Source organism: Porites lutea, chromosome 2 (assembly GCF_958299795.1).
Source record: "Porites lutea chromosome 2, jaPorLute2.1, whole genome shotgun sequence".
In the NCBI taxonomy this organism is placed as follows: Eukaryota; Metazoa; Cnidaria; class Anthozoa; order Scleractinia; family Poritidae; genus Porites; species Porites lutea.
Window position 1 is genome coordinate 4,422,331 of NC_133202.1, and position 60,948 is coordinate 4,483,278.

General features: G+C 39.2%; 4 protein-coding genes across 4 annotated transcripts in view; 2 read left to right on the forward strand and 2 right to left on the reverse strand.

The window, feature by feature from the left end:
• Positions 1-2,797, forward strand: part of LOC140927473 (ATP-dependent RNA helicase DHX33-like) — a 6,099-nt gene extending 3,302 nt beyond the window's left edge. Inside the window, exons 4-5 of the mRNA XM_073377133.1 lie at positions 290-621; positions 1,404-2,797. Of these exons, the coding sequence (XP_073233234.1) occupies positions 290-621; positions 1,404-2,075 (1,004 nt within the window). The 3' untranslated portion in view covers positions 2,076-2,797. The remainder of the gene's footprint in view (positions 1-289; positions 622-1,403) is intronic.
• Positions 2,798-6,890: 4,093 nt separating this feature from the next.
• On the reverse strand, positions 6,891-17,135 carry LOC140927474 (guanine nucleotide-binding protein G(o) subunit alpha-like). Its single transcript, XM_073377134.1, has 8 exons — positions 16,905-17,135; positions 16,530-16,572; positions 16,270-16,411; positions 15,977-16,137; positions 12,177-12,305; positions 11,676-11,805; positions 9,183-9,336; positions 6,891-7,956 (listed from the first exon to the last, which is right to left on the reverse strand). The coding sequence occupies exons 1-8, from the start codon at positions 17,020-17,022 to the stop codon at positions 7,769-7,771; spliced, it is 1,065 nt and encodes a 354-aa protein (XP_073233235.1). The 5' UTR covers positions 17,023-17,135; the 3' UTR covers positions 6,891-7,768.
• A 14,084-nt stretch (positions 17,136-31,219) lies between these two features.
• Positions 31,220-50,884, reverse strand: LOC140927475 (GATOR2 complex protein WDR59-like). The gene is made up of 21 exons (XM_073377135.1): positions 50,804-50,884; positions 50,142-50,222; positions 49,286-49,323; positions 47,905-47,993; positions 47,676-47,792; positions 46,945-47,022; positions 46,542-46,716; positions 45,689-45,768; positions 45,011-45,223; positions 43,556-43,720; positions 43,370-43,465; positions 42,430-42,571; positions 40,542-40,614; positions 39,111-39,273; positions 38,715-38,842; positions 37,814-38,008; positions 34,782-34,965; positions 34,205-34,383; positions 33,530-33,672; positions 32,706-32,813; positions 31,220-32,266 (listed from the first exon to the last, which is right to left on the reverse strand). Exons 2-21 carry the CDS (start codon positions 50,171-50,173, stop codon positions 32,130-32,132), a joined length of 2,535 nt encoding a protein of 844 aa, XP_073233236.1. The 5' UTR covers positions 50,174-50,222; positions 50,804-50,884; the 3' UTR covers positions 31,220-32,129.
• A 4,170-nt stretch (positions 50,885-55,054) lies between these two features.
• On the forward strand, positions 55,055-59,852 carry LOC140927481 (Wilms tumor protein 1-interacting protein homolog). Its single transcript, XM_073377142.1, has 8 exons — positions 55,055-55,443; positions 56,406-56,507; positions 57,020-57,087; positions 58,145-58,201; positions 58,401-58,531; positions 58,615-58,666; positions 58,758-58,826; positions 59,241-59,852. The coding sequence occupies exons 1-8, from the start codon at positions 55,410-55,412 to the stop codon at positions 59,442-59,444; spliced, it is 717 nt and encodes a 238-aa protein (XP_073233243.1). The 5' UTR covers positions 55,055-55,409; the 3' UTR covers positions 59,445-59,852.
• Positions 59,853-60,948: the final 1,096 nt, after the last annotated feature.

Consider the following 60,948-nt stretch of genomic DNA (forward strand, 5'->3'; position numbering starts at 1 on the left):
TTTGGCTATCCAAAAACTCCTTTTTCCCCTTCAGAAATGTGCCATAGACTGGGAGTTATTAAAGGATCAAAGAAAGGCTTTTTACATCATATGACGCCAGTTGATTTGCTCAGCCTTCGCTTAAGATTCTGATGAGTGCTTTGTGTTTTGTGGAATTAAGCAACCACTATGACACGCCTAGATAAGCATAGCTGACCACGGGCGTGTTTACTATTGTACTTCAACAAATAAAATGTATGTATGTACTTAGTTTGGTGATAATCGTATTATTATTGACATCATTTGGCAGCTTTCCATCCTAAAACTGGTCTTGATATGCTGCAAGTACAGCCTGTATCAAAGGCACAGGCTCGCCAGCGCACAGGAAGGGCAGGCCGTGAAACAAGTGGAGTGTGTTATCGGCTTTACACAGAGGAGCAGTTTGATGAACTGAAAGAGATGACAACACCAGAGATCCAGAGGTGCAACTTAGCAAGCGTTATTATACAGCTAATGGCTCTTGGTATTTCGGATGTTCTTCATTTCGACTTTCTTGATCGGCCGCCTCAAGATGCTATAGAGAATGCTTTGGAGCAGTTAGTGGTGCTTGGCGCCGTGAGAAAAGGAAATGATGGCTACCAGGTATATACACTATGATCATTGTGCATTTCTGGGAAACTGCCCTCCTACCCGTCCCCTAAGACAACATTAACGCTTACTTCTCACTTAGGGCAAAATGTTGGCTTAGGGAAGCTGTAGGTAGGCAGTTTTCCAGAAACATATAATGATCTGAAACTATTTGGTAAAGGATATGTTATTGCCTTGTCCCTGTAGAGCATCGTCCCAGGCTTTCTCAGTCAGTGCATTCCGGTGACGTATACGAAAACCTCGCTCAGATCACGTGACCTAAAACGCTTTGGCTGCACGCAATAACGAGCCCTACGGACTAGGCAAGATATGTAGTACAAACTTTAGGTTTGGACAATTTTCAGTTAGTTGAGAATTTTGTGCCAAGTGAAACGCTTTTGAGGCAACCAAAGCATAGGGATAACTTGCGTTTGTGCTGGGGCGACTTAAAAAGCTCCTGTAATTCAATACCCATCCCTAATCCCAACACCTTAAGTTGCAGTTCACCTCTGCACATGAAACTTTCAACCCAGTGCAACCCATTACCGTTTCCAGTTTCCTCTCTCTTCTAATTATACAGCTAGAACGTGTTAATATATATATACCTGAATGAAAACAGACAATACCAAGCAATATTATGTTATAACAAACGGATGCTACATGTACTGGTCGATCCAGACCAAACCAGCGCCTATCTTTTTTACCAGACAGTGGAGGGGAAGGAGGGCTCTTATCAAGGCCGTTTCGCGTTTTTGTGAGGATTTACTGCATTTTTCTTTTAATGGTTTTTTCTATAGTTGATGCCCCTCGGTCAGAAGATGGCACAGTTTCCACTGGAGCCACGTTTAGCCAAAGTGATCTTGTCATCCCAAGAACTAAACTGCAGCGAGGAAATCATCACAATCGTGGCCTTGCTCTCTGTTGACTCACTAACGTACACACCGCAAAGCAAACGGGATCAAGCCATATCGGTACGCAAGAAGTTTGTTTCTTCGGAAGGTGATCAGATGACCCTTCTTAACATATACAGAGCTTACAAAGCTGTCAGCGGCAACAAAGAATGGTGTCATCAGCATTTCATCAACTCACAGACAGTCAAACGGGTCATGGATATTAGAAAGCAGCTGAGAGAGATATGCACGAGACTCGACATTACCTTGACCTCCTGTAATAAGGAAACTGTGAACATCCGACAATGTTTGGCCAGGGGATTGTTCATGAACGCTGCTGAGCTTCAGTTTGATGGTACGTACCAAACTGTGACACATCGCCAACAGGTTGCAATTCATCCAACCTCGTCCCTGTTTGGATCCAAGCCACAGTACGTTGTCTACAATGAACTAGTGCACACATCAAAGTGTTATATGCGCGATGTGTGCATAGTTGATCCTTCCTGGCTGCGGGAAGCTGCACCAACGTACTTTAAAGAGCACAGACTACATTCTCAACCCACTTCAGTTCGCTCTTAACCGTGTGCGTCTTAGTTAGGGTTCGTAAATGTTTTTCTCAAATGGAGAAGTTAATGGTACTTCACATTACTCAAACAAGTAACCTTATTTCGCGCGTCTTACCCTGTGTACAGCATGAGATAAGCGAAGAGAGCTTTAGCCTAAAATTTGGAGAAAGGTTCTCATTTTCAATATAAAGTTGTTTTGACTCAAGAAATTAAAATTCATGTGAGAATAGATCTCTATTATGGTCATATTAAAATATAAGCAATCATTAGGTTACAAATTTAAGGGTGCTGATCACTAAAATCTTCTTTGCAACGACCTAATTTTTTGCAAGAAATTAAGAACCTATTAAGAACCTAGATATCCTAAATTTATGTTAACCACCATTTATGTAAGAACCTGTTTAGGCTAACCCTGGAAAATGTAGGTTCTTACTCGTGGGTTTTTACTGTATAGCATAAAATTTTGGGCGATCGGAGTAAATGTCACGTGGTTATAGTGCCACGCTTCTTGGGGTCTGAGTCGAAATTCTACTGTTGCCGGCATTTTTTCGTTCACTAACAACCCGGATTCTGAATTTCATGGTCATTGAAAAACTGTGACATTATCTTCTATAAGCCCAAACTTGAGTAAACATTCACGGAAGATTTTTAGCGTTTTGGCTGAGATTGTGCTTTGGGAGTTTTCTATTGTTTCTAGTCTGTCATGATATAGCATTATTGAAAACGTTACAGTCGAGAAGACTTTAGCAGGGACTGATCAAACAACGTGAATTAGAGTTTAGTTGCGATATTTCGACTGGCCAACACCAGTCTTCATCAGGTTTATTGAGATATCACGAATTTACAGCAATATATATGAAGTAAACTAATGACCGAAATTACATAATACGAGGTGGTATGGTGTGGCTAATTTCACGTGCTTTCTTGAAAGAATCACGCCCATTTTCAGGAAAGCACGTGAAGGCCAAGACAATTGAGCCTCTGGGCATCAATAAACGTGATCATTTTATGAACTGTAACTATATATAGTATATCTTTTTTTTTTTGTTATCTTGTCTTTTTAAGTAGCCACACCATACCACCTCATATTATGTAATTTCCTGTCATTATTTTACTTCATATATATTTCTGTAAATTCGTGATATCTCAATAAACCTGATGAAGATTAGTATTGGCCAGTCGAAATATTGCAACTAAACTCTATTTCACGTTGTTTGATCAGTCCCTGCTAAAGTCTTCTTGACTGTAACGTTTTCAATTTGATCTATTTTGACTTATCACGATCTTTTTGGATCCGACGTTGAGCAAGATTGATCGTACACGGTTTTTGCAGTGGTTTTTTTTTACCTTGATTAAACACAACATTCTTTTTCAGCACGCGTACAATGACCGTGCTTGGCTGCCTTTGGAATGCTTACCGAGATATGCTGATTTTGATACGGTGAGACAGGCGATCGCGTGATAAATAGAAGTTTAACTCACAGTTTGATTCTGGTGCTTCTTGTGCCTTTGCAAAAAAATCAAGAAATGCTACACACTAAATCTACTTACTATTAAAAAAATATCATTTTTACATAGGTTTAATACTAGCCAATAATTAACCAACTCATTACTTATCTTTTTACCTTTTTATCCGTGACGGGAATCCCTTCTATTTTCTCATACTAAATTATAATATCTCAGTGAGCATTCGGAAGTCAGTCAAGCGCAGTCATTGCACGCGTGCGGAACAAGAATGCTGTATCACGACAGACTAGAAACAATAGAAAACTCCCAAAGCACAAACTCAGCCAAAACGCTAAAAATCTTCAATGTTTACTCAAGTTTAGGCTTATAGAAGATAATGTCACAGTTTTTCAATGACCATGAAATTCAGAATCTGGGTTGTTAGTTAATCAATTGTGGCCCTGAAAAAAATTGAAGGAAATAAACTACGAATTTATAAGAAAATGCTTTTTTCGTGAGGACTCTTAAACCCTGGCAAAAGCCAACAAATAGCTAAAACTATAATTTCTATATGTTTGCAATGCTAATGCGCACGATATGTTGCCGAGAGATGTTCACGAAAAATGCTGGCAACAGCAGAATTTCGACTCAGACCCCAAAGAGGCGTGGCACTATAACCACGTGACATTTACTCCGATCGCCAAAAATTTTATGCTACAATGTAAATCAATCTATATGTTAGACTTACGATCAAAGTAAAGGTGGGGATACCAGAGAGTTTCAAAGCAGGATGGTACCCCCAAAAAATAACTGGGTCGAGTCGCCTTAAAGTCCCTTATTTTCCCGTAAGGTCGTCGAGAACGAACGCTACAGGCGGCCACACTGACCGAGACTAGCTTGAAGATGATTCTCATTTAAAACCAATTACAAACTGGTTGCCAGTGACGGAGGAGCGCTCGATCTCGACGATCTTACGGAAAAATAGGGGACTGTGAACAGTCTAACAGTGGACTGCGTCATACTCTATGCGTACAGATTTAAGTATCGACAATGCATCTCCACGTCAGATAGTCATTTCCCTGGGTCCAAAACCCTAGAGCCGGTTCACACAAGCGACTCAAGCGAAAACGTTAATAAATGAAAACACAAGACTACCTCACCTCAACACAAGCGCCGAAACAAGGTATTTCTTACGTCAGCGCTGGCGTCCGGATTTTAAACAAGTGAACTGGAACAACGTGAACGTAAGCACAGCCACAAAGCCAGGGTGAAAAATATTCGTCCGCCGTTTTGGTATGCAGGCATCCTCGGAGACCCAGGGATAGTCAGTCGCGCCTGGAGAAAAGGCGCGACGAAAGTCAGTTTTTAAGCACGGGATGAATAATTTTGTCCTGCCGTTTCTCCCGGCCCGACTGACTGTCCCTGGGTCTCCGAAGATGGATGCAGGATGCTCAAATGCTACTGTATACCCTTTCATTGCCAGAGTGCTTGATGGAGTGTTGAAAGGTGACTGTAACGTTTGCGTTTGTGGACGAAATCCTACGATGCGACCATTCAAATGAAAGCTCCCTGCCTGTACTTTCACATGGTACTTTTTGTTTTTCAAAATGTTAGAAAATGTAATTTGGAAGTCTGGTCGAAATTTGCCTTTAACTACATTTGGCAGTGAAAAGGTTAAGGAAAGGCGTTCTTGAGCTAAGCATGTATGCCTTGACACTACAAATTTGTATTGCTAAGTTTCAGTACACTTATAGAGACGATCTGCCCGGAACATGGGGCAAAAACACTGCCCAAGAGTGCAAAAGTCTATTTCTGGGCGACGGTCGTCGTTTCAAAAAGTGGGGACTGTCGCGCGTGCTTTGAGTTGCGGGTTTCGCTGGACAAGTGTAACCACAGGCGGTTCCAAGCTCGGTGCATGAATTACCGCGTGTTTCGATACTATTTTGCAAATTACAAACAATTTATAGACTTTCAGGACTTTGTATGAAAAATTTAATATAGATGTTACAACATAGAGATATAGGCATAAATATAGAAATAAATTTCACTTACCTAAACTTGGGTTTGTTCTTACTTTTTCTCCCTAACCTGGGCTCAATTCATGGAGTTTTTATACGGTTTTGCGGCTCGTCGTTTGTTCGGTGTTGTTTTCCTACATAACGCGAAGCAAGGCAGGTTACTGTGTGCATTTTCAACTCACAAATCTCTCCCGCATCAAAGAACCGTGCACCGATTCGCCATGAAAGCGCTAAATCTTTAAGGCCAGGTGAGTCTCTTATTACTTCCCCTCGTCATGGGTATTGCAATGTGTTTTTTGTGGGAAATTTTGTCGAAAGTTTTCGCTTCTGGGCAACCCTACGTGCGCTCAGGAACCTCAACAACTACGCGTTGCGTGGTGAACGCCAACATGGACTCAGGGGATTCGGGTAATCAATATTGTATGACAAAGCATGGATCTTCCTACCCTCAGATAGTCTGCTGATTGCCCGTGAGCGTTGTTTGGAATTATCCAGTTGGATGAGCGTATATAAAATGTTCGGGATCACCACACACCACGTGGTCATCGAGTTTCCTGAGCGCACGTCACATTGCCCAGAACCGAAAACTTTAAAAAAATTCACACAAAAAACACATCGCAATACCCGGGAAGTCATAAGAGACTCACCTGGCCTTAAGGATTTAGCGCTTTCATGGTCAATCGGTGCACGGTTCTTTGATACGGGAGAGATTTGTGAGTTGAGACTGCATACTGTAACCTGCCTTGCTTCGCATAACGTAGGAAAACAAAACCGAACAAGCAACGAGCCGCAAAACCGTATAAAATGGCCATGAATTGAGCCCAGGTTACAAAGAAAAAGTAACAATAAACGTAAGTTTACGAAACTGAAATCTATTTCCATATCTATGCCTATATTTCTACGTTTGAACAACTATATGAAATCTTTCATACGAAGTCTATAAATCGTTCATAATATGCAAAACAGTATCGAAACAGGCGGTAATTAATGGACCGAGCACGGGCCGCCCGTGGTGTAAAGACTGCTCTAGGGAAGAGATCGATCAGAAGATACATGCATGTGGACATCTCCTGTGCTTACGTTTACAAGATTAGATCAATGTAGGTTTCTGGGAAACTGCCCACCTACCCCTCCCCTAAGCTAACCTTAACACTCACTTCTCACTTAGGGCAAAATGATGGCTTAGGGGAGGGGTAGGTGGGCAGTTTCCCAGAAACCTAAATAGATCCCACTAGGATCGATTAGTGTGAACAAGTCCCTGTGTTTGAAGTGGGCTAAACAGATGAATTACGTTGTTTAAGTGACCAATACCTCGACCAACAGTATAATTTAATACGCAATGGATTCATAAAAAAAAGGCTTCATTCCTTGACCCAGTGATTTATTTGTCAGCCAGTCGACAACGGCCAAAACAAACCTAATAGCTGCTTTTATCTTTAAAGTGTCAATATATAGCTTGTTGCACAAATGACGAGTACAATTCATGTGTTCTGCTTGGAAATAGAATCTACTTCGAGGCCACCAAACTCTTGCAATATTAAGAGCACTTTTAGTTCCTATATGAACTGTTTTCAATAAAGGACATTCCACAAGCTACATTAATAATTATAACTATTCAGTCCTACGTATAATATAGTAATTTCTAATAATGATTCATACGTCTGGGAAATTGACTCCATCAAAAAATTCCCAGAATGTAAGGCACGTCTCCAACACGTGGGTATAATATTATCAAGACTAAAAAGCATGGCATTGGACAAATTGTTAGTAAATTTATAGCATACACCGTGACAGGACTATGAATAAAAATTTCAATCAAAAATAAAAAATTTAATGAATATCTCTTGAATCTGTCATTTTTGCGTGTTTTGTTTTTCCTTAAGATGTACTGATCAGAGGAGTGGCCTACTAATGTTTATCATTAATAGTGATTATTATTATTATTACGCATATGAGCTCGCTGGGAAGTTTCAAATCCACGGATTTACATCTCGCCTTGCAGACACTGTTATCTGTTGCTATTTTGTTTCGATAGATTTCCCATCTTCGTCTTGAAAACAGATGAAGAGCATTCTCCTTTTAATAGCATGTTTAACTCTATTCGCTCGTACGAACTGTATTTTTTGCAGCTCTTGACAACACCTTGCCAAAATCCAAGTCATGTGCCACTCCTTTCCAACTGCCAACAGTTTTCCTGCCACATGATTTCAATCCCTATAGCCACACCAGATCACGAGAGCAATCAGTATAATCCACATCCTTTGAGGTTATTTGCAATTATAGTGTCAGTAACCGCGTTAAATACAAAATTTATATTCTGCGTGTCCGTTGCACATGTAAGGTGAACATATATTTCTTTATCGTCATTCAAGTTCTTTCCTTCAAATTGTCTCCTTATATAAAGGCATCCATCCTCATAAGTATTGGGCCCTGGAAAAAAAAAACAGAAACTAAATATAACACCAGAAATAAAGTTTAAAAACACGAATATTTAGCAAGAGATTCTCTCTTGTATATCAGTAAGTAAATAACAAAAAGCTTCAATGGTTTTCATATGCCTTCACAAGGTACACCACATTTAACCTTTTTCAGTTTGGAAGTATGCAAACAAAGTCTTGTTCGAAAGCCTGGGACTTGTATGTTTAGTGGGCGGCTTAGTTTGCCTTATATTAATTTAGATTTGAGCGAAATAACTAATTATGATTAGGCATTACATAATCATGGGTGAGTGTATTTATTATAAAACCTGTCTGAAAGGCAAGCTGGGAAATTTATTTTATCTGCAACCTGAAAGTCTGTCTTTCCTTCCCATTTTCAACCAGGTAATGTTGCAAATTTCACTTTATGTGCATGAATGATAACATGGAAGTTACCTTAGGAAATCACATGACCTGAAATTGGGCAATAAACAACGACTACTTTCTCCCCTATGATAAAAGGGCATGCACAACTTTGCTATGAAGAAACTTCTCCTTTTATAATTTGTCCCTGAACTTGGAAGGTGTATTGATAACATTGATAGGTCATTTTATCAAATTGGACAAATAATGGCCATGGAGAAAACTGAGTTGGTGACAAAGAAAACAAACTAGAGCAAAGGATATGTTTGTTCAGCTGAAAACACTAAATACAAAAAACCTAATTGACATGAAGAGGAGCTCTTTTCTATGTTACTGCATGAAACATTATATTTGCTGTTTATCTCCTTAATTTATGACAGATGACAGCATACAACAAAATATAGGAAGAACAAAAAAGTCACCAGTAACAGGCTATGCCAGAAAATGGTGTATCTATTTACCCACGTTGCATTTTATGTCATTCATTTCAAAATCTGCTGAGTGTCATATTTCTAAAAACCATGATTCCAAAGAGTCAATGGTTATCAAAGTTTGCATAGACAATGAAAAAAAATTGTTGTCTCAAAAACAGTTCATCCTCTCCCATCCAAAAAATTAATGGTCTGTTCCTCAAGATACAGTGTTAAACTGGGGAAGAATAGTCTGTTTGTCCATTCAATAAGAAGATCAGAAAATAACAATCAATGTTAACATTTATTTATGCTGATTTAATTACGGTACATGAAACGTATCTCTGAGAGAGATAGAACCAAGGGAAGCTAAAGTTACTTTTGAGTTTTAAGTCTAGAACTTTACCTGTATACTCTGGAAAACATATATTGAGCGGTGAAAATGTTATTTTTTCTTGAAATAAATCTGTTTTGTTCAGAAAGAGTATAACTGATGTTTCATTGAACCATCTGTTGTTGATTATTGATTCAAATAATTTTAAGCTCTCCTCCATTCGATTCTACAGGAAAAAAGACAAAGTTAGAAAGAGAAACAAAGAAACAATATACATATAACTTCTTTTCGCTACAGGAGGGAAAAGTGTCAATACATGCACATCAAACTAAATAGTAACTTTACTTCAAGCACTATTGATAAATCATTAGACAATTTGATGGTCACTCAAATGCAGAGATTAAACTTGAGAAAGTGTTTTAAAATCTTTCTACCTTCAATTTTCTATATATACACAGTCCTATAGATTATTATGGACCTTAAGATTCGACAACAATGACAGTAACTAGAATGTCAAAAAAGCAATCGGTTTACTAAGGAAAACAACAACTTTGCAAGTGCAGCACACTTCTTATGGACATTTCTTTGATACCACTGCACAACTAGGACATGAAAATGTATAATAAATATTTCACGTTTTATGGAGAATAATAATAGTAATAATAATAATAATAATCATAATAATAGTAATAATAATGACTTTATTAACGTATCAAGAAAAAATCTATCAGAGGGGATTCCCCACTGCTAATAGGGGACGCCTAATTTTCTAAAATACGATCTAAAAATACAAAACGAATTGATATAGAGTCAAAACTAGAATGTACTAAGAGTTAGAATAAGAAACTACTATTAAATGAGAACTCACTTACATACATACTACAAAAACTCCATTTATAATTATCAAAATTCTAAAATCTTGTAAAAAAAATCGCAATAAAGAAAATTTAAAATTACGAATTGCAAAAACAAGTGACAATGAAAATGTTTTTCTCCTCCTGGACTTGGATATGGTTCTTAAGAATTCAATTCAAGGGAAGTCCATGTAGACACCTATTTCAATTAATGTTGCTCCCGTGAACCATGTTTCATAGCCTGCAGTGCACTATGGTAAACCCTTTTGTAGCAGGAAGTTAAGTCTTGTTCACATTCATTGAAATAATGGAGACCATTTGTTAAAAGGCATTCAAGAGAGCTTTCAAGTCAAATGGCTGCTAAAATTCTTAAGCACGAGCGAGCTGAAAAATTTCATTTTTAAAAATCTCAAAGTAAACAATAATTTAGAAGCCTCTTCTTCTAACAACATGAAATGAATAGGGTTTTACCACCTGATTAAGCTGCATTTTTGCATGGGCCAGAATGCTGGTTATTTCAATTAAGCAAATCAACCCTATTCTTTTTTCATTCAGTTTTTAAAAAATGCCTAAAAAATAGAGCATCCAATCACCAAATTGCAGACCAAGGGAATTAAACTGAATTTGCTTTTTAAGCTTTTATATCTGAATTCAAATTTGGCACTAACCTTGGGTTATCAGCTTATTATAACCCTGCTTTGAACAACCCAGCCAGGGTCCCTGTTCAACAAATGCCTTGAATTTGATTTTTTTTAACTCCATCCAAAATTCCCATGTGCATGAGCCAAGCAAACTCGTTGAAAATTTGCAGCACTTGCATATTATCGCCGAGAAAAACCTACCCTCAAATCACTGTTTTAAATTAAAAAGCCTTGGATTCAGTGTTTTGAAATACATTGTCTTAACGTTCTGCTGACATAGCATAGAAGCGTCAGCAGCATTTGCTTTCTAGGTTTCTAGGATCGTTGCCGGCACATAATTTACTAGAGTTGTTACGATATATAATGCATCGCAGGCTACGAAACATGGATCATGCATCATTCTTCTCTGAAGCAACCTTAATTGAAATAGGTGTATCTGACAAAGTAAATGAGTTTGAATAGTCAGGATGAAGATTGAAAAAATGCAAATTCACTTTTTAAATGGCATTTTCTGCAGCTGTCGGTGTTGTTGGATCTTAAGGTTCCTTTTATCATATATATGGGACAGCAAATAACAGTATGCAGGATGTTTGTCACCATGAAGTCCTTGCTCCCACCAGACCTAGCAGGTCAGTGATAGAACACCTGGAAGGTTGTAACTAGTAACCAGTAACCAGGCCCCAGTTGCTCAAATGGTGGATAGCACCATCCAGTGGATAAATCTCTATGCAGTTTTTAACACAATTGGTTTCCCTACTACTTATCCACTGGATAGTGAATACTTTAGATAGCACTATCCAATCTTTGTAACACCCAGGCCGGAAGGTCATTTGTCAAACTCCTGTTGGAATAACTCACAAGTTTGCATTTTCTAAATGCTCTGAACCATAGCCAGGGTTTCAGATAAGACAAAGCCAGTGTTGCTAAGACTAAGTGATTTAAAGCAAGCCAATAAGAAGGGAAAGTATAAACCTAGAAGAGGCGAGCACCTCATCTTACATTAATGCAAGTTAGAGCTTTGAGTCTTGGTTTCAAAGCACGAATTAAATAAACAAAAATGGTTGATATACCGTTGTTTCATCCTCCTGCAGCGTCAAGTCATATGCACTTAATGAAACACAGTATATTATTGCCGTGACATCTTCAAAGCAGTGAATCCACTTTTTACGTTCCGACCTTTGTCCTCCAACATCAAACAATCTACAAGGAACAAAAAGAATGTTAAATGACGTCTGTTGTCTAGGTTTTAATTGAATAAAGAAAAAGGTGACATGATGTTACCATAGTAGCAAAATTTCTGGATCTCAACAATACTTCTTGATAGTGATGGCCACTTCCATCATCGAATGATGGAAGAAAAGACATGGGCTACCATTTTGTTTCTTAGTGCAATCATGCACAGGGAAGTCAAATATGTCGATGTTTTCATTTTTTTCTGCCATATTTGCAGGGCCATGGTTTGTTGAGATCCAGAAATTTTGCTACCATGGCGATGTGACACAACAGCTTCTCGTCTCTATTCCCTGTCATTACAAATAACTCGCTTGAATAAAACAATACAGATAACTCACTTGAAATGAAGTCTCTTGAAATCAAACTGCACCTCAACAATGCCTGTTGTTTTGACTCTTGTTCTCAAGAGATCTTGTTCTGTTGGCTCATAAGTAGAAGCTCCAATTCTTTCAAGTGAATCTAAATAGCTGTAAGGAGAACATTGCATTGTCAGTATCACCATGGTATATGCATGTCTCACTGGTTGCATAATATTCACATAAAACTGCCACAGCAGGAGTCTAAAAATTATGGGATACAACTCAAACATACCAGAGATGGAAAGAGCATGAAACAATTTGCTTGCGAGCCAATTTTGAGGTGATCGACAAATAGTAATATTTTATGTGCCTGCAAAGTTATTAGAAAAAAAAATGCTGGACCACATAGTGTCATGCCACTCTTTGCACTGATACATAAAAATGGTTGAATATGCGTGTCCCGCTTGGAACCCCCATCATCAATATTTGTCAGATAAATTAGAACAAATTAAACAAAATGCTACCCATTGAATTCATGGCCAGGACAGTGTAATAAGATGAAAGACTGTCTAAGCTAGGATGGATGAATTTAAAAACCTTTAGTAACTACCAAAGTCTTGTACAACTTTTCAAGTATATCGATGACCTCTGTAAAGTCAATTTAGGAAATTTATTTTTCTATCCAATGCACAAGATATAAAAGTATTTTAAAGCAATCTTTGAAATACACTGACATCAGAAGTTATTTTTCAAACTGGTAGGCAAAAAGTAACCTCTGCTAACAACATTCCCCTTCTCTGGCTTACATGAGTGAAGTTCACCATGCAATTCACGAGCATTATATGACACATTTTCTTTGTCTGACACACGCTCAGTCTAATATGCATCAACTTCTTGTGAAGTCCAAAGCACATGTGAATGTGTATGTGAATGTAAATGGGGCTGCCAACTGTTTCAGACTCAACTTGCTACAGAATATTATCCTAAAAAGATCAACTTTCTACTTAGAGAACACAACAGGAAACAACCTGGACTTTTTTGGTGTGATACAGGCAAATCACCGAAAAATGTGAGCTTTACTTTTCTTAACACAAAGTACGCACACCAGGTAAAGTAAGACAGTAGATCCAGCTGATGCAACTACTAAAGCAGTTTAGATCTGGTTAAAAACTGAGTTTCTTTTAATATGCCTACATTTCTGAATAGAAGTAGCTTCTACGTGCGGGACACAGGGCACGAAAAAAAGTTCTATCCAGTAGTCAAGTACAAATAAACTTTTTTGCTGGCCAAGTAACTTTTTTTTTTCTGCACACACAAACAGTTACAATACATTACATTTACAATTCATTACAGGTAATGTTATCGTTTACACAATCTGTTTCTCCATTTCCATGGAGTGTATGACTAACTGAGTGTACACTTGTACCATAGGAATAGTATTTTGTAGTTTGCAACTATATATATAGTGTCTAGCAATGAGGAGGAAGTGGTGTAGGAGAAGATTGGATATGTTGTCAATTAAGCCGAGGCAAAGAGCTGGCGAAAAGGGAGTAATGTTCAAGTTGGTCAAGTCAAGCTCTTCGGAGGTCCACTGCAAAACATTATTCCAAAAAAGTCTGAGTTGATCTACAGTGCCAAAAAAGATGCGTAAGTGTCTCTGGGGAATCAGTGCAAAAAGAACAGGAGTCTGTTTCCTTTTTGCCTACCTTAAGAAGGAAGTCGTTTGTAGCTACTCTTCTATGCAGAAATTTGAATTGAAATACCCTTAACTTCGTTTCCGTAGTACATAGGAAAGGTAGCTGATAGGTACTTTCCCAGTTCACTTGTACATTTGAAAAAAGATCTTTAGCAAGCCACTTTCCCTGGCTTTTCACTGGTGAGGAAGTCTTTCTTTTGAGCAAAAACTGATAAAACGTTTTGCAAACTTTCTCGGAAGAGAACAGGTTGTCGGTGGCTTTTTCCAAGGTAGTGACGTTTTGATTGTTGGAACATTTTTTCCAAGTAACTTTTAAAGCCTTCATACCCAAAGGCCGATGGTACAGGGAAGTCATGCTCTAATATAATAATTAACCAAGACAAGAAAGAAGTTGCCTGGCGCAAGCAAAATGTGAGAGCTGCTTACCCAATGGACAAATTGGAATTTAGTTTTTTTTTTAGCTCTGGGATATTAGGCATTGTGATAATGCCAAATCTTTTGTTTTATGCTCACTCACTGACTGGTTATCTTAACACGAACATTTCTATCGGTCAGTTGCTCCACTGGCAAATGTACTGTGCTTTACTTAAGGACTAGTCCAAAGACTAGGTAAAACCCGGTTCAGATGCCGAACTTTTCATGAGCCGAACCTAATACATTAAATTAAGTACATGAAAGGTTTGGCATCTGAATAAATTAGGAACGCCTGTTTCAATTTGGAATGGCTCAGCTGTTCTTTTCGCCTAGCCCGACCGGGAATTTCGCCTTTGGAGCGACTTTGGAATGGCTTTGATTCAGACGCCGAACTTATCATGTACCTAACCTAATGCATAAATTATTATAACATATTTTCTAAGCAGTCTGACTGGAATGGGCATTTTTCTCCCTCTGAATTTAGTTCGGCTGGAATTAAGATCAGCGTCTGAATCAATTCAGCTGGTCCAAATAATTTGGGTCGGTCTTAATTCGAATTAGGTTCGGCTCATGAAAAGTGCGGCATCTGAACCGGGCCTAAGTCACCTAAAAAGCCTTATTCATTTACTGTTCATTACGATAAACATGGATTTAGTCTGAGTTTGACGATCTATGTATCAATGATACGGGTACGGCGTAACTGGAAAATTTTACTAAAAAAAAATAACACACATTTATAACATAGAAGTTACTTAGGATTATCCCCATTGCATGGTACTCACGAATACACAACACTGTTGTCCTAACTGATTGGCTAGTATGGTAAATTTTACTTTCTCTCAAATAATCATAACAACTTTGCATGGAGCACAAAGAATTTTGGAACAATTAAGTAAGCGGATTGTGATGTGATTAAAATACTTAATTTTATACGTATACAAACTTGCATGCTTAAATAGAGCAAATTAATCCATAAAGCTTGTTATTTGATGAGAACTCAACCAAATATCCAAAAAATAAAAAAATTTCAAAACATCAGTTGAGAGCGTTGAAAAAGGATCAGGAAGTCACTGATCATTGTTTATGAGTTTTGCATTCCTAGATTTACTCTATAACCGCAGTAGACACCAAACAAAACTAAACCGAGTGACTCCAGCTGTTCTAAAAGTTCAAACATTTAACTTCTAAGGAACAGGAAGCAACAATTACAGCCATCCATTTCCCTCTAAGAGCAAAACAAAGCGCTAAACACGTGCTTTCCTCACCACAAATAAACAACCTTGCGAAGGCATTTGCAACACACATGGCAAAATTAACGGTCCTAATTATCATGATCGCGATTAAAAATTTCGTAGCCTCTGAGCCTAAGGAAATTATGAGTGCGACCAACCATCTTTGACCATCCATCGTCCGACGGTAGAAAATTACACTCACAAAACAATGACATATTACAACGCCAGCAAAACAACTTTAAATGCTCTCTTTGTTAAACTTCACCCACTCTTACCCCAAGTGTTCTAAACTTTCCCCTTTACTTCGCGGAATTTCTTTCAGTTTTCAAATAACAGGAAACGGTATCCACTAGGGCATGCCCAGTAGTATTACAGCTACCAAGAGCGATGAAAACAACCTTCAAAATATTCACTCGCTTTGTACCCTATATTTCTCCCTGACTTCCGCGATGAGGACATAGAGAATGGAATTACACTAACATAATTTTAACACTTACTATCTTGCAGAGTCATTTAGTTGATATTCTCTAGATCTTCGGAAACATTGTTTTAAACCAGCGTCAGCCCACAAGCGTTTCATTGCCGCTGTTAACTCGGGCGTGAATGGTTCCTGATCGTCAGCTCTGGCTACTACATCAAACACCATTTTCGCATCCATCTACAACGCAAAACCAATATTCAAAACATTTGCACGGTCCACTAATCCCTCTACTACCGATGCAATCGAATGTAAGAAATAACACAACTGATAAACAAAGAAAAATTACAGGGAAAATAACAATGACCTTACCAGTCTCTCGTCTGTTTCGAAGTCAATATGCAGTTTGTCCATAGCTCGAATGATAGTGAGCAGTGAGTAAATTGAATTGCTGAAAACGACTGGTTTGTACTGACTGTAATCCTCTGGAGAAAACCCATGGTCATGAATGATTCTAAACAGTAGAAATTAAAGACCAAACATACCATGAACACATTAGATTTAGACTTGTAAACAGAGCGGGTAACCAAGTTATAAACAAGCCTGTAAAGAGTCTTCAAATTTGCACAAACCTCATTTGCTTCACTATGGTGCTTTTGCCCGACTCCCCTGCGCCTGAGGTAAATGGAAATAATGTCCACGATCAATACTACACAGTAAATACAGTTTATACAAAATTGCAAAGTCATCGGTGCCGGCAAGTCAACCTTCTGAGCTGAAGGTCCACGCCTCCCCTTTGACCGTACACAGCCTACAGCTTGCACTAAAGTGGCTAAGTTAACGCTCAAGTTCGATAGAATTTTTTATGCTCGACCGACTGTTGGCGATGGGGAACTTACAAAAGGAACTTAGAGTATCAAGAAAAATACATCTACAAAAGAAAGCAAAATAAACCGACTTCAAACACCGATAATTTAACAACAAATACCAGACTATTTCAAGCATACCGAGCAGCAACAACTTGACTTCGCGTTCCGCGCGGACACTGTCCAGTTTTAATTTTTGGTCGATTGCTTTGCTCCGTGCAAGGGCTGCTCTTTCTTCTCCGCTCAATGTGCAACCCATTTTGGCGGAAGGCCTAGTCTTCTAGGTCTTTGACGTCCAAATGGTCGTATTCTGGGCATGGACTACGGAGCCATCGAGCATCGATTTAAAGAAAAAGATCCAGGCCCGCGATCGCCGTTGCCGCCGCAGTTTGACATTGAGGGCGGAACAAGCTGTTTTGCGGAGGGTGGGGAGGGTAACATTTTTGCTCACTCGAGCCAGCCCAACTACATTTTTGAAACCATAACATCAACATAGCGGAAAACAAATTATTTTAACGTATTTCAGAGGGTGTCTAACAATGAACTTCCACAGAAATTATATTTCCCTTAGAAATAAGGCGTTTGGCATTTGTGCCCCACCGCAAACAATCTGTTCGCTTCTCCATATCCAATCAGAGAGCAACGCAAACAAGTCGATAATATTACATTCCAGGAAGCCGCTAAAAACCAAACATAAATAGAACGTTCATGTTCACCCAAGTGTTCTCACTTTCATGATCGCCTCTCAGAAAAGAATAATAATAATAAAAAAAAGAAAAGAAGAAGAAGAAGAAGAATATTTGAAGAACGACCTTATCTCCTCTACTAAGTAAATAAAGGAGATATTTCTCCTTTTTTTGGCATGTTTTCTTAAATTTTCCTTGAAATACTCAAGACTTTCAAAAATCAAAGATAACTCTTGTCGCCATACATAAAAGCCGCCTGCATTTACCAAAGGACGTAAAGGAATAAGCCTCAGAGAAAATGAATTAATCACAAACGGAAATTTGAAACCCGTTTTACAAACATGGGTCAAAAAAGGAGGAAAGGTTTTAAGACAGTAACTGCAAGCGCTTATGGCAACTTTTAAGTCTGAAGTTTACTTGGACGTTTATCTGACCCGCTTAATTTTGTACTAAAAATTTCAATTTGCTCTAGAGCAAGAACGTGCCACGAACGAGAAAAAAAAATTGTCTTGCCAAAAAAGATGCTCGTTTTCCGTCTGTCGTACTTTAGCCGGTTTCCAAAATGTAAAATACTCCCGGTCGGAAACGGGTGAGGTTACACAAATTCAGTTCGTAAACCCCATGCCCCACAGGGCGGAGATCACAAAGTCGAACCGCTCCAGTCGCAAAGTGCTCATTCTGTGATAACCCTTTTGGCCTCCATTCGGCTTAAGTTCCAAACAACAGTGTAACTCTAACCGAGCATAGGAAAGCAATATGGCGGTGGTAGGAGTATTTCCGTACGACAATGGACAAACCTCTGTTGGTGGTGTTGTTAATAAGAAAAATCAGGGCCATTTGTTTCCAGTTCCACATCGGTTTTTCGGCTGTTGAACAAAACTTCCGGCATTGTTATTGTGTGAAATGCTTATGAAACGAATGAATTTCTGATTGACTAACTTTCCAATTTAGTTAATAGCAAAGAAAACTTAGTAAACTTAAAAATACGCAGAGCCACCGCAGACCGTGCGGCTGCAAAGTAGGTCGTGCCGTAAACAGTGATAGTTTGACTGCCCAGCGTCTTTTTCAGGTTTATTAAAGAAACTCCATTTACCCTTACAAGTTTCATTTCTAAACAAAGTAGTCAAAGTATGAATTATCTTAATCATATTAGAAAAAAGAAATCCAAAATGACTAAGCCCGAGGATGCATATGCTGCTCCTTCAGGGTTGGCCACAACGGACAACTCAAACCCTGTCTTGGGCTTCCCTTTGCTCGTGTACTGGCTCGAGTCATTCGACCAGGGCAAAAACCGGGATCGTCTCGCTCAGAATGCCTTAACTGTAGCCTACACCAAGCGGCAGCAAGCTGGACTCGAATGTTCGCCAAATCAGAAATTGAAAGCCTCATGAACGTAGTTTTGGTTACGAACTAAACAAATACAAAAAAAGGAAATAAGGTCAGTCAAGGAATTCGACAACTGGAAATTCAGCATTTTCAGGAGATGCGGTTCCCGAGAATTGATATTCAGTCCGATGAAATATTTAGTTAAAATCTGGAACCATCACACGGTGTTTGCTCTAATCCTTAAACTCTAAAAAACACTACACCAAGATTTGATAAAAATTTCAGACTTTATTTTGAATTTTTTAACTCATTAATAATTTATAAAGAGACACAAAGGAAAATCACCACTGTGACGGAAGTTTGGATATCGAAACTTATTTACCATAGCTCTTGCGAACCCTGACTTTGAATTTCTTTAAGAATTATTGTTCATTTGAGGAGTATATCAAACACTCCACTTAATTTTTCCACTTAATGTTTCATAAAAACTCCGGTGGTTGCGCCTCGTTTTTCCACCCACTTCTAGGCGTCTGAATATCGGTAAAAACACTGTGTATATAATCAATTCCATAAAGGTTACTTTGGCTCGTGGGCATAGGCATTTAGGCATACGAAACTCACCGCAATGCTTTGCCTGAGAGACCACCAAACAATAGCTTCCTCGTGCACTTAAGTCTACTTGTGTTGCTTTATATAACACGATGCATGGACCGCGCAGAGGGAGGGGCTGGGGGGGCTTTAGCCCCCCCACTTTTTTGCAAGAATAAAAATAAATTAAACAAAAAATAATTTAACAAAAGTAACGAAGTGAAAAATAGCAAAAAGTCGTTAATTCGAAAGTGACCAGAGTTACTGGCAAAGACAAAAGCACAGATAAATAGACAGAATGAAGCATTAGTCGTTACAATTGTGAAATATTTTTTCGCTTCTAACCTAGCAGAGGTAAACATGTAAGCTGATTGTCGTAAATCCAGCAACCAGTGCAGCCGGTGAAAGATCCTTTTCGACTGCCCGGAGGCTAAAAACATGGCAGGGGCACCCAACGAGAATATATTTCAAAACCACATAAACATAGCATTGTTGAACGTACTTTAGTATTTAAACGGTAGATAAAGGCTTATTTTTATCCCCTAAAAAATTTTTCATCTGTTCGGATTTCCTAGCTGAAAGTCTAGTGATCCGAAAATTATAGGGATCAAAAATTTACCTTTTCGAAAATTTCAGCCAGAAAAAAAGGCTTCCGAAAATTCTAGGTGACCTTTTTAGGGTAAAAATCCGTGAAAAATGGGCAATTATACCACTTTTTTGATGTTCGAAAATCCTAGGAGAGGCAGGCAAGCAAGAAATTTTACAGGAAATGATCCGATCTCAAATCGTCTTCCGAACAGATAATTTTCCGAAAATTGTCGTTGGGTGTCCCTGACATGGCTCCGTTCAAGAATGAACCAGGAACGATTTAGTAACCTGACAGTTTTAAACATACACAAAGAAAGAACGGACAGGCTTTCCACCATTGACATAGCAAACGAATTTACCGACTGCAACACAAACAGAAAGCGTAATTTTGGCACTTTTCGAGTAAATGATGTACAGTAACTTTAATATCATTCACTAAATTATTTTCAGTTACTGTTTTGTTTTGCCGTGTAAATATTTTGAAGGAATAATTAAACAATTATTGAACTCGGCTTTCGTATGATATGAAGATATACAGATCTCGGAGGGTGTTATCCACCAGGCTCAAGCCTTCGGCTTTGGCGGATAACCCCCTCGATCTGCATAACTCTTCATATCATACTCAGCCTCGTGCAATAATTGCTCAGTAATTATACAGCCTTGAGTTCAAGGCAGCTCAAGCAAAATCGTTGGATTTCTGGCTTATTTATAGTAATTAAAGGTTGATATCAGTAGTATAACATAACAATCTATGATATTTCAATTTAGTGATGGTGAATTTTCAGACCCGATAGCAACATCACTGAAGATGTGGAAAAAAATCAATAGTTTTATCGTTATTCGCATTCTCCGTCACTTTAGAGAAATTGAATAGAAATCCACAAGCATGCCCCCCCGGCCCCCCCAAAAAAATTTCCCTTCACGCATTCTTCTTTAGCCCCCCCACTCGAAAACTTGCTGCGCGGTCCCTGCGATGGTATTGCTTTTATTTCACTTTTGTGTCGTTTGGGATTGCTGTGGCCAGGGTTGTTAATTCTACTTAGGCAAGCTTAATCGCCGTGCTGAATGTATAATCGAGGGCCGTGCAGTCAAGTCTGACGAACTATCTATACTATATTTGGCAGGCCTCATCTGCATGCATGCCGTAACTTCCTTAAATCTGTCCTTATCTATGAATGTATCAACGGATTAGCACCTTCTTATCTGCTGAGTGAATTTCGGCAAGCTCTACAAATCGACTCTCACTTCACCGGACAACGTGGCTGCCTTTGGCTAAAACCACCAAATACCAGGTCAGTTTAAGGATCAATGAAGCACCTGCCTATAATTCCATTCCCTCAAATAGAAAATCTGCAACGGATTTAGATACGTTTCAAGCGCCAAGCTATCTCTTGAATCTTTTAAATGTCGCGTGACGTGTCTATGTACTTTTAGTGTGCTACTTTTTGTGTAATGTTTCTCTTTATATTTTTTTTATATTTATGTGTATGTTTTTGACAAGACTCTGTTTAAATTAGCTTCATGCTAAACCAGATGTTCCTGTATAAACAATTAAATGAATAAAATAAATGTATAATAAATTTCTAATACCCAAAGCAACCTTTCTTAAATCAGCTTGGTATATACAGTCTAACCTTTATGTGCGACCACCTCTTGTAAGCGACCATCTCCCAAGTGCGACCATCTATCCACAACACCCAAATTTTACCATTCAAAACCTTGTTACGTAATAACCACCCCTCGCATGTCACCAAGATCACTTTTAGGATGATAGTTTTATACTGTTTTCCATTTGTTTTAAGCCTCTTGTAAGAGGCCAACTTCCCACATCGACTGATCTCTGTGTTCGCCGTTACTTTAATAATATATATAAAATCGAGTAAGGACCTGTTTACATGGAGCTTGGGGAGCCCAGGTAGGTGAGGTAACCCGCTTAGGTGGGGTAACCCGCCTGTCCATATAATCTCTCATTTTAATGTGATCACGTTTAAATGTTAGGCGGGGTGACCCGCCACGTGTTACCTCACTTACCTGGGGTCCCCCACCTCCATGTAAACAGGCCCTAATACTAGAAACAAGTTGAAAGCAACCAGTTCAAAAGGTGAATAGCGCTATCCACCGGATAAATCACTATCCAGTGGATAACGCAATTGGTTTCCCTAATACTTATCCACTGGATAGTTATTTATCCGGTGGATAGCGCTATCCAACTTTTGAACAACTGGGGCCTGGGTAAAAAAACAACAACAATAGATCTAATTAGCAAAAAAACAACTTTGCACGTGCATCACACTTTTTTTTTCTAATTAGCAAAAAAACAACTTTGCAAGTGCAGCACGCTTTTTTGTACATTTCCTTGCCGCTGTTTTGCGGCAAAACATCAACGTGAAACTTCTTTCAGCTTCCTATTTACGCGTTTTATAGAGGAAATGTTTGTGTTCCTGTTCACTCTGTTTTTTCACTGCCGCTCATTTTCACGTTGGTAACCGCTAGCATTTCTCATTTTCTCATTTCTCAATTTTCATGTTTTTCGCAACGAAATTAGTCTCCATTTTTATTTATTTCTCGCTCCTAGCTCTTTCCCTGTTATCTAAGTTAATGTAGACATTAAAATTTAGGGGAAAAAGCCCGGGTGACCATGTGATTTACCGCTGAAACGAGCGAGGTGCTTGAAATGAAAAATTTCACCTCAGCTAAAACATACTCCTCCCCCGACGGGCTGTCACTTGTGATTCCCTTCCCTCACCCCCGGAGAGTGTACGAACAAAAGGAGTACGTTAACGTCATAACAAAATTTTCACGGATGGGTAGATAACTAAATTTTCTTACGCGGAGGGCTCCACGGCACGAGTTTCGCGCGCGAGAGCTCCGCTATAATGTCAACATGCAACTTCACATGTCGTAACTCAGAAACGTGGAAGTGTCTATTCTACTCTTCTGAAAAAACCTCCCGTAATTCGGCTCTGGTAAGCCTCCAAGAGACCACTGACTCTTTGCATTTTGGGTTATCTCTCACTGGAAATTCGAATCTATTCAAGTCATTATACCATGTATGTGAAAGTGCTGCTGAAGAGCCCAGATTATATGAATGGACACAGCCATAGAATTTCAACTGTTATGTAGAATCAAAAGTTAGAGCTATATTATACATCTCTGTAAAGTCCTGGAGGACACCCATCCAGATAAATACATTCATGAATTAAAATTGTTTAAAACGCTTAAATGTCGGTTGTTTTAGGGCCATAAAGCTCAAATTGTGCGATACTTTAAACCACATTGGAGCATGCCAAGTGAAACTGGGAAAGAAACTGACATTGTGTGCAAGTTTGCTACTCCAGTAAATGACGACATCGATAGGATTTTATTATTATTATTATTATTATTATTATTATTGTTGTTATGGTCATCATCATTATCATTAATCAGAAACGATTAGTTTCATCACCTCAGGTATGTCATCAGGAAAGAAGCAGATTTTTTTGTTTCAAAGTTTGCCAGCAGGCTTTGATCACTGTTATACGAGAAAGTTTTGTCACCCATGAAAGATGATGAATTTATTTTTTCCAAGTAAGGCTCTTGTAGGATGACTTTTGACATAACACACTAGTTTGCCTCACTGCAGTGCCAGGCCATGAAGTTCTATTTATCCGCTGAATTCTTGGGCACCAATACGTCGGCAAAAAAGAAATCATTTTGGTACATCTCCCTGTAAAAATCTCAATTCGCGGGAAAAACTGACAAAAACAAAGTGGAAATGCATTGCAAAAGTATTAAAGAAACGAGGTTTGTGAAAGTCGTCTTTTTTCATTAAAGAAAAAAAAATGTTGTAATTAATTACCCCACAGAGCTGAATAAAGGTTTGTTCGTGGTGTCTACGCCGTAAAAGTAAACACGTAAACACCTTTAATCACAATCCCCAATTTTTTCCCTGGCAGACTAGAATGAACCATTCATTGTGGATGTCAGTCGTTGCACTTTACGCAAACCCCGCCAGAGCGGTAAAATTCGTAAAGTTCTTGACGACTCTGAAATTGAGTAAAGTGGTTTGATATGGACACTAAAAAGAAACGAATAAATAGTAAAAGCGCAATTAAGTGTTTTTGAGATAAGAAAGTTTAAAACACTCCCGTGTTTTGTCTCTTGGCGCAAAAAAAAAAAAAAGTTGTAATAAATCGGGTAAATAATAACGACTAGGCGCTAAAAATTACGCGGTACGATACGAAAAAAAACAACATATGTTTTTAGTTTAGATTTAAATTGTTTTAAATTTTTAGCAGATTCAACGCCAAAAAGAATGGAATTACACAGTTAAGGTGTAACCACACTAAGAAGCCGTCCACAAAAACCAAGCAGCCAGGCTAAAACCGCATACTAATTAAATAAATATTTGTGTCCCGAAACAAATTCGGTTTAGCAGTTTCCGGTTTGGATTCCCACGTTACTGCGTTTACATTTACTAACTAATAGTTTTATTTCCACCCTTCTTCGATAGCCAGGTTTGCCTGTTTAACTGTTTGTTGTTGTTGAGAACGACAGTCATTTTACACGTCTTTGATTCCACGTTTCGAATCAAACTATTCCACAACCTGTCGGGCTAAGACTAAAAGGCTTATACTTCTTAATTGGGTGAGTGTTGTAGTCAGAATTGAAATATTGATTTTAATGCATGCAAAAAGACTGGAAATAAACGCTCGCGAATTTAAAAACAGAAAAATGTTCTCTGCCATTTTGAATTTGCAAGATCATTTCGTTTAAAAAAATTGGTTTCGAAAATATCTGAAGTCATGTGGACGAAGCCCAAGGGTGCGTTCTCCATATGAGAAGGTGATTGTACTCAGTGCAACTTTTCAGTAACGTTAGATTGGAGAATCGTAACAGTCGAGTAGGGTTATACTATTTGAGTACGTTCGTAGTGCGAGTTCACAGAATATCCCTCTGGCTTGAGTAGTTCAGTGGTTTATTGGAAAGGCTGGTTTTCTTAAGAGTTCATTTGGGAATTCGAAACATTCGGTGTTTTCTTGTTTACCATCTTTCGAACAGTGAGAAACAAAAAACGTTACATGTGAAAATCAACAAATAAATTTGAAAAATTAAATTTTCGGCAAAACTAAAGACAAGCAAGAACAAGAACAGTGACCAACGAAGGTCTTGAGTATCAAAATTAAAATTAACTCAAGCATACCGAGCATCAACAATGTCACTTGACGAGCCTGATTTTCTTCTTGTTCTTTTAACTGCTCCGTGTTGCCTGTGCAGTTGCCGGCAATCAGCTTTTCATTCTCTTCTTTACTTTGTACACAACCCATCTTCTTCGTTCGCAAAACTGTTACTGGGGATTTTTAAGACCCTTCAAGTCCACTTGTAATGCTGACTGAAAAGTACTTTTAAACGTCGTTTGGTAACTGTGGAGAGTTAAGATGATCAATGAAGAGAAAATTCAAATGCCTAAAGATAGTAGCATAATATAAGAGTACTCTGGTTCCGGTACCAGATAATTACCGGGCTCATACGCCATTGTTGTTTACATTTAGTTGAGATTTCTATAGTTTTGCAGGAAGCATTATTAAGAACCATCAGTTCACAAAATAAAATAAACTTGTTTGTTAGCCAGGAAACGTGCTTTTATATTCTTTAGATTTTTATTATGAAGATTTGATTTCGAGCCTAAAATGTAACTGGGACTTTCGAGAAATAGGTTCAGTCTGGATACGTACTCCAAAAACACCACATTTCGCGACCCAGCTTTGTGAAAGAGTTTTCATTAAAGTCACTTTTAACAGGAGCAAGATTTCCTCAGCTTGACAAGTTTTTCCATGTCAAAGAACTGGTGTGACTGCGGCTTAAGACAAATGGAGAAATGTAAGCAGTAATATTAATGTCACTTTTTATTCATAAATCTGAATCGAATCGAGCTGAACCAAATTTCAGTAAGAAGCTTTATTCCTATATCGATATTTATATTATAAAATGAAAGCATCGCAAAGAAAGTTTCTTGAAAGGTTGAGAGAGGTGCAATTTATACGTAGAAAGCTCATATATTTAAGCCACACAAAGTTAAAAAAAGCAGTTAAAGTAAAGATTAAACATTTCCAGAGCCCCTGGTTTAAAAAGTATTTCTTTGCGCTGGCCATTTCCTCTGCGTTTCAAGTTTTCAGAAAAAGAAAAAGAATTTAGGAGAGCAAAAATATATCAAAACAATGTAAAACGTTTTGCCTTTATATTTTGTCAAACAAATCTAGAGGAACTTGTATAATGGTGCAGGGTGTTGTTTCACCAGATTGTTTACTGTGTTTTTCTTAATAGAATTCTAACAAAAACAGCATTTGCGGTAAAATTTGAGACCAAATAATAAAGTCAGTCATGGAACATACCTAAATTTCCGCCAACCCTTCTGCATAATATTTCTGTTTTCCTTTTGCTGAGTGAACTAAAATTTCAGGAAAACAACTCTTATAGCCAGAAATGACGAAAACAAGATCAGTTGGTGTCAGTCAATTATCTCGCTTGTCCTCAACGCGACGAACGCGATAAACAAAATTGACAAAAATAAAACGATTGACCAATCAGAACCGCAGGAGCGTAACTTCGTGCAGAACATGCGCGCATGTCCGCGTCTTACGAGTTCAATTTGGAAGTTTCAGCTCCTTGTTTGTTCTTTTAGCCTCCAATCGATCAAAGAGCGCATAGTATAGTTGAAAATTGTTGGCCAGTAGTTTGATTTGATATTCACCTGAGCGAGCTGTAGGCGTCTTTGGGCACGGAACAGCGTTAGTTTTAACACCCGAGTTAGTAACCGGAGTAACGCGACCGAGGATGCATTTATAAGATTCACTATGACTGTGGAAGAAGAGAAAAAGGAGGGTATTAAAACAGAGGTGTATCCAGGGATTCTGATAAAGAGAGTCCAAGCATCTTTACTCTACTGCTTGAACTGTTTTAAAGTTACCGTATTTCCTCGAATAATAGAAGTCCCTCGATTAATCGCTTCCCTCGAATAACCGCCCCCCTTTGACGGAAATATTTAAAATCAATCGCCTCCCCCCGCTCCTCTCGCCATCTTCCCTTTCTTTTATCCCCTCCCTGTCCAGTTGAAGTGCATTGTGATCAAGCAAAACTGATCAGTGATTATTCAAGCTATGAAAATTAATCAAGGAACTAAATTTGTAACACTTAAAAAGCCCATGTTCAGTTTATTTGATGTGATAATTTTTTATTTAATGGGAAAATAAAACAAAATATTTAGGGCACGATTTTCAGTGAGCAATATTTGAAATAACCGCCTCCCTTTAATAATGGCCTCGTCCCTCGAATAATGGCCCCCATTTTTTGTGCGAAAAAAGAAATAATCCCCCCCAGCTATTATTCGAGGAAATGCGGTAAGTACAGTCGATCCCCGTTTTACGGACACCCACTTGATACCGACACCTCATTATTATGGACAGTTTTCTTTGTCTCTGGGGAAAGTCCTTTTTCCCTAAATTCAACCTGCTTAATACGGACACCCTGTTAGTGCGGACAATGGACACTAGTTTTTGCCAAATACAGTCGACTCTCTCTTAACAGACACCTCTATGAGACAGACACCTCTGTAAAACGGACACCTAGAGTTTGTCCCTGCCTTTCTTTACTCCTTTTATTTGACTCTTTATAAGACGACCATCTCTCTAAGATGGACACTTAGTACCGGTCCCAAAGGCGTCCGTCTTAGAAAGAGTTAACTGTAAACAGATTCTCATGGAAATTCAACTTCGTTAATGTAGACATTTTATTGTCAACTGCAGTGCGCTGTAATAAGGCTTTCCTTTTTAAAGCCGCGGGTAAAAACCTCCAGATGACAGCATGTCATGGTGACAGTTACACTGGATAGGATAAATTGTACACCGCGTAAATTTCAAACTATTTTGACATCAAACGAGTTGAGAAAGAGAGAGGTTTTTGATCAAGTAGTGTATAAATGAGCAACTTTTAAGTATTTCCATTGCTGACATAGTCTGCGGAATATAATGGCAGCTCAGTGAACGTTAGAGATGTTTAATTTGACGATACTTAAGTCCTGGCCCCGGTTGTTCAAACGTTGGATAGTGCAATCTACCGAACAAATCACAATCCGACGGATAAGTAGTATTAGGTATTAAAACCAATGGCGCTCTGATCTAGTGAAAAGATATTTAATCCTGGCCTGTTTTATTTCTTTAATATTCTGTTAAAATAGAAGGAAAATAAATCAAATGGAAAATGGAACCAAGAGAACTTCCTGGCTATAGTTTCGCGTTAAAGCTAGTGTGTAGTGTGAAAATTATCGTCTGAGGTTCGTGATGAATTCCAGTTTTTCGTTCCCTGTATATTCCTGCTTTCAAATGTTTGGCCGAGTTGCTCATTACGCCAGAAAAATTTGTTGCCGTATATTCTTTTGTAAGGGTTATCGGCCTGAAGCGAGGGGTTATGTGATTTATTCAATAAATCACATAACCACGAGCTGAAGGCCGATAAACGGCTTATTTTTACATTGGCGAGGATTCCTCAAGGGATGCAAAAATACATTGACGAAAAATCAGGGGCACCCAACGACAATTTTAGGAAAAAATCTGTTCGGAAGACGATTTGAGATCTACAATTTTCGGAACATTTGTTGTAAAATTTCTTGCTCGCCTGCCTCTCCTAGGATTTTCGAACATCTAAATCTGATAATGGTATAATTACCTATTTTTAACGGATTTTTACCCTAAAAAGGTCACCTAGAATTTTCGGGAGCCTTTTTTCTGGCTGGAATTTTCGAAAAGGTAAGTTTTGATCCCTAAAATTTTCGGATCATTAGACTTTCAGCTAGGAAATCCGAACAGATGAAAAATTTTTAGGGGATAAAAATATGCCTTTATCTACCGTTTAAATACTAAAATACGTTCAACAATGGCATCTTTAAGTGGTTTTGAACTATATTCTCGTTGGGTGCCCCTGAAAAATGTCTCCATTGTTGATCTTTCTTTTGTTTTTTAACACTCCATGCTGGCACTGGTGGGATTCACAAGTTTCTCAGCTTTTTAATTATGTTAGTTTCTCAAAGTTGCATTTCGAGTTAGTTGTTCGTAGTGAATGCTAGAAACAGCCTAAAGAGCCTAGCAGTTTCGAGCGATTCAGATCTATCAGAAGTAGAGCCGTATATTGGTATATTACTCAAACTAAAGCAGCTTTAATAGCGGTACTGCAATTGAGCTTTCAGAAAACAATGTTGACTCTTCATTTGCGGGTGCAGACAACGAGCAAGCAGTTGACATTTTCAATTTTCGCACCAAGGATCTTTCGACCGACCTGCATGTTTACAGATAAAGAAGATTCCGGGCGAGGGTTCACTACTGTAACTGTCACTGTAACTGACAAGGAAATTCAGTCGAGGAATGAAGCGAGAATACCACAAAACACACAGAGGTCAACTACATGTCTTCATGGAGTACACGAGTTTGGGATGACTGGTTAAAGAACGGAACACCTTACCATGACAGTGACACTTTCGTGGAACCGTAGAATTTTAAAGACGCTGTTCAATTTCAGACTGTCGTTCTGGCTGTGGAAGGCGATGAACCAACAACTAGGAAAATCCGTGAATGTGGCGCAAATGAAACGCAGCTCAGTTTAATTTTAGAAATTATAGTGTCGTGTTTAATATTTAAAATAAACATTTGTAAATTGTTTTTTTTTATGACAAGCTAATTAAACTGCGAGGGGATTATGTATTAATATGCAAGGGGGATAAGTCACTTATCCCCCTAACATATTAAGACATAATCCCCTCGCATTTTAATTAGCTGTTCATTAGCCCCGCTCTTCCCTTCAAACAATCAAAGCCGCACCCAGCTTTTCAGACAAGTTGATTCGGAGGTTATGTAATATATTCCCCCCGAGAAGAATAAAGGAATCCGAGCTTATGTAAAAATAAATCCTGTTAGTCCTCGCAGCCCGTGTAAAAAAAGATGATGTTTCGAAATTATCCGGCTGAATTAAATTTGACGTAACGTTTTCCGGGGAATTAGTCATGGCGGGGGTTTGTTTAATTCCCGTGTCTGCTTTTTCCCAGGGTTTACCCCATTCGCCCCGGGAAATTTTGATGAAATGCGCGGTTTGAAGATACACGAGAGCAGTTTCTGCAAACTATCAGGCAAAGAAGAATCAAAGCTGCCCAAAAAGTTGCTTATAAATCGAGCACTACGCTATTAAAAACTTTAAATCGTCCCTGATGTTGAATTACGTAGCTATAAAGTACAAGCACGTGCAGAAGACAAAATTGACATAGCCATCTCGTCTTTTACCTTCTCCTCCGTTTTTTCTTTTACTCGGCATTTAATTAATAGGGTTCCTTTTTGTTTTAATCTTTGGAATAAATTGTTATCGATGTAGTTTTAATCGCTGTCTTGGTTTATCCGGTATACGCTTCTGAAATACTGTAAAGTTAACGGTCATGCAAATAAAGCTTATCGTTGTTGTTGTGGGTTTGAAGAAATGGAACAGGACTTTCCGTTTGGAACCGATTCCCTCCGTGAAAACAGGACTACCCTTTAAGACGTTCCAACACTTCCGGAAATTTCTCACTGGGACGAGTGGGACCAGGGGAGCAGGCACGGAGGAAGCATGTGCCAATCAACCTTAAAATCAACCAAATCGCTTTTCGAGCCAATCGTATGCGGCCTATCCGTTTTGAATCACTTGATTCGGTCGAAGGGTAAGACACTGATATAAGGATAGGAACCATGATTGCACAATGCACTATGCACAGATCCTAGTCTTTCTGCCTAACATTTTAAAAGAGGCTTCGCGTTTTATATTCAGCTTCTTAAAACCCTTAAGCTAGTTTCAAACCCAAGAAGTGATTTCTCCTACTCACTATCAGACCTAGACCAAAAACATTCCAATCTCCTAAAACGAAATGAAACGTAAGAACTCATTTTAAATTAAATTCAATACATATGTTCACAACCCTGCAACATGAAACCTGTTTGGGTCGCACAATCCTAAATAGTTCAAATAAGGATATAGTCTCCTTCACAGCCGCTAGGGACCCATTCATGTAATGCTCTACGCAGACACCGGTGGGGCTGGGAGCATTGTGTTTTTAAAAAAGCAAAAGATCATGCGCACTAGCTGTTGAAGACCCCTCCCTCTCCCCAGTCTCGCGCCACCGACAGCAGGTCAACGAGCCAATATAGTGTGGAAATAGCACGCGACGTTGATCAAGGCCTGTTGTATGGATGAAAATTAAATTTATTTCTTGTTTATTTTTACAATTTTCTTATGTGGCCAAGGTCAATCAGTTCTCTCTACTCATTTTTTTAGCGACTGCCAGGACAATTCAACTAGGTTAACAGAGAACACCTGACTGTACCAAATTTTAAAAATTTAAAAACAGTAAAATGATCCTGAGAACCTGCTTTACTTGTCAGGCTGATTTCATTTGTCGTTCAGACAAATCTAGCTGCCAGATTGGGTCGACCAAATACGCTTTATAAAAAAAATCCTCTCTCCAAAAGTCACTCTATTGTCGAACTTTGTTAATGTTAGGTTATCATGTCACAACGTTTGAACCGGGCTTAGGTTAAACAATTGTCACCGTGACATAGAAATGTACGCAATGTATCTTGCTGTTCATAACAGCTCTCGCTTGTGGCGGCGGAGGTATCATTAGAGGATGTCTGTCTGAACTCAAACCGACACGTTCTTTGTCTTAATCTCCATGGCAATACTCATCAGAATCATAATTCCGTTTAACTCCACTGTTTCTGTCATTAAAAGCTTTTGCAGACCTTTTACTTGATTGTGGTAAATACAGTACCAAGATAACTACTGTACGTCATGAAGACGATCGAGAAAGTCACAACTGGTTTTCATTTTCTGTATAAACGGACCTCTGGAGCCACAGTAGTCAGGGCAAAGCTGACGACGATTCACAGTGCACCATGGTATTAAATAGCGCCTGATCTGTCAGCCCAAACACGCTCTAAATGGCGCATAGAAAACCATACTGTTCCAGCTTTTCTAGGTCCGCTTTAGGCTGTAGCCCTCAGTAGGAATGACAGCAAATTGTTTTCAGTATCATCAAGGGGTTTACGGTACTCCCTTGGCACGAATATTGTTCCACTCTTTTCTTCATTCCTTATTTCGTTCTCTGGCACACTAACATGTGGGGCTGTGGTCAGTCTACAATAAACGTGCCAACTTCTAAGCACCTACAGCCGCACCCAGAGGGGCACACGTCCATTGATTCGAACCATGTCTTCAGATGATAAGTATGTCCTCCATGGCCGCATGCGACACAGAAGTTACTGGCTCCTGAAAAATATCAAACACATAATAAACAAAAAAAAAAACAATATTGGCGGTTAAAGACGCAACTTATGCAGTTGCGAAAAGAAAGCCAGCACCCAGTTGGCTTGTTAGCTCAACTGGCTAGGCCGCTGCACCGGCGCGGTATCGCAGAGATCAGGGTTGAAATCCTAGAAAGCCTGAAATTTTTCACGCTATCTTTTTGCATGACCTTATTTACATTTATTTCTTTATTCCGCGGTTCAAATACCTGTGAAATTCACATAGTCATCATTTAATATTTTCTCTGAGCCTCTCGTATGTAAACATGGTTAATTTTTTCGGATAAACACAAGAAAGTGACTTCTTGGCACAAAATGCCACCAGAAGCCTTCCTAAAAGAGGCCTTCAATAAGGAGGGGGAGGGGGGGTTCGGTTGACCGGCCACTTTCAAGATGATTCTTACCTCTGACAGCAACGTGACATATAACGCACTGTAGTCCCATGGCTTTACAAGACCAACACTGAGCTCCTCGCAGCTTCTGTGAACAACTGTGACATTTGGTGCTGAATTCTAACACAAAACAACAAAACGTCTGACTCTAGAGATATCACTGATATCAGTGAGTGATAGAGAGCGTCAAAAACAGTTTTGTCGCAGTCGCTTTGGTTTGTGTGTTTGTTCCCAAGGGCCATCCATTGCCATTCTTTTACGAGGTCCACTTTCTCAATTATGTTGCCTTTGTTTGTTGGGTTTAGTTATGCAACAAGTTAAGTATTTAAAAGTGCTGTGTCACGAAATTCAGCCAAATTAGGAAATTACCAAATGCCCGTTAAATAAAGAGGAACATAAAAATAACCGCTTAAAACTTTAAAGGAAGGTCAAAATAACATAACAGAAACAACAGATGCCACGGATGGGCAAAATTGACGAAGATTGAAACGGATTGAAATTAGAGTTTTTGAAAACTGTTCAGCCTAACAGCTTTTCAAAGTTGATTCCTGCTGCTTGCAACTTCAGAAATAATGCTCAGGAGACATATTTGTTTGTCTTGGATCTCTGATTTTGTCATTTACCTGTAAGTTCTTTGCTTACTTTAAGTTCCATAGCGATTGAGGACGAGTAAATGGTAAAATTAAACAAAATGAACTGGACTGCCGTGACACAGCTCCTTTAAGCCCGAAACTAGAAAACTCGAGCGACTTATGAAAGAATTTGAGGAAAACAAAGCTTGTTTTCATGGTCAAATGAGACCTTTTATTATTTATAATACCAAGGACCTGACTCACCAACACCGCTGTGTGGTTGTTGCGCCTCACTAAGGAACTTGATGACTTCAGCTCTTTTGCCCAGTAGATTCCAGCGGTACAGCACATCAGCGTACTGCTTTATGTAATGATCATGCAATCGAAGCTTCGAAGCATCAACAAATCTGGAAAAGAACCGACGTAAAGACACAAATAAACGAAAAAATTGGTTTAATTGTCAAAGGTATTAGAGACCTTTGGATTCGAGGACGAGATGTGGCTGAAAGTTTTTTTCGCGTATTCGGAAAAAACAAAGACCCCGAAAAGTTTCATTTTACTAGCCTGCGTAGCAGGCGCTTGGAAATAGTGGGCACAAAAAAAAAGGGCGCGCGAGAAGGAGACACGCCACTCACGTGTCTCCCTCGCGCGCCCCCGTTCTCTCTTTCGCCCACTACTTCCAAGCGCTTGCCACGCAGGCTAACATCTTACATTCTTCACCAGAAAGATAACACGGTTATTTTTTTGAAGGAGGTTAAGCCCCCTGACGATCGCGAAATGATAAAACTTCGGACATTTGATAACTCCTTTCCCTATAAAAACCCGTAACGTAATGGAGACGGCTATACCGTTTTCCCGCAAAAATGACGCTGGTTCACGAGTGCACACTACTTAGTATTGAAAAAATCTCTTTCTCGTAGTCTTTCTCGTCTTACTTACCGACAGTCCTTTTCATATTGTTTTCGCTGTTCTTCCCGAGGATCCTTTGTGCGGATAAACACTGGTGGGGACCATCCACCACTCAGCGGAGGGAACGTAACTTCGCTCCATTCACTTGACGGGGATTCGTGTCCGGCATGGTCCGTGACGTTACTAAGTGACTTGGGGCGCTTGAAAGACTGCAAATAACAATAAGAGAGCAAACAATCAGAGGACACATAAGGGTCGAATTAGGGACTTTATGATTCAACGACGCGACGGTAACGAGAACGTCTAAAAAAACAGTGGGTCGGTTATTTAAACGAAGTCTAACTTAGACCGCGGTTTAGGAAATCTTGGAACCTCCAGATTTCTTCCTTAGTGGGATATTTTAGGAAGGCAAATGCTTTTCTAGTTCATTTTATATACTTTAATGAAACTGTTAACGATAAGTGGTGTTTACATAAAAGCGTTCGCCAAACTGAAAATGGCTTAAAATTAAACACTGGCTAAACTCCTCGGCTTCAGGCAAGTTTCAGTCCACTCACCGAAATTGAAAACCGCTCTATGAATGAGAAACGGCTATGACATTGCTTACCTGTGATGGTGGGTCACTGTATGATGGTGAAGAACCAAACGTAAAGGACTTGCTCAAGGGAATAATATCCGGCTTGAAGATACTTTTCGGCGGCTTGAAGGAGTCTGGGAGTGAGTGATGAGCCAAAACGCATGAGAGCATCCCTAGAGTCTGTATGTCCCGGATGCTTAAGTAATAATCCATGCTGGAGATAAATAAATAATTTTGTTAATACCAAATGCGCTCTGTCATTAGGTTCATTGAGGTAAGAATCCGTCACATGACATCTAACAACAAAACTGTTTCCCGCCAGAAGTCTGAGAGAGGGTAATACTGCAAAATATATGAGGTCAGAGGCTAAACGTAAACTGTTAGCCCCAAATTTGGACCGCTCGCTAAGAGTTATTGTATTAAAATTGAACTGTATTGTAGACGTTGTTCTTCGCGAGGACTAAATAACATACCCTTTAATGAATATCCCCTCGGAAAACACTGAGAAAAATATTGAGAATCTCGGGATTAATGAATAGATGAAACTGAATGAACGAAAGAAGTTAAGTTCATCTTAAGGGGAATATAGTCAACGGAGACTAGGCGTAACAGCCCCTTAAAACACCTACAGATACATACACAGGACATAAAAGACAAAGAAATGTTTAAAAAAACTCTTGATAAAAAGCGGTTTTTTACTGCCAGATTCACAGAGCAGAGGAGACTAAAAAGGGGTAATGGGTTCAAGGCTAAAGCCTTTAGCCTTTAGTGTGCTAAACAACGCGGCAAATCTGGGTAAAAAGATATGTTTAGGCTCTTTTCTAAAAGGGAAAAAAGTCTCATCATGACCATATCTTGTCTTTGAGAGAGTAGACAAGTGATCTTTAGCGACTTCAGTGACCTGAATTCTCCCTTACAACGCGATTCAATATGCCCCCGCGACCAAAAACACCTCTTCAAAAAATTGACATCATTTTCAATTTCCAACGCTAGAGGATGTGAATTGACTACTTTCGCATCCCCTATAATACACTTTGTTTGTCCCCCCACCCCCTCCCCCCCATCTGAATAACTTATTGTTTTCATATACTTTTGGGAATATGCAGAACTCCCTGGAAGGTTTGAAAACAACAGTTTCGGGGGCAAACAGAGTGTATTATATGGGATTCGAAAGTAGAGAATGGTTATGTTGGCACATCCAATTAGTTACTTATTTCGGCTATTTAGTTAGTTTCTGTTTTCTTTTTCATTACACCTATAGCTTTTCATTCCAAAAATATATGTTGCTTTAGAACAAGGGTTTTTTTCCGATTTCTTATACCTGCATGTAATTAATGAACGGAGGGTGTAATTACCGTTGTATGTAAACTATGTGGAATAGAAATTGCTTTTGTTTCAACTTTCCACATGAATCAGGCAGCGAAACTCCACGAACACCGCTGGAAAGTAACGCCTTACGAGGCAGTAACCTTGCCAAGTCTGAGAGAAATTGGTTGAAAAATAACGACGATGTCGCTCCGCAATAACACGAAACTTAATAGACGTTTGGTAAAGAGGCGGGGACGAGATCACGCCCCCACCGCACCATACAAACGTCTATATATTTGCGTGCTCCAGGAGTTATATCCGCCCACGTTTCAGACATATTACCAAACTCACGCAAGTTAACTGATTACAGAGCCAGTGCCGATGAATCTTTACCGCTCTAGTTGAAATTAAACAATAAAAACAAAAACCGGTGGAGGGGCTGACCAAAATTGTTCATTAGTCGGGATCCGGTGTCCAATCGAGGAAATGAGATAAACATGACCACATACTACAAGATCAAAAATATTGTTTCCGTGTTTGGCTTTGGGTTCCTGCCAAGAATTTGTTTGTCTCAGAATGGCATCGTTTTCAGAATGTAATACTGGCCGCAGGAATTTATCAAAGTACGTGTTTTGTTGAAAATAGGTCCAGTCAGGGCTATATTAGGATTTTAGCCCTTGCCAAAAATGTTGTTTGTTTGAAGAGAATGCTTAAAGGAGTCTGTCTCTGATAAAGCAGCTTGTTATTGACTAAAACAAAAGTTGTCAAAAATTGATCAAGTTCAGCTGCCTTCAGGGTCTTCCCACGCAATGATGTTCTATACTTCTTGCCAAGAAGAGTCTTGATAGAAATAAGTAGGGAGTCTCTAGAGTACAACTGGTACAAGCAGTAGTTGTTTTTATTATGGCCATCAAACTGTTTTCCCAGGATGACTACTGCAAATATTTGGACTTGATTCGTGACAAATACACTAGCGTCGTCGCCCCCCCCCCCCCCCCCCCCACCCCACCCCCGCCACGAGTTCATAAACGTCGAAAAACATGTTATTAGATTGGGTTTAGATTGGACTCTTATCGGTTCTTTTACTCAGTCGAGTCAGCACGCAATCTTCGAGCCGCGTGTAACGAGGAAGCAACGCGCCGAAACGTGTACTTCGGCTAGTCCCTCGTTCCTCGCGAGTGCTTATAGACAATCTCCAATAGTCTAGAACTCAATATTATTGGTGTGATTCTTTAGTTGTTTCAGTTATCTGATGAAAGTCACATGAAAATCTCCTTAATCCAGCAAAAACGCGGGTGCGTTTTTATATATTTTCCACTGGAATTTTAGCCTCGAATTCTTTATTCCAGTTTGCACCTTAGTTTCGCGGTGCGCTTGTAGTCGCTTCCGATTGGTTGGTTTTGCCTATTAAAGATGCTGTTAGAGTTTGTTCTCTTTCTCTCTCGCTCTCGCGTGCAACCCCGCCCTTTCGAGCTTCTAAATTATTATTTCAGTTTCGTATCGTGTACAGTCTCTTTGAAGATGCCTAATTTCGGAGACACGGCTCAAGAAAATACTAGCGGGGTTTCTGATGGCGATGAATGGCCAGTGGTGTTTTTGTTTGTTTGTTTTTTTTTTGTGGTTTTGAGTAGCCTGCGTAGCCAGCGGGATTCCCTGGATACTAGAGGTTTTTTCTCTCGTGCATCGCACGCGTACAAACAATTCCACCAGCTTTGAGCGAAGCGAATTAGAACGTACGAATGTGATCTACTTACAGTGAAGTAACCATCTTCTTTCCAAAGGGATGTAGTGCCCAGGGCGACTCGTCCATTGAGTCATCAGAGGGCGCAAGTTTCTTGTCGAGAATGAGGCTCATCAGAGACCATGTTTGCACCAAATCTTTGCGCCCCGTTGTCATGGCAGCTGACAGGTTCTTCTTGCAAATGTCACTTATGTCATTTCCCTCAAGCCTTGGGAAAAATTAGTTTATTATTAATGATATTAAAAAAAACCCAGCTATTTGTGTGATACTTTCGTCTAGTGGTTTAAGTAATAATCAGACTTTTTTACGGGGATGGGACATTAAGCCATCGCCCAACCTAGCCCCCAAAGCCAAGCCAGTGAACGCTGTTTAACCGCTTTATCTTGTTGTGTGGCTGGTTTCTTACTATAAAATTAAAACAAACAGACATCCTTTCTCACCCAAATCAACCCCAGCAATACCCGCACCGAAAACAAGTTTAGAAGGCACATTTCATAGAATCCTCTGTTGAAATGTCTCATAGGCTATTTAAGGTCGTCGCATTTAAGATTGGGTCGATGTTATGTCCAATTGCGCTATGTGACAGTTTTGGGGAACGGATTTTGATCCAGATTCCTGCGCAGCTTTGTAATAGCCAATGGAAGAAGCGATGGCGTCTCTAAAACATTCCCATAGTGCAATTCGACAAAACACCTACCCAGTCTTCAGCCGAAACTCAAAATGTTCAATAAGGCACCTTGCCACGCCAATGCGTTTCGGGTCACGTGGTCCAAGCGACGAAGTGAGGCCGTTTCCCGCCTGTTCGCCTCGGATACGTCACCAAAGTGAATTGACTGAGAAAGCCTTAGTAAGCGCCGTACAGGGACTAGGCAATAAAGCATCCTGATATCAAGATTGTGGTATATAATACTCACGTGTAGGCCTGGCCTAGTGACTGATGTATGGGCATCATGGCGCTTACGTCACGAATCACAACAAGACCAACATCACTTTTTCGTGAGGGCACTCCACCGTACTTTTGCATCTCTTGTAAATCCTCTTGCTGAAAAAAAAAAAGAATACAGCTGTCATCAGCCAGTCTAAATTACAGAAATTTCCGAGAAAGTCGTGTAATATTCCCAACTGTTTAAGGAAGTATACAGTAAAAGGAATTGTTCTATAAACGGCTCACTCCATTACGCTTCGTCTCCTTTTTGTTGTTACTGAGATCAGTTAGCATCACATGGACTTAACTCTACATTACATTCCTGAAAAAGTTCTTTCCTCTGTAGATAACAGAGACGAATCAAAACAATACTTCACACACAAACCTGACTAAGTGTCCTATAGAACATGGCCCTTGCAGTTGACTGCTGACCAAATGAACTGAATGTATGTCGGTGATGAGATTTCTGAAGGGAGCTGTTGATGAGAGGGGGAAGGGCTGGTCCGCTACTGGGGCGAGAACTGTACGCCGAAAACGCCGATAGAGACCTGGCGACAACAGCAAATAACAATAAGGGGTACGCCAAGAAACTGAATGGGCGTTTTCCATTTAACCAAAACTTTCAAAAAATTGGAAACAGCGGCGAATGGTAAAAAAATATCCCAGAATTTCACTGTTGAATTTCCGAAATGCCGACCATTCAACCGAAAATTCTAGAAATTCCAGGAACAAAGTGGAATGGAAATAAAACTTCCGGGAAAAAATTTTTCGAAAATTTGGGTATACCTCGCGACGTTGACCTCCTTAATGGCAATTTTGGAAAATGCTGCTCCATTCGCTACTGGAAGTTGTCGAAAAATCAAAGCCGACATTTTGGTTGAATGGAAAGCTCCCAATGAGTAAATAAACAGACCGTCTTCAAACAAATTCCAAAACACTATGACAATTTACCACTTTAGAAACGAGAAGGGAAATGGAGCCGAAATGCGTCCCGCAATAGCTATTGTTTCTGAGATGGTTACTGGGGACGCGCTAGTCAGCTATTGGCCAATTTTTCTCCCTGTCCCTAGTAACAGTCCCAGAAGTCTTTGCGAAAGTGAACTCGGCCCAGTTTCCTCTCTTTCTAAACTGGCGAATATACCGTAAAGTTCCAAAAGTAAAGACCCCCCAAAAGTAGCGATAAAATTTCACAGGTGTTACCAAATCCCGAAAGGTAGCCATCCCCCACCAAAACAACAGCCCCTACAAAAGAAGCCACCTCAAAAGTATGTAATTTCTATTCTTGCAAGAACTAAGGGAAATGATAGAAATAACAAGCGATACCAAACTGATCCGAGTACCCTGCGAGCAGAGGTTTCTCTCTTGCGTTGCTTTTAGCGTTTACGAAGTCGTTCGCGTGGCTTGTCTCGCAGTGTATTCCAAAAGTAACGACCCTACGAAATAGCGACCCTTCGAAAGAAGCGATAAAATTCACAGCTGTGAAAAGTAGCCATCCCCCGGAAAAAAACGACCCTACGAAAGATGCGACCTCAAAAGTCATTTCCCTTATTATAATGATCTTTGACATTCCTATTCAAACAATAGGGCACACGTTTTAGCTACTGGAAAGTAACGATGGGAGAAGGCTGCTAAATCCGTAGGTAACGAGAGTTGTTACTTTCGAAACTTTACCGTATCAGTACTTGACCATAGATACAACTTGCGGAACAAGTGTCTACGACAAGTGCTTTCAATTTCGTGGGATTTTGACCACTGAAAGTGATAAACCTGACTTTCTCGATTTTTCTTGCTTGACCGCGGTCAGTGCGAAGCCTACCTTGGCGTTGGTTCTCCGCCAGTCCCTACTCGACCAGTGTATTTTCCAGGTAAATTGAAACAAACCAGTAATCCTAAGAAACGAGACAACAAATGAATCAGTCTGGAGACTGTTTCAAAGTTTTCTCTGAAATATTTCAGTAGTATTCACGAAACTTGACTGGAAACTCGAATGCTTGAAAAATCAAGCGTGCAATTCTCATTGGCTCGTGTTTGCAATGTGATCTTATTCTTGTGAAAGGCTTTTGACAACACACAGCCGAGAATCAAGTTGCTAAATCACAGTGTTCCCTGATCGCCAATTTTTTTCTCCGAAGCGCTCACTGCTCGACAGACAATTTCCATCCTGAATGTTCAAATACCGACAGAAAAAGAAAAGCGCCGTATTCAAATGCAAAGACCATTCACTACCTCTTAGTCGGGAATATGTTAACACAGAGAGTAAGAGTGATCAAAATTCGAAAGCAAGAAAGCGAAAAAAGAGTGGTTTTGCAGTAATTCTGAAATAGGATTTCGCGATTGCTTGGGTTTGCTCTGTTGTGCTTTGCGATTGGCGGAAACTCTCAACCAATCATATGTAAAACTATTGCCCGTCATAAGGCAAGCAGATTTCCCGCGCTTTTCGCTAGCTGCATATGTTTACCTCGATCTGATTGGTTTATTCCACTGTGTGCGTATGTTGTGATTGGCTGATTATTTGATCCCAGCATGACCTTTTCCTTGGTTTCCAGTCCGCTCTACTTCGTATTCGTTAGGAAAGTGGCCCGTGACTTGGGACAGTCACACCGGCCGCATGCCAATAACAAACTTAAAAGCTAAATTACTTAATTCGAGTGCATTTTAATTACAACACTAATTCACAAACATGACGGACTTCTAAGATTTTCAGAATGTATTGCTTTATGCTTATTAGTACCATAGTTAAGTCTCTCTTTTTTCTGCCATGCACCAACAAAGAAGAAGACAGCAAGTAAGCAGTCCCTTTTCAGTCCATCAAGTCGACGCCTGGCACGCCTCGTTCGCGAGCACCTAACATGCTCACCCGCACGACAATCAGGGTTCGTACAGATCTTTGGATCCAAAATTTAAGACTTTTTCCAGACTTTTTTCCTAAACAAGAGATTGAATAAGATTTGAACAAAACGAAAAAACTTCACTTATAAAGCACTTGTTGTAGTTTTGAAAAAAGAAACTCAAGAGTTTTTATCACTTCTGCGGACTTTATATCATTTTCCACACTTTCTCCAGGTCTTGAAAACTGCTGGGCAAAATTCAAGACTTTTTGAAGAATTCAAGACTTTGTACGAACCCTGGACAATCCAAAGGGACTGCTAGCAGTCTAACGGCTTTCGATACAAGTTCATTCGTTGTAAATAGTTTCACGAACTTGGATTATAGGGCGAAAATATCCACCCAAAATGCTTTTCTTGTTCACGTGCAAACTATACTTCAAGTGATCGAAATTTTTTGTGAAATTTAAGTGCCTGAGGTCGTACCAAAACGACTTGTGCGACTTTGTATTGAAACGACCGGTTAACAGTTTAACATATCAATGGTGACAGAGAAAGAGTTATAATGCTGTGTCAGAGCGATTTTCGCATGACCTTGAAATGAAAACGCGCGAATAAAGCAGAAACAACAAACGAACGGAAATAGAGCGATTTGATTGGTTTATCGAACGGATTCAAACGAGCGTGGCTTTTCGCTTTGACGTCATACTGCAACAACGATTGGCCAATCGAACAATGCCTTCTCCATATTAGGGTTTTCTTTGGCGGGAAAACGAAGAGGCCATGTTTTGATCTTTTCATCCATCGGCTGATAAAACAAATAACACTTACCGGAGCAATTTTTCAAAGTTATACGAAAATTGCTCTATCACCACTCACCACAAGCACAGAATTTCGCGCCAGAAGTGCGAGGGAATGGAATAGCTGCATCAAGGTAACTACCGTAGGAGACTGGATCGAGTCTGCCGTGAAGCTGAGGCATAGTTGAGGTGTACTGCTCCATTGGTAAATCATCTTGTTGCTGAGTGGATGAGAGAGCACAGTTGAACCTCTAGTGAGCGATCTGTTATCGGCTACCGTAAATTTCCCCCTACAAGCCCTTAGCTTAACCATTTAAGTCTCGATAGTGACCAACATCAATTTTCTCCTAAAAATATCCATATGTTGCCAAGAGAAATGATTGTGAGAGTTAATAAAATGATCACCAAAGGAAAAAATGCTTTGATCTGTTATCAAACTCTCTCAAAAATTTTTTTTTAAGGAAATGTATGAAGGTCAGTATGGAGAATTTATACGTGGATATCGGGGCTTAAACGGTTAAACAACTTGGTAAAGAGCCAGTTAGGAGAGCTTATAACCAGACTAAAAAAGCATTTCAAAACAAGCAACATAGCAGTGCTGATTAAAATACGTTTAGAATTCATTCGCTTTTTTAACTTAAGTTTACGGTATTTGAAGTTGGGCGCCAGACTAGGTCAATGTTGAGTCGCAACGCACTATGGGACTGATTTGAGGACGCTTTGACTTTTTTCATTGGCTATTACAAAGTTGCGCACAAGACTGGGGTCAAAATAAGTGCCCCAAAACAGCCCCATCCCCCATAGGGCAATTCAACAAAACATCGAGCTATTAAGCGGCCACCCTCCGGCTACATAGCGGCTAGTTACCAGCGTTCCGAGGCACAAAATTGTCAATAAATCCCTTAAAACAGATCGACTTATAAGCGATAGCACCTCTATTAATCGTTCACTCTTGTGGAAGGGACAATTGGCCGTTAAAAACATCAGCCATCAAAAATTGAGAACAAGTTCTTACTCACCGTCAGTTCTTCAAGATGGCTGACTAACTGCCTAAGGCAGGGCTCAAGACACGTCTGGTTCAACTTCACATGTGTTTGAGCTGTTTCACGTAAAGTCTGACACAAAGAAAGGAAAACGAGTGAGACAAATTTCCCCTGGATGCAATTTAGAAATTAATTCAACGCTAGGTTTTCACTCAATCTTACCTTCATGAGTTTGATCTTTGTATTCTTGTCAATGGAGGTGTCTGATGTGAACTCAAACGAGGGGATGGCCTGGTTGGGATACTGAGCAGGGAACGTAATAACCAGGGACACAACATTGGGTCCATTAGTAGCACACACGGTACAGCTCCTGTGGCCCGCATCCATCTGGAAACAAAGCACTATTCTCACTGGGGAAAACACGCACAAGAGCTTAAATTTGCTTCAACGCAAACATTTTCAGCGTGGCCCGGGAGAATACACGGCATACCCGCAGACCTTGTTCCTCAGTTTAAAGAGCAGCCTGCTTGATTATTCAGCCAGTTCTATGAAAGTTTATGTCTCGCCACCCTCTGTAGCAGTTCTCGCCCCACCCTTCTCCCCGCAGCGATGGACATACCTCGTATTCTCTCCTGGTTCACCGGCTCGCAAAGCCTCGGGCTGATTCTCCCATATCTAATGCATTTAGGCTCATTTGGCTTTATGTCCGGGTGTTCCCGGGTGAGAATATATTACAATAGTAAATACGTTACAGTCAACGTTCAATTGTTAAATCAATCCTCGGTTCCTTTCTCTTTGAACTTACAAAACAAACTAGCTCTAGTTTTGATTTGCTCTCACGAAGGGCTAGTACTCAAAACGCCAACTCGTGAATCCTTTGACTACGGTAAATACGACTTATTAACTTAATTCAGTTGATAACAGTAAGACGCGGCAGGATTAGATCAGTCCGTAAGGCGCTTGACTGCAGAGCCTGGTGTCGTGGGTTCGATTCTCAGTGCCGGACCAATACTCGGGGTCTTAAAATAACTCAGAAATGAAGGTACTTTCTTTGCCTTGCAAACGGATAGACCTTTGCGTGGTTCTTAAAGTGGCGGCCCCGCGTAAAAATAATGTCCTTACTTAGCACTTTCTTTCTAAATACATTGACATTCAAATAAAGTGCTCTGTCTTCCATTAACCAACCCTGAACGAGAAGACGCCATTTTTCTCCCATCATAAAAGAGTCCTTTCTTCGCGGAAAAAAACTAAGGCGGGAAAGATGTCTACCAGCGCAAGCCACAAACTTTCAGGATATTATATTTTGTAAAAGCTCTTTTGAAGGGTATACAATCGACACTCACACGCGGCGCCACCACTAGTTTCCCCGCGAAATGATGTCAGAGCAAAGAGCGCAGAAATCCCATACTGATGAAGCGTCACTACCAAGATCTAAGTAGTACTTCTGATTGGTTAAAGCAAATTTCCCTCGTGGCACGACCAATCAGAAGCACCACCCAGATCTGGGTAGTGACGCGTCATCAGAATGGAATTTCTGCGCTCATTCGTCAGACGTCATTTCGCGGGGAAACCAGTGGTGGCCTCGCCAGATATCAGCTGTTTTCTCAGGCGTTGATAGGTCTGGCAATTACTTTAAAACCCTAAATAGACAGTGAGAGAGAAGAAGAAAGCATTTACCTGCTCAACAATGACGTTAGGAATGTTGACATTTATAAGCGCAAATTCCTGTTGTAGAGTGTGCGGCTGGACCGCGACACTAGGAACAACATCGGCTGAATCAATAATCACGGACTCTGAAAGAACTGATTCCATCAAGTCATCAGATATGGCCAGAGTTGTTTCGCTTGTGTTGCGGGATGGAAAATTATCTGTGGCATCTCCACTACACGCCTGTAGGTAAAGGAAAAGTATTAGTTATTGCTTCATCTGAATTAGAAAATATTTAACTCGTTATTAATACCCTGGGTGCCAGAGACTCTTCATGCGCGATTTCTGGTTTCGGTCAAGCGTTTTTTCTAGCGGCTTCGGCCTCTGAAGGTCGGAACACACAAGGCGACATGTTGCAGCAACACGTCGCGGCGAGAAGTCGCAGCGACAAATCGCCTCGTGCGTACTGGAGAATTTTTGTGAAAATCTTTGTCTCCGCAACAGAATTTTGTCGCCGCAACAAGTTGCACACTAATGAAATCTGATTGAATTCGTGCAAATTGTTGCAAAAAAACCCTGCTACCCTGCAGAGTACAAGCCCAAACAAAAGAAGAAGAGATTTTCAATAGCCCTTAAGAAGAAACTGGGCATTTAATCCCGATTCTGAAAATGGGTGAACTATCCCGTGAAACTGTTTTTAATACTTACCATGATCATTCTCGGTTCAATTGCCCACAGTCTAAGAAAATGATCCTTGGCCCAGGTAATGAGTTGAAACTGTTCATCATCTGATAAACAAATTAAAGGGTCAAGTTATTGCCTGAATAAACGAGAAAATATTAGTTGTCAAATTGGAAGCAACTGAAGTTAGCAATCTTTAGTGGCGTGGCCTTGAGCAGGTGTGCGAAATACGATTTATCATGAAGAATAAGATAATATATGACACGGAAAAGTAAAAAGCTAAGGCTTCTGTAGACTCAACAGAAAACAGGACGAAAACTTCATAAATTCCTACCGCTACAATGAAGACAAGTACCGTATTTATTCGATTAACCGCTCTGGGCGCTTATTAACTTTTTGGACCTTGAAAGTGGGCGCTTATTCGAGGCTAGGCGTTTATTAAATTTTCAACATTTTCAGTAAGTGTAGTACGTTTATTTTGCAACAAAACAATAAATAGTAAAAACAAAACGCGAAGATGTAACAAAGCAAGGTTTCTGTAAAATACTCTGAAGAAAACTCCGTCTTCGGGGAAGTCTCTCACCAGTACTTATTCAATTTTTGGAGGGTGTGAGGGGAAAGGGGGTGGGGTGGGATTGGGCGCTTATTAACTTTTTCTGCCTTTAGGATGGGCGCTTATCCGAGGTGGGCGCTAATTCGAGGTTGGGCGCTTATTCGAATAAATACGGTAGCTCGGTGCCTTTGGTGTCTTTATTAATGAGGTTCGATTTGATCAGAGAATCATTAACGTTTTTAGTATGAGCACGACGTAACAACGGGCTTCCAGCCAGTTCGCAAATTGTTGACCACCCATGTGTTAATGAATTGCTGAAGCGCTCACCATCCAGCCTTTGAGATCTCCACTGGAATTCTAACACGACATCACTATGACCAACAAATGTGTTAACAGGGGATGCAATGGGTGAGTTCATGTTTAGAATATTCCATAATGACAAGCTGTTCTCTCCTCGTCTCAGCTGAGGTACAGTCACTGTAACAAGGCCTTCGCCAAATGGCTGCAAAGTAAATGAACAGTGGGCTAAGAACTGTAGGACTTTACAGTTTCTCAGTTTGCGAGAAATGAATTTCTAGTCATAAACCTATTAATTGCTGTGATGTTCACATCACAGTTGTGGTTTTTGTAACCTCCCTAGAATCATTACTTCCTTAATTTTTTTTTCTTTTAAGAATTTAAAATTCATTAAATATTACTCTGACAGCAAGGAATATAAAAGGAAACTTACAGTGAATCGTGCCCTCCAAACCGGACATTTTGCATTCAACGTATTCTCTGGTTGTTGAGGCTGTTCAGTATTCCACAACTAAAAGAAATACAGGACAAAAACAAAAACATTACGACCAGAAGAATGGTTTTTATTAAACAAAGTAAAGTTGAACTACTCAGTGCTTTGGTGGGTGAAACAAAGCAAATTTGGGTAAAAAAAGATACAAATCTTAAGGCTCAAGTCCTTATCCTGGTTGCATAAAATGCACTGAAATACAATTTCCTGGGATCCCAAAATTACAGCTTAACCCCAGAAGTAGCCTACGTTGCATACATAATCTAACCCCAGTTAGTAACGTCTGTGAAGTATTACCGATATCCTTGTTGTGGGTCCCCTGTGGACTCAACAAATTACTGGAAGTGTGTTTCGAACTTCCCTTCAACCTGACTGGCAAAATGACAGTGCCTTTTTTAACAGGTCAATCATGGTGTATGCTCAAATCCTGGTACTCAGTTGGGGGCCCAGAACGAGGATCTCATAGCTGTTTCGCACTCAGACATAACCAGAAGTTAAGTTCCATCTGTGGCACAGGCCACCCCAGAAGGAACCCAGACTCTGCCAGTGGAGGAGGGAGCAATTCCGATTTCCTTACCTATGATTGAAAGGCACTCGCGTGTCTGGGTATCTATTGCCGTCAATGATTTCTCCGTCCTCTTCAGATTTTCTGGAGAACACTAGTTTAGGCTCACCTTTACAGTAGCATCATTGCTGCATGTCACTAGAGTTGTACCAGAAGAACGCGACCAGTCCAGGCCATGGATCTTTGATAAGTGAGCTGTGATGTACACCACTGGGGTGTTACCTTTCTGTTAACAACAGGAAACATCAAATAACTTACAAAAGCCTGTGTTTCATTTATGAAAGGTTGTTACAGAAACAATGAAGTCAGATGTAACACCTGATACATGCGATACAGACCCTGAGATCCCAGATTCTAACGTCACCATCGTGGCTGGTAGCAAGCACATGACGATTTACTCTGTTCCACTTAACCTGTGAGGCACCAACTATAATAATAAAAAACACCTGTTATGGACGTCATCTCACTTGATGTTACAGGTGATCAAAGTGGAAAGCTTAAGATGACACTGTAAATTTTTGTGAGATGTTACGGGTGAATCTTCATTTGCTACAGCGGCTTCAAAACTTAATGAAAGCTCTGAATATTTAGAAACAACCAAAAAAATGTGTTTACTTAAGTCTATGTATTAAACTCTATTAAGAATCAGAACAATATTATTTTAACAGAAACTAGGAAATAGTTATGCCCAGCAAAAGTTACTGCTAGCACCATGAGTTCAGCACTAATACATTCAGCTTCCAAGTACACTGTATTTGAGACAAGCACAGATCTGTTTATCTAGTCACAAAAAATTGCACATTGGAATAGTGAGCTTCCATAAAAAGGCAGTGTAAAATTAAGGCACTTAAAGGCAGGGATGTCGATAATAGCCAGGAGCCAGGGAAAATACCCGGTTCTCAAAATAATATTTTTTTCTGGCTGATTAAAATTGCAGTCTTGAAAAAGGCAACTGTTTTCTTCTCATATTACCTGCCCATCAAATGCCACTTCTCGTCTGTTATAAATTTAAGCTACATCCCTGTAAAGGGCTATGACACCCTATTTGCTACTCTTCTACAAGGCTATTTAACTTTTTTCATATCAATTGAATTCCAAAAATAAAGGTCCAATTTTGTCATTTAAGACTATATTTAGGGTGTTTCTAAACTGTTTCCTGTCATCTGTTGCAACGGATGACAAGGATGGACATGGATTGAAACTTATCCTCTTGACATAGCCCCCTCAAAAGTAAATTGATCGATCTGTATAGGGGACTGATGTCTGTGTTACAGGTTAAAATTAAATTCAGGTTGAAATTTTTTAACCTAGGTTGATTCTTAAATTCCCTTGTCTTCTAGCCCTAAATTATAAATAATATTTAGGGCTAGGAGACAAAGGAAATTCAGAATGAAACTAGGTTAAAAAATTTTAACCTGGGCCCAGTTGTTTGGAGGCCAATTAGCGCTTAACCAAGGGTTAAATTTAAGTACATGGGTTTATTTTTCTTGTGTTCAAAAGCATTTTCTCGGATAATTTTCTGTGCTATTTTTAGAGCTTCCAATCATCAACTTGTAGACAAAAAGAATTAAAACTGAAATGCTTTCTGAGCTTTCAAATCTAAATTCAAATCTCGCACTAACCCTGGGTTATCTTAACCCAGCTTTGAACAACTTGGCCCTGAAATTAAATTTTGACCTGTAACACCTGTGTAAGAGAAATAGAACAATAAATACTTACCAATGGCTTGCAATGAACTAGCTGGCTTCTTTCTATCTCTAAAAATAGTATGAAAAGGAAAAGCTAAATTTAAATATTTCACCTGGATAAGAAAGTACCATAAGATCTTTGCTTGCAAACTGACCATAAAATGGTGAAAACCAGCTTAATATTAGCAGTACTGAATTGCACAAATCAAACAAACGTTACAAAATAAATACTTGATGACGATTGCTTCAGAGTAAGTTGTTCACAAATGAATGAGGAATAATCCTTGTAGTGTAACAAGCCTTACTGTGTCCACCCAACAGACACCAGTACATCTTTGATGTGACAATTATTGTTCCAAAATTAGCCTATCTGAGAATATGAACCCGAGGAGGGGGGGAGGGATACTCCTCATCTCACTTTGGAATGTGAATTGCAGATTTTGGTCTCGATTAGGGTGTTTAGAACAGAAAGTCACTATATTTGCCCATTCAGTTATCAATTAGGGCTGTACATGAAGAAATTTCTTAAAAATGCAGTGTCCGTTTTAGTATGGACTCCTTTAAGGGTCAGTTTAAGCTTGAGCCACACCCACATTGATCTCGCCTTCAAGGTTCAATAATAATGTATTTTAATTTTCAGACAAGCATCCCTGTCACTTTTATATGGGATTACACCCTCCCAGGATTATAAGTCTGTTTGGAGAGTGCTTAGGTTTAGAAGGATAGCTAACATAAAGTAACATGTCTATCACACTTTAGTAGTCACTCTGCTTTTAGTGATTTTGGAAGAAAGCTATATGACACCCCACTGAGTTGTTTGGGGGGGCTATGGACCCCCCTGTGCCCCCGTTCTGCTGCCTTTGCTATTATCTACACCTCCCTCTGACCTCAAGTCCCATATGTAGATGAACTGATCCATTGAACAGGTGGAGAGAAGGTGAGGGTCAAACCAGGACCAGTTGAGATCACTGAAAACAAAGAAAGGAAAAAAGCAGCAACATACAAAAGGTCAAATGACTGAGGATATCCTAGAGGATAATAATGTTGCTGAATAACCATACTTTTTTTTAATAATATAACAATGAAAAAAAAATTGAACAAAGGGGAAAAATTTAGCAGACCAAGAAAATTCAGATCCTTAGTTAAACTCATCACCAATACTTTACAAAGAACTGCAAGCCAGCAATTATGTATACAAGTCACAAGGTGCCCCTGCTGGAGGCATTGGGCCACCCTCAGCATAGTTTGAAAGACTGCTGACCAGCATTGCTTTGAGGTTAACTTTGCCTAAATTACGTTAAGCCACGTATAAGGAAATTTTTAATGATTGTAAGACATTTGTACCATTTCTATTTAAAGCAGGATGTCCTTAATGCCTAAGCGCTAACTTCATTTTGTAGAATTTCAATACACTGACTAGAAGGAAAGTTCAAATTCCCCACTACTATTTTCAATTTCCCAGCTATTTTCAAAAAAGAGTGACAGCCCTGAAAATGATAAACACTTTTTTTTCTGCACTCATAAATGAAAAGTGGGTATGCACAATTACCTTATTGATCTTGTGTGACCTCTGAGAATTTGTTGCTGTAAACCATTGCCATCTCTCCAGGACCAAATCTCTGTCTTTTGGTTTGACTGCAAAAAAAGGTAGGCAGGTGGGTAGGTGGGTATGCTACTTACTTTCAAGTACAAAATTATAGTGGTCAAAACAATATGAATCCATGAGGAAGTTCTAGGCAAAAATACTAACCGCATTGGCAAAGATATTTGCATGCGAAAGGTGAGGGTTCCACTCTATTGCTCCACATTCCCATTTGCTGTTCCTTGTTACTTTTTTGGTGATTACATTTGGAGCATTCAAGTCTACAAATGCTAGTCCCTTCCTCCTGTGAAAAGAAATAGCTATGATCAGCATTGAAACCCACTAGTCTAGAGGGCCTTGATTTTGGAAGCAAATCATTGTTTTGTTTCAGTTACAAATACAAATACCATTGGTTGCATCTAAGTGTGTACACATGACGGAAAAATGCGTTCTAATTATTGGGTGAAAACAGGACATGTTTCGCCACCAAACTGTGGAAGTTTTGGGTGTCAATGGACGAATGTTCACGTGCAGATTAGGCAGCTGTTTGTTGAATTGATTTGTTTTTTATGCTGTTTCTGAGGTGAAAAATGTTACTGAAAATTGAGAAAAATAAAAGGTGAGTGGAACATGCTGATCAAAAACATGTAAACAACTTAACCAACGTCCACGCTTAGATGCAACTGATGGTATTTGCTGTGAAGTGACAGTAAAGCTAAAGCTTAACTGCCTTTGAAAAATTTGAGGATATCTTAAGTTTTAGGCCTAATGTAAAATGCTGGACAAGCTGGATTTTGTTTTACAGGTTCACAGCTGGCTGTTGGGGGTGTATAAGTATATAAGTAAAATCATCACAGTCACTTACGATCCTAGCACAGTAAACTGGCCCGTACAATCCACAGCCATGACAGTTGCCTGTAAGGTGAAAAGTTCATTGGCAAATAAAGAACTTGAATACATTAGCGTAACTTTCTTGGGAGCAGACGTCACGAGGAATTTACGCCAAGCTTCCGCATAGTTCGTCTTATGAAGACATTATATATTAAGCCTCAAACATTGTTCAGCCCCAAGAAAAGAAAAGAAAAACATCAGGTGACATTCAAAGGATGATGGAAAACAAGATATTTCATTTAAAGGTATGGAGCAGGGCAGAATTACGTTTGTGTCTGGACATATCGACAGCTTCGAGAGTGACATTCCTTTATCGATGTTTACGTTGTACGACCCTGACACATTTTAGATATTACATTTATTAGCTTCAGAAGCATAAATCGTAACAGAATTTTAACCACAGCATGAAACAGAACTTACGGGCCAGTCTTGATGAGGTGCAACAACATCCTGGTAAGCCGCCATGTTGATTCAATAATACTTGTCCTACGTACATCGAGTACATACACGTTCAAATGAACATCCACTGATCAAGTTGCAGGCTCTCTTACTCGACACGTCACGCGCTCACGGCTTGTGGTGGACAAAATTAACGGAACGAAGCAGGTTTTGTTCATTCGCATTTTTTGCTGTTTGACATATATAAACTTAAACTTTTATTTTTACGAATTTAATTTTTTTTAAGCTTATTGTTACAGCAGCTTAGCTAGTTGACCTAGTTAGTTCTTTCCAAGCGTGCCCATGCCCACCCGGGGCATTTGTCATTTCATCTTGTCGGTCCTGGCGGTGGGGAATTTGTCAATTCTTCTATAAGCGGTTAACGTCGTTACTTTTTCAATATTTCACTTAAAAATATGCCTAATTGGATAGCTCTAAAGAGGAGAAATCCTCGCAGAATGGTTTACATTTCCTTGCCCGACAGTCCCCTTGCCCTACCAATGTGGGTTACAGGGCTTTGTTAGCATGGCTAGGGGCAGTTTTTCTTAAGGGATTAAGGGATATTACAGTTCTTCCCCCCCCACCCCGCCCAGTTGAAGAACCATGGAATTCTTCAGGGGTAAGTCATAAAAACTGAGGATTCCTTTAGGGGTAGAGTAAAATAGAGTACTAAAGTGTGATGTCATAAAAATGAAATTTCTGAAATTATGGGATTTGTCAGGATATTCTGAAAGAACAATGTCCAAGAGGCCTACTTAAAAAAATGAGCATTTTGCGGCAAATTGTCTCTGAGATCGTAGCCCAGTTATGCTTACAAAACTCCATACAAACTCTTCTAAATTTTTTTGGGGTCGACCCAAAAAAAAATTAGAAGGGTTTGTATGGAGTTTTCTGAGTATAACTGGGCTACGATCTCAAAGACAATTTGCCGCAAAATGCTCATTTTTTTAAGTAGGCCTCTTGGACATTGTTCTTTCAGAATATCCTGACAAATCCCATAATTTCAGAAATTTCATTTTTATGATGCCATCACTTTAGTACTCTATAGGATGGAATTGTTTGGGGGTGGAGTTTTAATTTTCATGAAATTTTTCAGGTGTAGACCCATACTCTCTAAGGGTAAACCCATATTTGATGGAAGTCTTCAGGGGTGGATGCCGGTGGGTCTAAAATACAGGTCACTTTTCCACAGGTCAGAGTACAAGTCACCATGATACAGATAAATGAATAGCATTTAAAGTGTCTCCTAGCCCTAATCTCTTTACAAAATGCTCTGTTAGATTGAGGGGAATCTGTATGGTTTGGTAACAATGGAGCAGTGACCTGTACTCTTGATCTGTGGAACGTGACCTGTACTTTAGACCCGGCCTCGATCAAGCTAAAATACAACTTGTTCCCAGTCTCTCACTTTGCTAGACGTCCCTGCATTTTTTTCAGGAGTAAGGTAGAGTTGGGTTGCAAGTCCCCACTTACCCCCTCCTCAAAGGACAAAGGACTCCCATTTGCTGTAAAGTCCCCATAAAATCTCCATATTCCCCACATTACCCTAGGTCTTCAATGCCCCCCCCCCCCCCCACCCCTGCAACTTCTGGGAAGCTTAGGACGAGTGCATTATTAAGCAATAATTTAATTGTTACATGTTTTTAAAATAAACTTGAATTAATATTGTATTTTTGGTGTTTTTGTCTGAGCAAAAGCTGATAATATATGTGCCTTCTGGGAAAATACTTAGTTACCGGCTTCATCGGGTATTTACTCAAGGTTGCTTGACTACTTATATTGTTACATAACAACATGGCATATGGCACGTGCTTCATAAGCTACAGATAAATAACTGGAGACTGAAAAAGAAACAATCTGTAAAATGAGTTTTGTTCATGATGTTTACTTTGATCACGGAGTGAAAATACAAAACATTAAAATCACCAGAGTTACAACCTGATACTTATTATATATTATTCTAACCAAACCTCCTGCTGAAGATAACAAAAAGAAAATGTGTCAAGGTTCAAAGTCATTAAGATGCTAGGGTAAGTGCGTGCTGTAGTATATACTAATATTTTCACACCCATCACAATAATTGATAATAGTACAAGTTACAAGACCATATAATTTGATTTAACTGGGCTATAACTTTTAGACCTCAGGGAGAATTAAAATATTTATAGAAATACAATGGTGCCTCAGTGGTTTGTTTACAAACTCCTGACTGCATTCTTGAGATTTCCAATCTCATGCTTTGTCAGATAATTCTTAAGAGATAACTGATATTTTGAATTCTTTGAATTCCTTGTCTGTCCGTTGAATTGGGTAATTGGCATGTATTGTAGATAGACAATGATTGTTGTCTCTACATATGAATCAATAATTACCTGCTGACATAATGTAAGAGATCTTTCACTGTACTGCTTGTAGCTAGGAAGTTAACTGTTAAACTTTTCATGAAATTGTTCCTACAATATTGTTACTTGATGCCACTTTAAACAAATCTGAGCAAACATTACTGGAATGCTCTAAAGCTAATAAATTATTTAAAATGCATTAATCCTCAAGAGTAGAATTTTTTTGTTTTCACACCTATTGTGTTCCATCAGTTCAAAAATTATTCAATATTGTTTTTTTTTACTGACAGTGGTTGCCCAAATGCTCACCTGTACTCACGGAATTGAAAAGCAATAATCTTCCCCCCCCCCCCTCCCTTTTTACATGAAAACACTTTTGTTTCATACATGTCAGGCAAATTTTGAATAATTTTCAAACCACTTAGATCTGTTGATCCTTCATGGATAATCTCATGACATTTTCATGTTTTGCATGCTTGAATTTCCCATAACAATAGAAAACAGAAAATGCTGCTCTAGATGATGGGTTTTTCATTTATTACTCAGTGATAATTGTAAGTTTAGCCCTTTCACAAGTATCAATCAACTAGCATAATATTTAAAATTTGAAATTCACCTGTCAATGTGACCATTCAAATAAAAGTGTCGAACAGTGATGCTTATTTGATGCTATTCGGTTGTGATGATATTTTTAAAGTGAAATTTGGTATTTTTAAGGCACTAAGAAAGACCAATGACTGTTTAGATTAACTTAAGTCTCATCAGTTGAAGCTAATCACTCAAACAGAGGTTAACATGAGGTCATGATGTCTGCTGGTTATGTCTGCAAGATTTAGCTGTTTTTGCCCAAGCAAATGCAAAGCATTTCTTGAGAGTGCTTAACCAACTTTTTAACAACTCTAATGGAACACAGTGAGCAGACTTGCCAATTTTCAGGTAACATATCTAAGTCAGAACTCTTGGCAGAAGGGTAATGCATTGTTTACGTGAATATAATCATCTGATTGTTCCATGACTTTATGGGATTAAACAGCATGAAATGCTGTCCTTCATTAGGATCCCTTTGGGTTTTCTAGAAGAATAAGCTGTTTGTTTTTCTTAACTGCTCCCTCTTGTCCTGTGGTTTGAACAGTAGTTAACATATTCTGTTCCATTCATGCCATTATCTTTCATTGAAGCTTTTTGTTTGCTTGCAACATAAAAACTAGAAGCCAGAGACATCTGCATGACTTCATGATTTTGTTGTGGGATTGTTTTCAGGTTCAAGTGATGGTTTGGTGCTAGAAAGAAATATGGCTGTGACAGCTTAAATTATTTTCCCTTTATAACTTTAATAAAGAATAAGGAAATGCTTTTGGTAATTTGTGTGTCATAGAAATTATATTATAATGCACTTTCTAATCTCCAAAATTGGACCAGAGCTTGTCAAGGGATGTTGGTAATCTGCTAATAAATTAATATATAAAAAGTCAACATCAGGAGCTGTTCAAAATGAACTTGTGGCCGTACTACAATAAACATAATACAACTAGGGTTTGTAACAAAGCTAGGAGGGGGGTGGGGTAGGACTTACATTCTCCATATCCTTCCCTAAGCACCCTCCCCTCCCCTTGCACCTTTGCTAATTTAATAAAATACTAAATTTGCATTTCTGATTTTATCTGGGAATGGTAAGGTTCTTTTAAGCAATTACAGGTTCATATTCAGCCACCTCTTCTTTTTGGACCGCATGTGCATGCAAGGAATTCCAGATCTAGCTGCCGTTATTTTAGCATTGAAATTGTTTACTCTCTACTCTGGCAAAGACATGTTTTATGAAATGTAAACTTAATTTGCTCTGAGTCAGGAAACCTTGAAACAAGATCTGTCCTTGTTTTCATTATCATTTTTTCTTTAAGGTGTGTGTCACAGTTGCAAGAAGCCAATCAACGGCTGTGAATCAGCTTGCCATGCAATGGAAAACCTTTACCATGTTCATTGCTTTTTATGCTGCAGCTGTGGTAAGAACAGTCCGTCTGCATAGTAGACGCTTGGAGGCGATATGCAAGAAAAAATGGGGCACAGGACAGAGACACAAGAGGGGAGACGGAGCCCTCTACCCTTGTGTGTCTCACTCGTGTGCCCTGTACTTTCAAGCCCCTGCTGCGCAGGCTATGATAAGAAGTGAATAGAAACGTACCTAAAAATAAAAATTATGCAAATAAATAGTTAATTATTATCCCCTCCCACAAGCAGCTTTTTAGGAATAGTGATAAATTTCAGAGCCGTCATTAAGGGCTTAACCCATAACACCTGTTATCGCTGAGCTCACTTGGTGTTATAGGTAATCAAAGTGGAAACTGAAAAGCTAACAGAGACACTAAATTCTTTGTAAGATGTTACAGCTGCTTCAAGACTTAATGACAGCCCTGTAAACAACACTGCAGACATCTTTTTGACAACAGTTTTAATTAGTGGTGTGAATAAAATGTTATTACTCATTAAATTCATATTTATCTATCAACTTCCTCAGGGAATCAGCTAATTGGTCAGGCATTTTATAATGTTAATGGAAAAATCTACTGTGAACCTGATTACAAGGTATTTGTTTTCTATTATTATTGTCTCAAGTTGCACTGCCTAAAGACACAAGTCTGTGTTCTATGAAAAATTGAGGGGAGCCTAGTTCTCTGAACCTGTGAAATACAGGGTGCCCAGCATAATATTTTTTTTATGAAAAAAACTAAGATTTTCTAGTCACCCAGAAGCAAAAATAAGGCACCAGGGGTGACCGGGAACTGCAAGAGCACAGCCCTGTGACACTTTGTACAAGACAGAGTTGAACCTTTCCACAATGGCCACCTTGGGGACAGAAGAAAGTGGCTGCTGTAAAGAGGTGGCCATTGTAGAGAGGTATTGAAACAAGAGTCAATGTGTGGACTAGCCTGCGAAAACATGTTTCTCTTCGCTCTTTGCCGCTGGGGATGATGTGTGTGGAGGAACGTCTGCGACTCAGCGACAGAAATTCCATACTGATGACGCAAATCAATGTTTACATAATAAATCCGGTAGTCATGGGGTTCCAAATATAAATTTGTCTAATTTTACATGTCTTCTTGTCGATTTTGGTAACGTGTTGTGCTCATCTGCCAACGAGCTCCAGCAAAATTCAAATGCTTCTTCTAGAGAAGACTATATTCCACAAATATTGACTGTTTTGTTGGAGATTCTTCGCGTTTACCTTTGACCTTTGTGGCCTTTTGTCTTTTGTCTGTCATTTGTAAACAATAGCTAAAACAATGAAACTACTCCGTCGACCAATCAGCCCTTCTGACCAGATCCTGGACAGATTTTACGTCATCAGTATGGAATTTCTGTTGCTGAGTCACAGACGTTCCTCCGTGCGAAACGTCCCCAGCGGCAAAGAGAGAGGAGAAACGGATGTTTTCGCAGGCTATGTATAGACTTTCCACCAAAAAAGTGGCCATTGTGGAGAGGTGATTGTTAATGGAGGTTTGACTGTACCCTACAGAAAATTAATTCAGATTTTTGTTCAAACTTTGTGACAAGTTGAATTTTGACATGCTAATTGCAGTTCATTTGGTAATATCTGCAGTAAGCCTTGAAGAGCGACAATTATTTTTCCTTATTTTTGCAGAAGCTGGGTCTTTCAATGAAATACTGTCATTCTTGTGGAAAGGCAATTAAGCTTAAGGCAAGTTAAATAAATTATATAATTATTATAAATTCTTTTAATATAAAATAAAATTTAAAAAAAAGTTACATAAATAATTTATTACTGTATCAAAGTGAAAAGAAAAAGTTGAGAATATGTGAGAGTAAGCAAGTAGGGACAATATTATTGTCACATAGTGTCATGAAATTGAGAATTTTCAAATTTTATAAACACACAGATTATCCAAGCACTGGGAAGATGTTACCATCCTTCATGTTTCAGATGTTCAGTTTGTCAAATAGAATTAGATGGCATCCCCTTTACTTGGGATCAAGAAAGTCGAATATACTGTGTTCCTGACTACCAAAGGTAAATTGAAAATTCTGAAGCAAAATTACTCCACTTCTTTAAAAGCACTGAAAATGAACACAGTTATTCTTTTACTGTTCTAGAAAATTTTGTCCAACCTGTGCTGTGTGCAAGCAACTCATTGCCCCTGCGAAGGTGAGCTGTTGTGCATCAGTTTTGGGCTATCCTATTTTGAGCTGTTTTGTGTTCAGAATAACATCACAGCTGCTTGCCTAATATCTTGCAGAACAAAGAGGAGATTCTTAGAGTGGTATCAATGGGGAAAGATTTCCACATTGACTGCTTTAGATGTGAGGTTAGTAGTTGAAGCATTTCATGACAAGGAGAGGCAAGAATCAGAGCTAAAATGCTTTAATAATAAAATTACCAGATTTCAATATTGTACACTCGGTGATGGTGGATTTCATACTGCTTTGATCTTTTCAAAAACAGCAGGTTTTTGTGCAAACTGTGATGTCATAAGATTCTTTGTATTAAGTAGGTCTTCCTATATATTTGTGAAGCAGAAAGATCATTATATGCACCGAAGGAGAGAGTTACATAGTCTTTGAGTGAATTTTTGTGCCATGTGTCACTGACTTAGTCTTTTACATTTTTTACTCTCTATGTCTGCTGGGGCACCTTATGCTACCTTACAAAAATCCATCTAATCCACCTCTGTAATAAATACTGTCAATGAGTAAAAAAAGTTTATTTCCATATTTTTCAGGAGTGTGGACTTCAGTTGTCAAGCAAGCAGCAGTGTTATCCTAAAGACCAGCATCTACTTTGTAGAAAATGCCATGTTAAAAAAACTCGCAAGTCAAAATCACCACAAGAGACCCCATGTAATTCACCTTCTGACTCACCAAATGTCACTCCTCGCTGTCTTCCACGTGCCAGACCTCGCATTTTACGTGGACGCAATCAGTGAAAAAAAAATGTTTGATATAATATGGTATAAATAAAAAACTACGACATTAAGGAACCTTGTAAGGATGGAGTGACACATACACAAGAAATTTAACTTGCCTCATAATGCAATAATTATTGTGACATGTCAATGCTTCTGTTATTATAATTGCCAAGACACAGTGCAATGTTTGCAACATTTAACTGCAATGCTGCATCTTGCAGTCAAAAAGAAGAACTACAGGCCATCATTGTTTGAATTTCAACTACACCCAAATTACATTAATTTATTGTTAGAGAACTGGAACAGAGATTTTGCATTATTGGCCTCAGTGTAAAGATGTAAGAATAAGTATACTTTTTGTAACAGTGTGGTCCAATGACATCGGCCTTCAAGTGACGTAAACAGAAAATAAAATCATTTTGACTACAGTGCATGGTTTCTTGTTAGTTTTGTTTCAAGGAAAGGTGTTTAAATAGAGCAAAGAATATTCTGTAATATCTTTCTTCTTTTTGAAAGGTAAAGATAAAAAAGAATGAGAAGAGCCTTTCTGATATGTAAACTGACACTCTGACAAAGGGGTGGTAGATAAATTTACCACAAATGAATGAACATGGGGGGGGGAGGGGGGGAGTGTAACAAAGCCCTACGAAAATCTGAGTGGGAGGATACAAACGAGTGTCATTTTTAAGGTTTGATGATACTCGAGATAACTGTACGTGCATAAAATAAAAAAAATAAAATAAATAATTAATCTTTATAGAGGAAACTCCCATCACATAAAGTGGTTTTCAGGGAGGTCCTCTGACTAAGATTAAATAATATTAAAACTACTAATAATCAAAATATCTAAAAAATGAGTGGTTATAAAGTTAAAAGGCTAAAAAGGCTAGGTGACTAAAAAAGGCAAATAAAGTAATAAAAATACAATCAGACTAAAAGATTTAACTATCACGAAAACAAAGGCTAACAACTAAAAGGATGAAATGAAAATTTACAAACTACAATATTTGGCTCTTAAAAACTTTTTTAGGTCCCGTTTAAAAATTTTGCAAGGCATAGGTTTCCTTAAAAAATTCGGAAGAGTTGACCAGTCACTAATGTACCTATGGTAAGTTGTCCTTTTTCCCCATTCTGTTTTTGGTTTAGAATTCTAGGTAAGTAACTGTTTCTTGTGTTATGTCCATGCAAGTGTCTTGATTTGAATCATGATGCGCAAGAAAGAAAAGAATAATAAATGCTCTGGGGCCCGTTTCTCGAAAGTCGGGGTAACTTTTCGGGCCCGAAAACAGATATTCAAATCGAAATATAAAGAATAAGAGCGCCGGTCCTGGCTAGCAGACTACTCCATTCTGTTTCACTAACTGATAGTTTTATCATGCTAGATGCAAAACTATTGAAACCTCAGTCATTAATGTAAACGGAGACAGCTTACCGGGCCCGTTAATTATCGGGACTTTCGAGAAACAGGCCCCTGATTTGCTTATCTCACTCAGCATAGTTTTCACAGTCACACCCAATACAC

Bases quoted from the DNA above. Each gene is read 5' to 3' on its own strand.
- LOC140927475 (XM_073377135.1), bottom strand. From the start codon at position 50,173: ATGGATCAGTTCATCTACATATGGGACTTGAG. The intron at 49,324-50,141 runs GTCAGAGGGAGG...TACTATTTTTAG, and splicing joins ATCTACATATGGGACTTGAG to AGATAGAAAGAAGCCAGCTA. The intron at 47,994-49,285 runs GTAAGTATTTAT...TTATTATTATAG, and splicing joins TAGTTCATTGCAAGCCATTG to TTGGTGCCTCACAGGTTAAG.
- LOC140927481 (XM_073377142.1), top strand. From the start codon at position 55,410: ATGGAACACAGTGAGCAGACTTGCCAATTTTCAG. The intron at 58,532-58,614 runs GTAAATTGAAAA...TTACTGTTCTAG, and splicing joins TGTGTTCCTGACTACCAAAG to AAAATTTTGTCCAACCTGTG. The intron at 58,827-59,240 runs GTTAGTAGTTGA...CATATTTTTCAG, and splicing joins TTGACTGCTTTAGATGTGAG to GAGTGTGGACTTCAGTTGTC.
- LOC140927474 (XM_073377134.1), bottom strand. From the start codon at position 17,022: ATGGGTTGCACATTGAGCGGAGAAGAAAGAGCAGCCCTTGCACGGAGC. The intron at 11,806-12,176 runs GTGAGTTATCTG...TGTTCCTTGTAG, and splicing joins TTCAAGAGACTTCATTTCAA to ATTGTTTGATGTTGGAGGAC. The intron at 9,337-11,675 runs GTATATCAACCA...TTTTTCCTGTAG, and splicing joins TGCAGGAGGATGAAACAACG to AATCGAATGGAGGAGAGCTT.